Here is a 72,089-nt window from a genome sequence, read left to right as displayed (position 1 = left end):
CTATCTCAATAATAGGAGACAGAAAAAATAGGAATTTGTGCATGTCAGTGGTATACTGTTGGCCCTCTAAATGTATGCATATATAATGATAGATATAGATAGATAGATGATTTAAGAATTATATAAAGGATTGCACTAAATTTAAATGCCTCCACATTACAAAGCTGTGCATTTCTCCTTTCATCAATCCACAGACTCTGGTCAAAGCAATAGAGTACATTGTGAACGTATTAGTCTTTCTCTTTAGCCAAATATCTTTTTTTCAGGAGATAATACTTAATAAAAAGCAAAAATTATTTGCCTTTCACAATGTGTGTAAATTCTATGAAATAAATTATAATATAGCTCAGGAAAAATCTTCCTCCTTCGGTTCAGCAAATGATGAATTAGTGTCTGCATTTTACCAAAGACTGAGGATGTTAGGTATATAATTATGTACAAAACAGGATCCTATTCTAAAAGTTCCTTTTAGAGGAAAAAAACATAAACATTTTCATAAATATAATTAAAACATTAAGAGGGGAATAATATAATTTAGGTGAACATAATTATGAGTAAAATTTATAAATGATAAGATAGAAAGTGAGTTCAACATAGGCATCTTTTCAGCTCATTGTTTAGGAAATACTTTACCAAGAGTGTGAACTTGCCACTGGTTTGAATGACGAAAGACAAAAGGCTGGAGAGATGGCTCAGCCATTAAAGGCTAGGCTCACAACCATAAATGTAAGAGTTTGGTTCCCAGCACCCACGGCTGTCTCTCCAGCCACCAAAAAAAAAAAAAAAAAGACAAAAGATACTTTGAAGATCAGAAGAACAAAATCATGGCAAAATAACCATTCAGATGAAAAGTGTTTAGAATACTATAGAAACATTAATAACAACAGAAATGTCAACAGATCTAGAGCTCGTATGAGAAGGGAAAGATGAAATCAGGTGAGGTCATGGAGTTAGGCCAGATCACAGCTTTTCAAATCAGGAAGAAAGAGAGACATTGAGACTCTATGAGTAGGCAATATTTTAATTACAATAATGTATTCCATGCTTCATAAATGGCTGCGATAGAGAAACGCTCAGTTACAAAATTCGTGTGTTGACCAAAATGTAGAAATGAGTAACGCCCTCATTTTTACATAAACAAATATTAAATAAAAAGTTTGGTAATACACTCAATTCTAATTCTTGTAGAAACAAATTCATACATACACAAAATTATGGATCAAAGGAACTGAGGAAATCAACCATGTTCATGTAATTAATAGCAAAGGCAGCATTTTTCAATATGTCTAATTGTAATTTAATGTTCTCTTTACTATAGTGTCACATTTTTAAACTAGAGTACTGATGTTGTGCTCTTCAATATAAGAGCCACTAGCAATAGTTGGCTATTGAGCTGTGAAATGTTAGTCTAAACAGAATCAATGATAGTGCAAACTAAATTATGCTTTTTAGAGTCAGTATACTGATAGACGGTAATAATCATTTCATAATGTTTACACCTGCAAAGGATATATGTCACACAGAATAAAAATTGTTTTATTAACAACAATTCTCATATTTTTACTTCATTTTAATTGGCCATTATAAATGTTAAGTCACATACAAGATTTGTGTTCTATGTTTTAGAGCTGTTTTCATGGCACTATTTTGTCGGAGATGAGACAGCCCGAATACAGAAACAAACAGTAATAAAGTGTAGTATAAGGTAGCCATTTTAAGAGAATTATGAGCAGAATGCTTCAGCATCTTCTGAAAGCAAAAGTCAATTCTGAAATACAAGAATGGGTAAAATGGTTTAGAATTTCAAGTATATATAAGGTATAATTAGTTTCTAAGAAGAAACAATATCAAAACTTAGAACAAGATAATGAAAATTGTAAGGAGTCAAAGTAGTATATTAGAGCATGGTATGTGTGAGGGAAGAAAGGGTATCAAAGTTGTAGAGGTGAATGGATAAAATTGAAATTATTAAGAAGAACATTTTAAAAAATTGACAGGCATAAGAACAGAGATGGTGGACTACATTGATGGTTTTTCATATATTGAACCATCTCTGCATCCCTGGGATGAAGCCCTGGGTTTGCGGATTTCCTGCCATCTACTCCTCTTGAGTGTGTTTACCTCTTTTTGTTGTAGCGCTTTCCGATGTGTGGTTAAATTGCTAATATGAAGTCTCTTGAATTTCTTTATTAAGATGCTTAGTGCTATGAACTTTCTTCTTAGCACTGCTTTCATGTGTCCCATAAGTTTGGGTATATTGTGCCTCCATCTTCACTGAATTCTAGAAAGTCTTTACTTTATTTCTTTATATTCTAGAAAGTCTTTACTTTATTTCTTTATTTCACTCCTGTTATTGAGAATGGAGTTTTTCAGTTTCCATGAGTTTGTAGGCTCTCTGTTGTTTCTGTTGTCCAATCTCAGCTTTGATCCATGGTGGTCTGATAAGGTACAAGGGGTTATTTCCATTTTATTCTATCTGTTGAGGTTTGCTTTATGGCCATATATAAGGTCAATTTTGTAGAAGTTCTGTGTATGATATCTGTTAGCTTCATCATGTTGTGTTTAGTTTCTGTCTTGATGCTCTGTCCATTGGTGAGAACAGGGTGATGAACTATCCCACTATGAATGTGTGGTTTGTGATGTATGATTTAAACTTTAGTAATGTTTCTTTTATGAATGTGAGTGCCTTTGCACTTGGGCCATAGATGTTAAGAATTGAGGTCTTATCTAGATGTATTTTTCCTTTGATAAGAATGAAGTGTCATTACCTATTTCTTTTGATTTATTTTGCTTGAAAGTCTATTTTACTAGATATTACAATGGCTACACCAACTTTGCTTCTTGGGTCTATTTGCTTTGAAAACTTTTTTTTTTCATCCTTTTATCCTGAGATAATTTCTACCTTTACTTTTGTGGTATGTTTCTTTTATGCAGCAGAATTATGGAGCCTGTTTTTGTATCCACCCATTCTGTCAGCCTGTGTCTTTTTATTAAGGAGTTGAGGTCATTGATTTATGTTGAGAGATATTAATGACTAATCATTGTCAATTCCTGTTATTTTGATTGAGGCCATTGATTTATGTTGAGAGATATTAATGACTAATCATTGTCAATTCCTGTTATTTTGATTGAGGCCATTGATTTATGTTGAGAGATATTAATGACTAATCATTGTCAATTCCTGTTATTTTGATATTGGTGGTGGTGGTGGTGGTAGTAGTAGTGTGTGTGTGTGTGTGTGTGTGTGTGTGTGTGTGTGTTTAAATACAAGCTGATGATTCTATTTTGTGATGCTATTAAATGTGTATGTATTTTGGGGTGACCACTTAGCATTTGATAATCTATCAGGGAGCTTATTCTGGAAGAATCTGGTCGTCATTCTCTTCCCAGTCATTCACTACCTGTAGTTCTTTGCCTGTAGGTGAGCTCTTTTGAGATTCTCCCCAGAAACTAATTTGTTAATCTTGGAAGAGAACTTGATTGACTTGAAGGCAGAGAAAATGCAGAAGGAACATTAGGAAACTTGTACATTAGTAAACCAAGCACTAATGAAGTTCAGAAGAAAGGATAGAAATTGTAAGAGTGCCAAAGATTGTCATAATGAGATGTTACAATGAATGATGCTTCCCAGTGTCCAGAATTATGTTGAATATTGGTTAGGCTTTTAATTTGTCTGGCCGATTATAATATCAGTCAAGGGAAAATAAATAGAAATTTCATCAGGAGTTGTCCAAGGCCTGTGGGGAGGTTTATCTTCTGAATCTATAAGACTGTTATACTGTGAATGTAACTTTTATTTAAGACAACATAAAGAGTTCTAATTGTTCCTGCTCATAACAAAGATTTGTGTTAGCGGTCCAGTTATTTGCAGTTATGGGGCATATCTAGGCTAATTCAGTGAAATTACTGCCTGCTCCATCAATAATTTTATGATACACGAGCTTTTATTCATGAAAAACTAAATAATGTGCAGACAATGGAAAGAAACGTAAATCAGGGTTGAAGATAGGAAGGCAGGTGAGGGGTTATGTTCTTAATCTGCATTGTGAAGTGACCGCAATAGGCTCATGCATTTGAACTCTTGGTGCTAAGCTGCGGGTGCCTTTAGAAATGTAGAACATTTCAAAGGTGAAGTCCTGCCTGCTGACCTTTGTATCTTGCTCAAGGTTTTATTTACCCTATTTGTGCCTCTGTCACTGCTGCCCCCACCACTGCTTCTGCTGCTGCTGCAGTTGCTGTAGTTGCTGTCATTCTATGATAAAATTAAAACCTAAATTTATTGTAGATTGAAGACCAATGGCTCTCCAGAAACCCTGCAGAGATGCAGTGCTCAACTGGCACTGCTTGGCCCTTCCATGCATACTAAGAACCTGCCAATTCTCCAGTGTGAATGCCAACATAAAAATCATAAAAGGCAAGCTACTGAAGATCCATTTATTTAATATATATTTTGGTTCATTCACTTTGTTGCTCTAGAAAATTCTGACTAAATCACAACAAGAGGAGGTAGACTGGTAATACAATAGGGAGAGGGAAGATGGGTAAGAAAAGTGAAAGAGATATAGGGGTCAGAGGAGATGAGAAGAGGGGCAGGCTTATGCATTTGGTGAAGACTGACTGGAAGACTAGTATCTAATTAGAGTTAAGGGGACAGTATGAAAACAGAAAGTCAAGAAGGACTCTATTACTTATTGTTAATCAGAAGAATGTCATTGACCTAATATCACTAAGGAATCCAGTGGAAGACTGGGAAAGAACTACTGTAGCATATCCTGAGATATAAGTACAATGCTAAACTCATGGAGATATAAAAATCAGATTTAAAAGCAGTTGTGAAGAGGTACAAAATACCTGCATGAGAAATAGCACTTGCTGTAAAGCCTGAGGCTAGGAACCGAATGCTCAGCATTCATATAATTGCTGCCATAGCGGTGTGTCTTTAAGACCACCATTTGGAGGCTGAGACTGACTGATGAATGCTAGGAAATCCTGGTTTACAAGATTAGCCAAAATGGCAAGTTTCAAGTTCGTTTCACTGATAGACTCAATGGTGAGTAAGTTAGAGAGTGATAGAGCAGAACAGTGACTTCCTTTTTTGGCCTGCACACAATGGGTTGTGCCCACAGATACACACTTGTGTACGTATAACAGCACGCCCATACACACTCCCAAACACCTAGGTGTGAAGAAAGAAGTGCGTACACTTGCGAATTTTTAACACAGCAATGGTAATTTGAGAAATGGCATACAAAATATGTCGTATTGATTTATTAGCATACCTGAACATGATAGATGCCATTCTTTGGCATTTACCCTGCACTGGTCAATGAGCATTGATGGCCTTATCAAGCTTTCAGTCCTGAATTTTGACTGTTTACAAGGTACCAAAAGGAAGTTCTAAAAAGTTAACAATGGCCTAATACGATTTTGATCTTCATGTGCTACTATTAAGACCTGCCAGCCATTATGTATCTACAAGCGCAACAGTGCGTTGATGGTTCCAACGTCAAGTAGCCATTTCAGACTGGATCAGAAGTTTGTTCAATGGGAGGCAATGTGTGTTTGACACTGTAAATCTTCTCAGAACCCTATGACTTTCTAGGTTTCGGGATCTACTACCAATAGTTAGCTAAATGGAAATGTAGTTAATATGTCTTCTAAATACCTGTGTTTACACTCATGAACTAGAGAAACTCTTAGTTTTAGTTAGAGGAGCCTCATTTAGCAGTGGGTAACAATTAAGGCATAGGCTTATAAGTCCTCAAAGTTCTGAGGACAAGAGAATACAAAGTGTTCAGTCCTATGTAGGATATCTACATATCTCAAACCAAAGTCTTTTGGATCATGGTAGAGAAGGAATAGTAAGAATGTGACAGCTATCAGATTGGGAGAACCAACATAAAATGCTGCCCTCTTTATGCCTTTGCAAGCATGCATACATATATAGCAGCTGAGATGATCTTCAAAGACTTGCACACCAGAAGGTAATGACACAAGAAATGAAAGCTTGGATACTCTAAAAGAACGGAGTCAACAAGTATAAGAAGAAGGAATGGGGAGGGAAATAAAGCACAAAATATATTGTATATAGTACTGGTTGAAAATTTAAATTTTCAAATAGCACTATGGATGTAGGTTGGTGGTAAAATGTTTGCTTAGTATTTATGTGACTTTAAAATTTCAATTATGAAGAGCACACACAAACACACACATACTGGGGCATTTGATAATATCTTATCATCAAAATAATTCTCTTCAGGGAGAAGTATATATATGCTTATATAATATTTATGACTACTCTGTCATACGACAGGAATCATAGAGAGCAAATTCTTATCAATACAGATTACTTGATGATTTTAGTTCATTTCATAACTTTATGATTGGAGACATTAATCTCACTTCATGTAGTAATTCATAAGATGTTTTATAGAAAATGGTAAAATAATTACAGATTTGTAATTTTAATATAAGTGCTTATTACCTTGATTTGGTGTTTATATAGTGCATTATTACTGAATTGTCATATAGCAAGGCATAAATTTATATTATTAAGATAAAAGCATATAAAAGAAATAAAAATCATATCTAATGTGAAGAAAAAATTCAAACTCAAAATTACACATATTGTTCACAAAAGTATTTTTCCAATCAGCATTAGGTAAAAGGTTTTATATTTTTATTTAATGCCCACAATATAAATAATATTATAGAGAAATGACTCTAAATTACAATAAAACCAATATTTCCCCTAACATATCAAGTACTATGCTTTAAACATTTTAACTCATAGTTAAGTAAAAAAAAAAGTCATATAAATTGAAGATCTATGTAAATATAAGGGAAAAAGTAGTGATCTCTAAAACTATATGTGTTTTGTAGCTTCCTCTTTGGATATATGTGCAAAGTATTTACAAGATTCTTCCTCTAAGTTGATGTAGACTTTCCTTTGTTGTATACTATTGTCTTATGAATGCAAATGCACTAACTAACATTGATCAATGAGGGACAAATTATCTGTTCTTCCTATTGCATTTATATGCCTAGAGGCCTCATAATTAATAATCTCTGTATCTTAATAAGATACATGTCTTATTAAACTGTTTGGAAACTACTTTATTGTTACATCTCTGTATATAATTTATTGTTTATATTTATTTCTAACTGTTGAATCCTTTAACTTTCTCATTTTTTTTTCACTTTTCAATATTTTAAAGCTTTATGTAGCAATACTATGTAGAAGTTAGTCAAGTTAATGGTTGATCTTACTACAGCTCAGAATTTCTCTAAATTAACATTTTATTCTGTACAATTGTCTCCAACTAATAATTGTTTACTTGCCATTGAGTCATACCCAAAAATGATATGAACTTAAGTTTTGCATAGTCTCATGTGAAGGTTAGAGAAAAACAAGAAAGATAAAGTTTCACAAGTTGGCTAACAAGATCTCTGAAAATATTGACACATTTTGATCCAAGGATCAGTAATGTTTCCAATGCAAATAGTACATTCTGTGCTCCTGGGCATGATAACATAATCTGTCAACAAACCTAAACTAAAAAAAAAAAAAAAAAAAAAAAAAAAAAAAAACAAAAGAGAAAGAAGAAGAAGAAGAAGGAGGAGGAGAAGGAGGAAGAAGAAGAAGAAAGAGAAAAAGAAAGAAAACCTTAATGAAAGTATATTATAGGATGGGAGCCACTTACCTCAGTTGGTGGTCTGAACCAACAAAAAAGTACTCAATGTTCTTAAACTCGAAAAAAAAGTAGCTCTTTATCCCCTTACATTTCTTATAGCCATGTTTTTATTGCTTAAAAAAGTAGTTAGTACATAAGTGCAGGAGAAGGGATTAAGTAGAAAATGAGAGATAAGGTGAATAGAAGAGAGTAAAATCTTGATTCTTTTTTTTCTTTTTGTTTTTTTTTTATTAATTTATTCTTGTTACATCTCAATGTTTATCCCATCCCTTGTACCCTCCCATTCCCCCACCCTCCCATTTTCCCATTATTCCCCTCCCCTATGACTGTTCCTGAGGGGGATTACCTCCCCCTGTATATGCTCATAGGCTATCAAGTCTCTTCTTGGCAACCTGCTGTCCTTTCTCTGAGTGCCACCAGGTCTCCCCCTCCAGGGGACATGGTCAAATATGAGGCACCAGAGTTCATGTGAAAGTCATACCCCACTCTCCACTCAACTGTGGAGAATGTTCTGACCATTGGCTAGATCTGGGCAGGGGTTTAAAGTTTACCGCCTGTATTGTCGTTGGCTGGTGCCTTAGTTTGAACAGGACCCCTGGGCCCAAATCTGCCTATCATAATGTTCTACTTGTAGATTTCTAGGACCCTCTGGATCCTTCTACTTTGCTATCCTCCCATGCTTCTCTCATCTAGAGTCCCAAGAGGATGTCCTCCCCTCTGTCCCAGTTTCCTGGTAAGTGAAGGCTTTCGTGGGACATGCCCCTTGGGCTAGTATGCAGATAGAAGTGAGTATATACCATTTGATTCTTTCTGCTTCTGGGTTAACTCACTCATTATGATCATTTCTAGCTCAATCCATTTGTCTACAAATTTCAGGAATTTCTTGTTTTTAATAGCTGAGTAGTATTCCATAGTGTATATGTACCACAGTTTCTTTATTCATTCTTCTACTGAGGGACACTTAGGCTGTTTCCATGTTCTGGCTATTATGAATAAGGCTGCTATGAACATGGTTCAATTTACATCATGATTGTAGCCCTCTCCCTCATCATTTCCTGGTCCTCATCTCCTTTCCCTTCCCCTAGTCCTCAGAAAGAGGGAGCCCTCAACCCCTCACATCTGTATATCCAGTCTCATCTGGACTGGCTGTATCCTTTTCCTCTGTGACCTGCCAATGCTGTCCCACCAGGGGGAAGTGATCCATGTGTGGGCACAAGAGTCCATTTTAGAAATAGTTCCTACTCCCCATATTATGGAACTCAGAAGGATTTGTTGCCTCCATTAGTCTCTTGGTGGTGCTTCTGTCCCCTTCAGGTCCCTGTATCTCCCAACTCTTCCGTAAGCCTCCCTGTGCTCCACCTGGAAGTTTGGCTGTGAGTTTCAACATCTGCTTCCATCCCTTGTTGAGTGGAATCATTCAGAGGACATCTGTGGTAGGTTCCCTTTTTATTGCTTCACTTCAACTGCTTCCTGTGTCTATTCTATTTGCCCTTCTGAATGAAAAATAAGCATCTTTCCTAGGGTCCTCCTTGTTATTTAGCTTCTTTAGGTCTGTGTATTGTAGTGTGGTTATTCTGTATTATATGGCTAATATACAGTTATGAGTGAGTATATACCATGTGTGTTTTTCTGGGTCCGGGTTATCTCACTCAGGATGATCTTTTCTAGTTCTACCCATTTGCCTGCAAACTTCAAGATTTCCTTGTTTTTGTTAGCTGAGTACTACTTCATTGTGTAAATGTACCACAGTTTCTTTATCCATTCTTTGGCTGAGGGATATCTATGTTGTTTCCAGATTCTGACTATTACAAATAAAGCTGCTATGAACATAGTTGAGCAAATGGAGCCTCTTTTGGTGTTATATACCCAGAAGTAGTATAGCTGGGTCTTGAGGAAGAACAATCTCTAATTTTCTGAGAAAGTGCCAGATTGATTTCCAAGTTTGCACTCCCACCAGCAATGGAGGAGTGTTCCCCTTTTCTCAATTTCCTAACTAGCATATGCTGTCACTTGAGTTTTTGACCAGAATTCTAGAATCATTTTGATTTGCATTTCTTTGATTACTGGGGATGTTGAGTATTTAAGTATTCATTAGCCATTCAATATTCCTTTTGTTGAGAATTCTGTTTAGTTCATTGACTGTTTTTTTTTTGTTGTTGTTTTTGTTGGATTATTTGGTTTGCTGGTGTTTATGGACACTTGGTTTTTTACAAAGATGCCAAATCCATAAAAGGAAAAAAGATAGCATCTTCAACAAATGGTACTGGTCTAACCAGATGTTTACATGTAGAAAAATGCAGATAAAATCCAAGTCCATTAAAGATCTCAACATAAAACCAGACACACTAAATCTGATAGAAGAGAAAGTAGGGAAGAGCCTTGTGCTCATTGGCACAGGAGACAACTTCTTGAGCCAATAGTTCAGGCTCTAAGAGCATCAATTAATAAATGGGATCTCATGAAACTGAACAACTTCTGTAACGCAAAAGACACTGTCAACAGAACAAAGCAACAGCCTACAGACTGGAAAAAGTTTTTCACCAACCCCACATCTAATATCTAAAATATATAAAGAGCTCAAGAAATTAAACACCACCATCCAAATAATCCAGTTAAAAATTGGAATTTTCTTAATTAGCTTAATTGAAATATGAAGAGCCACCCTAAGTATGAACAATATATTTCAGTGACACTAGGCCAAATTTAAGGAAGTACAAAGAAAATATTTTGGCTTTGCCTGCTGGTTTTTATGTCTTGCTGATGAGTTGATTTCACTCATTGTTGCAACTGCTGCTGCTTCTTGGGCTGTTACTGTGATTCCTTGCTGATATTGAAACCTAGATACTCAGGGTATGATCTTGCCTTTAGTTCAAGCACTTGGGGACCAGAGGCAGATCTCTCTATTTGTTCAAGTCCCTCCTGGGCTACATCCTGAGACACTGAATCAAACAAACAAACCTAGTTTCCTCAACCTTCCAACAAGGACTGAAGACTAATGGCTTCCCCAAATCCCTTCCAGAATGACACTATTGGCACTGTAAGCCTCTGGACTGAGCAGCAAACACTTTCTAGAATTTTCAGTGTGAAGACAGGAACTGACATACTACCAACGCTACAGCCTGTAAACCAGTAAAATGAATATTTTAGTATCTTTTCAGTCTATTGATTGTATTCCTAAATAGAATCATGACAAAAATAAAAGGAGTGGAGTAGTATTCCATGTGTAAATGTACCACTCCTTTTATTTTGTCATGGTTCCTAGAAACCTACAAGCAGAACATCATGACAGGTGGATCTGGGCCCAGGAGGGTCTGCCCCAAGTACTGCACCAACAAAGGACAATGCAAGCAGTAAACATCAAACCCCTACTCTGATCTACCCAATGGACAGGACATTCTCCACAGTTATGTGGAGAGTGAAGACTGACTCTGACATGAATCCTGGTGCCCCATATTTGATCACTTTCCCCCTTGGTGGTGAGACCTGGTGGCACTCAGAGAAAGGATAAGCAGGCTACCAAGATGAGACTTGATACCCTATGACCATATAGTGGGGGAGGAGTTTCCCCTCAGTCATAGACCTAGGAGAGGGGAATAGGATGAAAGTGGAAAGGAGGGAGGAATGGGAGGATACAAGTGATGGGATAACAATTGAGATGTAATTGGAACAGGTTAATAAAAGAAAGAAAACAAAAAATAAATAAATAAAATAAAAGGAGTGGAAAATAAGAAGAAAGGAAGAGAAGGAAGCATTTGATTGGTTGCGGTTTTCTGTAATGGTTCAGAGTTCTTGTTAATCTTGAAGAGTACCTGGATTAGGTTCCCAATAATCACATGGTGGATCATCAACATACATGATTTCAGTTCCAAGGGATCCAATACCCTCTTCTAATATATTCAGATACAATTCACATGCATAAAACATGTAAATATATGCAAGGAAAACTAACTAACTAACTAATTATATATATATATATATCTTTCCTATCTTGGTGTGTCTAAATTTCTGAATGTAATTCCATCTCCATCACATCTTGTCATTATCAACTTAAAACACCTATCTAGACCTAAAAACATCTTAACCCCTGAACTAAGCTTCATTGTAAAACTAAGCTACCTGGTCTTCAACTTTACCAGAGACCTTAGAAGGAATAAGCTTAATTTCCTGAATATGCCAGGAGTGCAGGTTAGTAGTTTTCCAAAAGAGAAAGTGACAGAGACAGTTTTCTACCTGAATAGCCACCCAAAACTCTCTATTATGTTGGAGAATCTTCTTCTGCCTTGTGGTCCAATATATCTGAAAGACATATTTGTGACACAGGAACTGTTGAGGACTTGCGTATCCTGTCTTGACATAATTTGGCCATCAACTCTACCTGCATCCAAGGTTGCCCTTTTTTAGGCAGAATTCTGTCTGTGGTAGAAATGAGGCCATTTTGATCAGTGGCTTGTTTGCCATATTTGAAGCCATTTTCATAAGTAGGTTCTTTAATGCTCATAATCCTCTTAGAGGTAGGCAGGGTGTTGCTAGGAATTAACCTGTCTCATTTTCAGTGAATCTTTAATATAATAAAAACATTTTTAAAGGTCATATTCTGTATGTCTCTGAGGTTTTTGAAGACCTTATCTAACTGTCCTACCTTATTTTCCCATAGAATCCTACCTATCTGCCACACCTAAAATGTATATTCTTATGATAAAATTAGACTAGCAATTGACAAGACCATGATTCCATCAAGTAACAATTAACTTGTATAACTTATTTATCCTAAACAGCTTGCAACAACTCTTTCAAAGCACTGGAAGTAAACCTTGCACTATTATTGAGTTATATAAGCACAATGTCTCATATTAGTGTGTGTGTGTGTGTAACAATCTTACATTTGAATTCTATACCACCGCGTATTTAGAATTAAACTTATTTTGCATCTACATACAAAATTATCTACCAGTGAATTATAAACTTTTTGAGTGAAAATTGAGGCATTATGTTGAACAGTAGATTCACTAATCTACTTTTTGTTCTATCTTCCCTATGCATTTATATATCCCTCTCCTTTCTTTTCAACCCCTTTCTCCAAACCTAAGAATGTAAGATAAAGGAAAAAGAGGCATCACTGAGTCTAACCTTCTTTTCTCTACACATAAGACTTATATCAAATTGTAACCAACTTCCATTGATTATAAACCCTCTATAGCCAAAGAAATCAAACAAAAACCTACCCCATGCCCCCTTAAAAGAAATGGGGCATCATTCTCTTAAGGTTTCTTACAGCTGTTTGGGATGAATAATACCTTCGTAGGGGCCCAAATAAATGGTTAAACAAACTAAGAATGGCATTTGTGGTCCAGTTTCTAAATGTTGAGAAATTCAAGGCTTACTTAGAGTTCTGAGTGGGTCAGTCTGAAATGCTGGACCAACTTGGAATTGGGAGCTTTCTTTGAAAGTGTCCTGGGAGGTGTCTTGTTCTGATGAGGAACAGCAATTGAAGCACTTGATCTGGGAACACGAAGGATAGAGGATACATGATACAGGATATCAGTATCCAGCATGCTGAGAGGAATGCATCCTGTCAGGTCTGATTGTGTCTGCTTTTTTTGTTCTGAAAGCATATATTTTCTCACAAGCATTATACAGAATTATGTGTTTAAGGTGTGTGTGATGCACAGAACAATCAAGGCTGGTTTTCTGTTCTTTGTATTAGCAGAAAAAGAAAAAAAAGATATCTGTAAATCTTCATTCATGCTATATGAAGAATGGCATCTAATAAGTAATTCATAGAGGTTCTGTAGCCAACAAGAAAGATTGTCTATGCCTAAGCATTCATGTCTCAGCCAGTCTCAGAACTATTCCCATACAGTGGGATTAGTAATATAAGTTACCTTTTTGTTCTGCAATTTAAATTCTTCACATCCTCATTGTATCCCCCTTCCTCATTCTCTCCATATCCCCCTCCCTCCCTCAACCCCTGTCCCTCCCTCCCATAGTCCTCAAAAATGGGAGCCCTCCTCCCCTAAAACCTTAGCCTACCAAGTCTCATCTGTACTCCTTGTAACCTCTTCCTCAGTAGCAAGGTTGTCCTGCCAGGAGGAAGTGATCTAAATTCTGTGGCTAGAGTGCATGTCTGAAGTAGTCCATACTCTCCACATTTCGGGAGCCACAAGGAGACTGTGCTGCTACATCTGAGCAAACAGTCTGGGTCCTCATCATACATGATCCTTGGCTGAGGTTTCAGTCTCTGTGTTGTAGTGTGGCTGTCCTATATCATGTGCCTAATATCCACTTATGAGTGGATATATGTCTTTTGGGGCCTGGGTTGCCTTACTCAGGATTTGATCTTTTCTAGTTTCATCCATTTGCCTGCAAACTTCAAGATTTCCTTGCTTTTAATAGCTTTTAATGTGCAAATGTACCACAGTTTCATCATGCATTCTTTGGTTGAGGGACATCTAGGTTGTTTCCAGATTCTGGCTATTATGACTAAAGCTGCTGTGAACATAGCTGAGCAAAAGTTTTTGTTGTATGGTGGAACATCTTTCAGGTATATTCCCAGGAGTGATATGTCTGGGTCCTGAGGTAGAGTTATTCCCAATTTCCTGAGAAGCATCAGATTGATTCCAAAGTGATTGTACAAGTTTGAACTCCCACCAGCAATGGAAGAGAATTCCTCTTTCTCCACATCCACCCCAGCATGTGTTGTCACCTGAGTTTTTGATCTTATCCATTGGGATAGGTGTAAGATGGAATCTCAGAGTCATTTTGAGTTGCATTTCCATGATAACTAGGGCTGTTGAGCATTTCTTAAGTGTTTCTTAGCCATTCAAGATTCCTCTGTTGAGAACTGCTGTTTAGTTCTGTACCCCATATTTAATTGGATTATTTGGTTCGGTGGTGTTTAATTTATATTCTTTCATTTTTATACAATGTCATGGTACACCATTTTATCAAAACTTGACCTTTATTTGTAGGTCTGGTAGTGTCTGCTTAGCCCAATTAGTAGTTCTATATTCAAAAATTAGAATTATTAGTGATTTATTTCTCATTAGTTTTCATTTGGACACTTCATTATTTTCTAAATGAATCTACAAAGCAGGAGATATGTTTATAGATGCTGTTAGACTGCCAGTGAAACTATAGATATCTGAGCCTAACTGAAGCATACACTTTGATTCATTAGGTCGGTGTTTATGTGGGTGCAGTCATTAACCACATGTGTGGAGGAGGAGGTGGTGAAGGAAAAAGCAGCACCTGTGGAAGTTACTACAACGCTAATAAAAGCACTTCCATCAGTTCCATACTCTGCTGTGATTATGAGGATACTCTGCTTGGGATTTTAATGATGCAAAATGTGATGCAAATATTGGTTCCTACCAGGATGCGTATCAGGTAATGAGAAAATAAGTGATGAAAATACAGAATCATCCTTGCCTTTTGGTATACAGAGGAGTTTTAATCAAGATACACTGGACATTTCATTCAGATTCCAAAAGATGTGGTTACTAAGAAAGTACGCTGAAAAATTGAAATGAAAAAAATGTTCTGTATTTCTGTTACACTTATTTTATAAGAACATACCCAAATAAAAGATAAAATGCAGATAGTTTTTGAAAGCTTAGATTTCTTCATTATGTAAATATTATGGGATGAAAAAATTATTTTAGCAGCCTAATTCAAAGTTTTAAAACTTTCGCAAGAGCTGGGTTATATTTTCAGCATTGTGACAGTATACTTACTTAAGAACAACAGAGAGAGAGAGAGAGAGAGAGAACCATCCAGCATACCAATCAATTTTTATCTCTGGTATCCTTTACAGTAGTAAATATTTTAAGTTGTGTGTCCATATTAAAACATTCATACTTCCCCATGACCTGAGTAAAGGCACTATGAAACATCCACTTGTAAATGAGTGAGTGACTGAATGATGAAATTGATTTTCAGACCAGAGATGACTTTTTACAAATTAACAATTTTTGCCACAACAGGTCAGAAATTGTCATCTGTCTGGCCTTCTGCATCTTGTACTTGAAAAGGATTATGTTCATATCAAGATAGCTGACTATATGAACCATCTCATTGACATCGGTGTAGCAGGGTTCCGACTTGATGCTGCTAAGCACATGTGGCCTGGAGACATTAAGGCAATTTTGGATAAACTGCGTAACCTAAATACAAAATGGTTCAGTCAAGGAAGCAGACCTTTCATTTATCAAGAGGTAAATCAAAATATATGTTTTTATGTTTGAGATTATAATTTTTATTGCATATAATTTTTCTCACATAATATATCCTGATTTTGTTTTCCCTTTTTTCTACTCTGCCCATTTCCTCCCAATTTCCCTTCTCTGTGAGTCCATTCCATTTTTGTGTCTCTTTAGAAAAGAAAAGACTTCTGCAAGATGGTGCAAAACATAACAAAATAAAATATAGTATGATAATCCAAAATCTACAATGGTAAAATTGTTCAAGAATTACAAAGATAAAAAAAATAGTACATTAATCAGAGATGTAATCATTTGTATGCACAGAAATACCATAAAACATGAAATCAGAAGCCATACTGTAGATAACACACACACACACACACACACGTTGTTGAGATTAAATTTTAATTACTATATTTCCACCTTCCCTTTCCTTCTTCCAATCTTTTCATGTACTTCTCCAGATTTTCCTTCAAGTTGTTGTCCTGTTTGTCCTGTATTGTTATTATATGTACACACATATGCACACATTGTATGTACATCAGACATACATGCATGCATACATACATAATACATGTTCCTAAATATAACCGAGTTAGTCCTTCTATTTCTACACATACATATTTTTCAGGACTTGCTGGTTAGTACTGTACAAACAATTGGTGTGTGCTTTCTTAAGGAAATTCTTTTGTAGGGGTGAGTCCTTTCTGTCTTTTCTTAAAATACTATTATTTTGAAGAAACAGAAAACATTACTTATAGCCTGTAGCACTCTGTTATCTATAAGAGTATTTCTCTTACTTGTAGATAACAAACTTAGGGTTTTTTCTTACTAGTAGGTAGCAGACAGTCCAAATGTCAGCAATCTATGTCTTAATTCCAGGATTTCATTATACAAGACAGTGAAATCGTAATGGTTGTTGTCTGAAGACAGACTTTCTGTGACTGTGATTTCTGCCATGTTCTTAGAGTTTGATGTGTCTAAGGAAAACTTATGAACTGTTTCAATGATGCAATAATGCCATTAGAAATGTACTGAGATAATGCCTTGGTACTCTGTTTTCCTTGAAAAGTTCATAGGCACTTCTAGTGTTGATCTGAGAATAAGTGTTATATGCAGTGTCAATTCGTGAATTTCCCCTTCTGTCAGCCATTCTAGAGTATAAGAAATAATGTTGTAATTTGGTTTCTTTAATATTGTGCCATATAGTTCTACATACATGGATACATACATGTTCCTAATAGCACTGATTAATGATATATGGTACATAAAATCTAGGCATAAGAAAAACCATTAGAAACTTTTGAAATAACAAAAGTTATCATAAAGATTATTAATGATATTATATATCAAGAATATACTTTAACGCCATATTAAAAATGACAGCTGCCCCAGTGTTTTTCCCAGGTCATTGATCTGAGTGGTGAGGCAGTTTAAAATTAGTGAGCACTATGGAATGGTCGTGTGACAGATTTAACTATGGAGCAAAACTCGGCACAGTTATCCGCCAGTGGAATGGAGAGAAGATGTCTTATTTAAGGTAAATATGCACCATTATTTCATTTGATCTATCTTGAACATTTTGTCATTTGGCATCAATAAGTTACACCTTCATCTATTCTAACTTACAACTGTGTTGTTCTAATAAAAAACTATGAATAGTTAATTATTACTTAGACTGTTTCTCAAACATCAATTGCTCCTCCTTTTCATTTGAGATGTCATCACCACATAGCCCTGGAAATACAAAGTAAAAGTTACTGAATTTTGTTTGTTTGTGATGAGTCTATTAGATCCCAGGAATATTTATACATGGCCTATAATATAACTGAAGTTATATTATTATTATGAGAATTGCTGGATTCATAAATTATCTTTGGAATGTGTCAACACTATGGAACTTCCATATGATATATCATAAACTACTTGGAAAATATGAATATTTGTATTATAACAACATTTAGCATATATTCTTTACTTTTTATGTCTATTTGAATTATAACACAGTGAATGATCCAAAAAAATTTAAGACCAAAAAATTGTGCTCTATGACCCAAATATGAATAAAGTTTTCATGTATATTATGATAGATCATTATATTACATATATGGATTATTATGTACATAACAGTTAAACTTCTTACAGATTTGTCATTTATTTAGATATCTGAGGCAGACATGTTAATGTTAATCTAAGCAATGTGAAAAACTGCTCTTTTTAAATGTAGGAACTGGGAAGAAGGCTGGGATATGGTGCCTTCTGACAGAGCCTTTGTGTTTGTGGACAACCATGATAATCAGCTAGGACATGGTGCTGGAAGAGCATCCATCTTGACATTCTTGGATGCGAGGTAGGACATCTGGTGCTGTACTGTAGTGTCCTTAATGACAATGATAGATTATATAATTCTGCTCTTATACTATTTTGGAACTTTTAGAATGTATAAAATGGCTGTTGGATTCATGTTGGGTTATGGATTCACAAGAGTAATGTCAAGTTACGGCTGGCAAAGAAATTTCCAGGGTGGAAAAGCAAGTCTTGTAATTGTTCAAAGTGTGGTTTATTCTACAGAAGAAAGTGGTTCTGTGTTAGTTTAACATGAAATTATAGCATATGATACATATTATTAGGTGTTTATTCACTACATTTTTGTAAAGTAAGGACATTGAAGAAGTAACTGATGATAAAAAGTAAGAGCAAATTACTGCAAACTGGTATGTGTGACAAAGCCCTGCCTCATAGAATAGTCTAAACAATATATAGTATTAGGATTGCAGTAGTTTCCCCCCTACCTATGAATATCACTTATAGTTTTTACCCAATTTACTTATATGTATTCTTTAATTTTCTATCACCTGAGATACATTAATAGCATTTGTGTGCTTGCACTGGATCTATAATTTTCTGCTGGCAAATTTCAGTCTGGCTTATAAAACTTTCTTTATTAAATTTTCACCTCCTGCACATCTCTGAGTTTTTCTTTAATTATTTCCTCATCTGTCAAACTGTGACTCAAAGCTACAGGTGAGCTATATAAATCCAAAGTCAGCTTCTAATTCCATTTAGAACATCTTAGGAAACATCATATTTTTAATGGGCAAAACCAAATATGTAAGGAATGGCATACACTTCTATTTGTTGAAAGAACTCGTGACTAGTTGCTTAGGAGAACTAGAATCATGTCTGATAGTCTTTGTTCTGATACCAACTATGTATATCTCCATTGAAGCAACAGATTCTTATATTTAATTCTAGACAAGTTTTTGTGATATCATGTAATTTATAGTCTTTTACAGAAATAATGCTAGTAACAAGTTTAAAGTCTTAATAGTTAGTTCTAGATGAGGACAGCCTTGACAGAACTTTGGCCATCAGAGGAGAGCTTTGCCATTGAACTCCATTCTGATCTCTACATGTTGTCTGTTAACAGTCAATACAGACTGATTACTTAACAAGCATTTTAAAAGATGCCTTTGATATAGACAGTTGTACCATCTACACTACCCAGACTTGCTGTTTGGATTTTGTCATTGAGTATCTCAGGCTTAGTGTTCTATCGATAGGCATTTTTGTTTTGAGGCATTTATTGTTCTATCAATAATAGGTCTTTCTGCACTTGTTCAAATTTAAAGTAAATGCTGACTTTTTTTCAGGTCTCTATCAACAACTTTATAGACTAGTCTTCCTGCTGGCACTTACTGTGATATCATATAGGAGATAAAATAGATGTCGATTGCACTGGAATTAAAGTTCAAGTTGGCAGTGATGGCAAAGCTCATTTTTCTATTAAACTCTACTGAGGACCCATTTATTGCAAACCATGCTGACTCAAAATTGTAAGAGTCAAAATAAAAACATATAGAGAGAGCCCCAATCAAGTGTGGTTTTTTTCTGTATGTACTTTATGATTTTCTTTTATTTCTTTATAGTCAGATGTGTATGTGTGATGTGTATGTGTGTGAGAGAGAGGGTGCTCTGGCATGTAGGTAGGAAGTTTGAGGCAGCCCTGTGTTGTGGCCTTTTCTCTCTCTGTTTTTCCATGCACTCTTTGGATCATACTTAGTTCATCAGGGTTGCCTGGAAAGAACTTTTACCTGCACAAATATGCCTTAACTATTAATGGTTTTCCTTTCAACAAAGCTATAAACAATCAACTTGGAAAGTGCAAAACCACATACATCTTACATGCAATTATTAGATAGCTACATAAAATTTTTAATATGTGTTAACAGAAAACTTTAAATTATTTACATAAAAGTTCACAAATTTTTGAATGGTCTGTGGAAGATGTATTTTTACGCCTAACATCCTTTTTTTTATATACTCCTATATTTTAGAGTTCATGTTTTGATTAAAAATATTGATTCATAATGTTATATAACCTACATATGCATATGTATATACATACATAATGTAAATCTATCACACATTATAATTCCATTATGTTCTCTTATCTTCTCCCTTACCTCTTTCTGATTCTCTTCCAATACTCCCATCCTTGCATACACATAACCTGTTCATGTACTTTTATTATACATGACACTTAAGTAGATTGCTTGTGTGAATATTGTGGCGAGGTTACTTATTAGATGAAGAGCAAGTCACCAGGGTTTAAACCATTTAAAATATGATTTCTTATTCCCCAGTGTTATGAATATTTGTTTAAAATTTTTATTTATTCTTTTTGAGTTTTGCGTCATTCATCCCAGCCCTGTCAGTCTCCCTATACCATCATATCCACCCCTTGCAACCTCCCCTACAAAATAAAAAAATTCTCACAAACCAAACAAGCAAAACCCAGCATAAAAATATTTTATTATAGAAGCTGCAGTATGTCACAGGTGTCCCACAGCATATCACTCTCTTCCCTCATCTTCACTTGCAAATGTTCACTATAGGGAGTAGTGGTCTGGTTAGAGATCTTTGGCTTCTGTGACATCATCAGTATTGGATCCTCACCAGTCTACTGCCCATCATACTGTAGTTGCTCTATGTAATGGAATTCCTGCAGCTTTGAATCATCAGGACTGGCCTTTTCACATTTCCTAACCATTTGCAGATGAAATACATTTTGAAGTGGGCCAACTCACAGACCTTGAGCTGGGCTTGGGTGGTATCTGACCTGGTCAGCTTTCCGGCTTTATCTCATCTGCACCACCAGCGTGAGCTCTCCAGCACTGCTCCAGCTAGGCCACCCAATGTCACCCTTAGCAGGATCTAGGGTCAAGTCTCCTGCTCTGATGCCCTTGGGCTGGCTCTTCCGAACCACTCTTCCAGATCCAGATATAGGTACAGGCCCACTCTCCTCAGTGCTCTAGTCTGAGACAGGCTGTGCAGGGTCTCCCATTGCCACACCCTCAAAGCCAGCTCCAATGTGTTACTAAGGCAAGGTGCAGGGCCTGCTCTCCAGAGTGCTGCAACTAGTAAGAGGCAGGACTAGCATTCCCACTCTCATAAATCACTGGGACTGACTCACGAGCCCCATTGAGGTGTTAAGATTCACACATTCCAGTGTCATGGAAGAAGGAAGCTTTTGGTGTTGGCCTCCTTCTCCATGCTCTTGGTGGCAAGTCTATTCCTTCACTAGAATTAGAGTCTGTATCTTTGGTATTCCAACATATAGTGAAGGTCATCTAAGACATATATTCTTGTGGAATGAACAACTACTCAATTCAGACTTTCCCTTGGTAGACAGCCATTATTAGATGTATCTGGACCACAGCCTTTAAGCCCCACTAATCCCTGTGGTATACAGATAGACTCATTCCTGAAGCTCTGCAGAACCCTGACCAATGTGCCCAATAGGAATGAATAGTTAGTAAATCTTCAGGAATACATAGAGCTGCAGAGGATGTAAACATGTTTTTTTTTTTTTTTTCCTTTTTTCTTTTTTTTTTATTTTTTTTATTTATTTTTTTATTAATTTATTCTTGTTACATCTCAATGTTTATCCCATCCCTTGTATCCTCCCATTCCTCCCCCCCCCCATTTTCCCATTATTCCCCTCCCCTATGACTGTTCCTGAGGGGGATTACGTCTCCCTATATATTCTCATAGGGTATCAAGTCTCTTCTTGGCTACTTGCTGTCCTTCCTCTGAGTGCCACCAGGTCTCCCCCTCCAGGGGACATGGTCAAATGTGAGGCACCAGAGTACGTGAGAAAGTCGTATCACACTCTCCACTCAACTGTGGAGAATATTCTGACCATTGGCTAGATCTGGGAAGGGGTTTAAAGTTTACCTCCTGTATTGTCCTTGGCTGGTGCCTTAGTTTGAGCGGGACCCCTGGGCCCAAATCTGCCTATCATATTGTTCTACTTGTAGATTTCTAGGACCCTCTGGATCCATACCTGATCTCAAACTGTACTATAAAGCAATAGTACTTAAAACAGCATGGTACTGGCACAGCAACAGGCTGGTTGATCAGTGGAATCGAATCGAAGACCCAGATATGAATCCACACACATAAGGTCACTTGATTTTTGACAAAGAAGCCAAATCCATTCAATGGAAAAAGGATAGCATCTTCAACAAATGGTGCTGGTCTAACTGGAGGTCTATGTGTAAAAAAATGAAACTGGACCCATATTTGTCACCTTGCACAAAACTCAAATCCAAGTGGATTAAAGACCTCAACATAAAACCAGAGACACTAAGCCACTTAGAGGAAAAAGTGGGAAAGAGCCTGGAACATATTGGCACAGGAGACAACTTCCTGAACAGAACACCAACGGCCCAGGCCTTAATGTCAACCATTAATAAATGGGACCTCATGAGGCTGAGAAGCTTCTGTAAGGCAGGAGACACTGTCAAGAGTAAACATGTTTTTGTTTTTATTTCAATTGTGAAATGTGAAACAAACTTGTGTGAGGGAGTGTGGATGAGTTTTTCTGCTGGAAACAGATTTGTGAGAGAACAATTGGTGTTTTTTCACTAGAGAGTTATCATCCCTGGAAGGGGCATGGTCTTTGCCAACTGATAAACATCCTAGTAGAGACTCTGAGAGGAGATATATAGATGAGCCCCAAAATAAGAGGCTGGGTTTTGTTGTTTTGTTTTTGTTTTCATATTTATTTTTGCATTTTGGCTTTGGCATTGCTTGTTATTTTTTGACTATTCATATCACCACTTCGAGATGCTCCTAGAGAGAACCACTACAGAGAACTCTTTGAGGTTCAGATTCCTGTTACTGCCGTTGAAGTCACCTTTGCTGAATTGCTGGTTTGCTGTTTAATGAGTCTACTGGAACCCTAAAGACAGAGTGGAATCACTCCAAGGAGCTGAATCCAAAATGGTCTACTTGTATTTCCATTATCCTCCTCTCTCCCTCTTATCTAGAGTAGGTGGGGGGAAGGACGGTATAAGCATTAGAGAATCCCAAGTAAGGTAGGGTTGAAAAAGTTCAAAGCCTACATAGGTTCTCAGAACCTCCTGCCTGATCCACAGTGGAATGTTGCTATCCCTAGAGTTCTGCATGGCTCTTGCAGACAAACACTAATGTTGTGACTTCATGAGTGCAACTTCTACATGCTGTCCACATGAATGGATGTTAAAGTACTCCTTCCCATTTTCAGAATCTTTCATTATTTACATCACCACTTTCTTTACTGCCTTAAGGCTTTGGATGGGTTATAGCGATCTTCCTTTTAGACATGAGTACTTAGTAGTCACTTAATTTAGCCTTTTCATCAGTTTTGACCCTCGGAATTAGCTGTCATCAACAGGAAGGATGAACCACTGACTAATAGGGGTAAAATAAATTAATTAGGCCTTTTAGTTCCCACTTATCAAGCTCCTTTTGAACTCCCATATATTTTGGATAGATGCTATTCCACTGGAGGATGGTAGACTTATCAGGGCAACATTAGTAAAGAAAACAAACATTTTATTCCTAAACATAGATTACTTGACAATTCTCCCTGAATATGTAGAAACATTAAGAAGGTCATTGGATACTATGTAAAATAGGCAAAGCAATAGTAGTACATTCTACTCAATATATCTTCCTGTGAATTGATTCTAAAATTCAATCACAAAAGCATTAGGAATGTGTTAACAGTCATACAATATAAAATTTTAAATTAAATTAAATTAGCAGAATTTTCCAATCCTCTTTTTTTCATTGCTTATTCTTGAAAAAAGGCACTTTAATTCTTAAATTTATGTATATGAATATATACACATATAATTATATTATCTACCTATCTATGTAATCTATCATTATATATGCTGAAATGGATAAACACAATTTGCTCTGTTTATATAATGTTACTTGTATGCTTATGATTTCAGGGCTAGCCACTTGGCACTGAATTGCCAATTATTATGATGACAGTTGGGAAGTTATTTCTCATGCTGTCAATATTCCTTAATTGTCTAAAGTTGTTTAATTAGGAGTGGATCCTGTGTGATTTCTCTCTTCCATGTTAGAATGCCTATTGTTTTGTATTTTTTTCAAGTATGGTTAAAGAGTTCATATTTTTGAGCTATTATAGGAAAATCACCCTGTAATTTCTAGAACACCTCTCACAGCAGATTGTGAAGATCTCTGGCTCTAACATGTTTGCACTCACTCTTACAACATGTTCTTTGGCTTGAAGGCAGACTTTGTGTTGCAGATATATCAATTGGTGGAGGGCACCACAGAATCAATCATTATCCTCTGCATTTTGACTAGTGTATTTTTCTGTAATGGTCTCTTCTGTTGCAGAGAAAATTATTCTTTATGAGAGGTGAAATCTACATTGATCTGTGGGCATGAGGATGACTATTTACAATGTGGTCAGGAATTTTGCTGTTTTATTAAACTGGTGGTAGTAGATTGTTTTGTATGGTCATTGAGCTCATAACACTTGAACAAGTGATTTACCTCCTTTTGATGAGCTCTTAATTCCAATTAGAGAGCTCTTCTGCACCAGGCTCATCTTCCCTTCCATTTATGTTACTGCTTTTCACAGTGTCTAAAGCAATGTTATCTTCCTTGATGACTTTTCTCCCCGCCCAATCTACAGACTGTCACACACAGTCCAGCACTATGGATACTGATCAGCAGCAAAGAAATTTTAAACTCAGTTCCAGTTTGATTTTTTTTTTAATTGTATATAAACCCTGACATCTTCTGCAACATATTGCTAGGTAGTTATCATGGACAAAGAAGAAATTGAACTAGCATATAGTATATAAGTCATTGAGGTAACCAAGAGATTTTAAAAAATTTTGTCATACCAGGCAGCAGCCTTTCTTTAATATTATTATGCTTTTGAGGCAATATTAAGTTTCTCATACAGCTCAGTAGCAGATTTAAACATTTTTTTTTGTTTTGGTCCCAAGTGTGGGATGTGAAACAGACTTACTTGAGGGTGCATGGTGTTTGTCTGCTGGAAACAAACCTATGAAAGGAAATATGGTGTTTGTTCACTAGCAGAGGAACTGCCTCTTGAGAGGCCATGGTCTTTGAGAGCTGAGAAACATCCTACTATGAATTCTGAGGCTGGACTTACTGGTTCTTGCATAGTTGATGATAGCCATTCCAATAATGGTGAAGTATAACCAAAGCTAGTTGTAATTTGCATTCCCTTATTTCTAAGGACATTGACACAATTTTTCATATTCATTACGTCTTATATTTTAAATTGAAAATAAATTATTCTCTCACACAATAAATTTCAACTACAATTTCTTCTCCCTATACTCCTCTCAACTCCACCCTTATCTTCTTACTTTCCCAAAACTACTTCCCCTCATTTTTCCTTCATAAAAGGGCAGGACTCCAAGAAAGAAGAACAAAAAACAATAAGGAAGGAAAACGCTGTCACTGACCAGCATTACAACAGGTTTCTGACATTGAGGACAAATACATGTTGTTGGCAAGATTGAAGATAATGGCCATTAGTTGACATTGAAGCAGGTGGCCCCAAATAGCTGGTTTTATTTATACAGTCACAAACCTGCTGTCCTGAACAGCATTATTATTGTTTTTTTATGTGAAGAAATCATAACATCAGCATTACAAAAGTCCCATTATTGCAAAAGCCACATCTGTTCCCTCAGAAGGTTCTCTTCCTGTTTCTTCCTTCTCTGGGTCAATCACTCCTTATCTTTATTTTGCACTATAAAGCACAATTTCAGAAATCCAAACAGACATGTCTAGTCAGGCATGTCCTGTGGGCATGAGAACATACTCAACTGGCAGAAAATGTGTTTACACAGTTGTGAAAGATGAGTATAAGTCCATCCTGCTCTGTCTTTGAAATTTGCAATCTAAAGTTAGACTTCTAAGCCAGTCCTCAAATAGCACCACGTTTTCACAATTCTTTTTAAATTGCAGACAAAGATGTACTCATTATACCAAGCACCCATCAATTATGTATACCATATATCCAAGAACCATTTTCAATTCTCTGTTGACCATACACAGCTTCCTCAGAACAGTTAGGCAAGCAAAACTTATTGCTCTCTACAACTGTTACAGGCTTACTCAGTGTGACTGTGGCTATTTTTCTAAAGTCATAATTACATGAACCCAATTGTCCAGTTTTAATGGTCACATCTGGAAGGTCAGTAAAGTTAGAGGAAGGGTGCTGTACCTCTAGAAAGAGTTTTGCAGAAAGCATAGAACAATCTACAGAGATTTCAGCCTTTGTGCTCCTGGCCTTGCCCTTCACCAGCAAAACGAAACTAAATGTCACTATGAGTATACATAGTATAGCAAAAGTAAGGCTTCTAGAGCAGACAATCTAGGTAATAAGCAGAGAGGCCACCAAAATTCACCCAAAGGTCCTTGACATGTAGGAAGGAATTTCCTTGGACCGTGCCACCTGGAGTCCATCAGAGAAGCACTCATAAGCCAATCCCTGCAGATGCTTCATGGCCACCTCCCCAAAACTCCTCATATTCCTGATGGACACAGCAATGCAGTAGGAAGAAGAGAGTCTCAAAAGCAGGCAAAAGAGTCAAAGACATACTTACTCTCCCAGTTAGGAGTCCCACAAAAATACTAAAATACCAGCCAAAATATATAGACCAGGCCACCTGGTGCTTGCTGCTTTAGTCGCTATGATCCATGTGAGCATTGTTTCATTGATTTAGTGGACCATGTTCTCCTAGTGTCTTTCATCCCCTCTGACTCCTATTTCTCTGACTCCCACCTCCTTGAGTTCTGAAAAGAGGGCCCCAATGAAGATATTTAGTTTACTCTTTCTCTGAATAATGCCTAACAGTGGGTCTTTGCACCTGGTCACATAAGCTGCCAGAGGAAGCTTATCTGATGGCGAGACAAGGTGCTAATATACAAGTACAGCAGAATATGATTTGATTCCATTATTATTATTATTATTATTATTATTATTATTATTATTATTATTATTATCATAGACTATCCAGTCTTCAATTCCTGGCCATACAGAAAATGCAGAACATGGGCTCCCTATTGAGCCATGGGCTTCAAGTTAAAGCAGAAATTGGTTGGACACTCCCATAAAATCTGCAGCACGATTTATCAGCACATCTTGCAGCAGGACAGACTGCAGGTCAAAAGTTGTGTGGCAGGGTTGCTGTGCTGTCTGTATATCAGGGTATAGATTCATTTTCTGCCACAGGGCTGGTTTAAGCAATATTTTCTTCCAACTTAGTGCTTCTGTATTTTAAAATCATCTTCCCTTAAGACTTACTTTTTTCATTCTTATCTTTTAGTTGCTGTTGTTCTGGAATTACTGTGGGCCATTTTCCACCATAGCATCATGCCTGGGAGCCTCTATGGCACTCTTAGACTCACAAGGTCTCTGTGGTGGTGCTGGGCTTGGAACTCAGAAACTTCCATCTCTGTTTTCTGCTACTACAGGGCCGGACCCATGCCTAGCTATAGATGGCCAACACAGAAATAACTCAATGGCATTGTTGAAAGTTTTTTCTTGTGTTTTGTCCTCACTTGCACGCATGTGTGTGTGCATGTGCGTGTGCGTATGTGTGTGTGTGTGTGTGTGTGTGTGTGTGTGTGTGTGTGTGTGTGTGTTTTCTTTGGCTCCCTTTTTCCTGTTGTTTTATTCTATTTTTATTTTATTTCATTCAATTGTTTCTTAGACGCATGTTTTTTTTTTCCTAAGGATAGACACAAAAGGAGTTGATCCAGACAGGAGAATAAGGGAAGAGAACTGAGAGGAGTAGGGTTAGTGGAGCCATAATTTTAATATTTTATATGAAAAACATAACCTTAAATGCAATATTATAAAAGTAATATAGGCCCTTAAGGAGGAAATTGATAAAACCCCCTGATGAAATACAGTAAAATACAACCAAACAGGCAGAGGCCTTTAAAGAAGAAAAAATAAAGACACACTGGGAAGCACAATAAAGCAGGTGAAGGAAGTTAATAAAATGGTTAAACACCTGAAAATGAAAGTAGAAGCAATAAAGAAAACACAAACTCAGGAAATTCTCTTGATGGAAAACCTAGGAAACTGAACAGGAAGAACAGAGGCAACCATCCCTGATGCAATACAAGAGAAGGAAGGGAGAATCTCCAGCATAGAAGAAATTAACATAGCAAACAAAGAAATTCCTAAATGTAAAGAATCCTGGGATACTATAAAAGTCATAACTTAAGAATAATAGAAATAGGACAATGTAAAGAGTTCCAGCTTTAAGGACCAAGAAATATTTTTAACAAAATTATACAAGAAAATAGACCCTACCTAAAGAAAGAGATGCCTATCAACATACATGAACACCAATTAGTTTAGACAAGAAAATCCTTTTGCCAAACAGTATTAAAAACACCAAAGCTACAAAATAAAGAAAGACTTTTTAAAACCTCAAGGAAAAAGACCAAGTAACTTACAAAGACTTACATATTAGAATTATACCTGACTTATCAGCAAAGACTCTCAAAGCTGGAGTGACTTGGACATATGTCTTCCAGCCTCTAAGAGACCACAAAAGCCACCTTAGACTATTATTATACTCAACAAGACTCTCAATCACCATAGATGTAAAAACAAGATATTCCAAGAGAAAACCACATCTAAACAATATCTACGAGCAAATCATACTCCTACAGAAAATACTAGATGGAAATCTCCAACCCAGATGAGTTAACTACATCCAAGAGAACAAACAAAATAAATAATTCAACACTAGCAAAAACAAAAGAACGGAAACACACATGAGCACACACACACACATACACACACTAACACAAACAACATAAAAATAACAAAAATGACAATAATTGGTCATTAGTATCTCTCAACAATGAACTTTCTTCCCTAGTAAAATGACACAGAATAGCAGGATAGATGTGAACACAGTAGCCACCATTCTACCGCATATATGAAACACACCTCAACAACAAAGATAGACCTTGCCTCAGAGTAAAGGGCTGGATAAAGAAATTCCAAGAAAACAGACCCAAGAAGAAAGCTAGAGCACCCATTCTAATATTTAATATGACAGAATTTCAACTATAATTAATCAAAAGAAAGGGAAGGACACTTTCTATTCATTCATCAAAGGAAAAATCCACTTCTCAATTCTGATTTTTTAAGACCCAAATGCAAGGTCACTTGCATTTGTAAAAGAAACATTACTAAAGCTTAAGTCATACATCAAATCTAACACATTAATAGTAGGCCACTTCAACACCCCTACCTCACCAAATGGGCAGGTCATTGAGACAGAAACTAAATGGAAAAATAATTATACTAATTGACACTATGAGTCACATGAACCTAACAGATATGTACAGAACATTTCATGAAATCACAAAAGAATATATAAATTTTTAATTATTGTTCACATCTGTGAAATAATTATAGTTACTTTTTGAAAATATGCTTTAATTAAAACTGAATTACACCACCCTAGTCCCCTTTACTCCTTTATAATTTTTCCATCCACCCTCTCTGGTTTCTCTCTCATGGTTCCTCCACTCTCAAGTGAATAGATTATTTTTCTTTGATAATTATTATTACATTATATATATTTATGTCCAATACAGGAAAAGTTAATACTTGAAATTTCTAGAAGACAAGAGCAATGGCCTCAGGTGCATAGATTCGCAATGACATTTTGAGATTCCTTTAGGAAGAAAAGATAACAACTTTATTTTGCAGCATGGTCTACTTAGAGGGCAGAGTAGGATTACTGTGAGTGTCAGGGGAATGTCAAATCTTATCTTGAGCCTCATAAGTGCACCTAATATCATTTTTCTTCTGGCTATCAGATTGCCCTGCAGCTTTACACAGGGATGTGAACACCAAGAGGATGATTATTTGAATCACAGGTTGCCTTTGAATTTAGGGTTGACTTTCATGAAATCATTTCAGGCTGTCTTGATAGCAACAGTGGATATAAAGGTATATGAATATAACTTCATGGATCTGTTTTAATTGGTTATGTGTGTATGTTTCCAAGACTGACCTTTCCAGAATGCACCAACAATAACTGGGGCCTTATCCTTAGTAAAGGCTAATTCTTCTTCCAGAAATCATTCATTACCTATTCCAGTTGCCTCCCCTAGTACTCTGTTCCTCTATCTTTTCCCCAACCTGATCTCTCTTGTTCCTGTCCCAACCCTGAACCGCAGTCCAATCATGTTAGTTAGTCCATTTCCCCTTTCCAGAGAGATTCACGCATCCTCCCTTGAGCCCTTCTTATCACTGATATCTCAATGATTCATTTTGAACCCTATGCATACCTTTCAGTATTGGTAGTTGCAAAACATCATGGTATATTTACTCATGATATAATTCTTTGTTTGTTTATTTGTTTGGTTGATTTGGTTTGGTTTTGATTTTTTGAAAATGGGTTTCTCTGTGTAGCCTTAGTTTTCTTGGATTTACTTTATAGACAAGGATGGCCTCAAACAGTGATCCACCTACCTCTGTGTACTAAAGTGCTGAGATCAGTGGTATGTGCAACCAGGCCAGGCTCATGACATGATTTTATTTTTAATTAATTACCCTATGATAAGTTGGAAACCTGCCCTTTGTCCTCCTGCCCCCGCTACTCCCTGGTTTGATCTCCACCCTTATTTCTCTCTATGCACCCTCTCCTTCATTATTCTCTCTTTTCAAACACTTATACTATCTGTTCTATTTCCTGCTCTGAGTGAGATTTCCTCATCCTCCTTTGGGTCCTCTTTGTTACTTATCTTCTTAGATTCTCTGAATTTTAGTATGTTGATGCTATAGTATATGGCTAAAATTTGCTTATAAGTGAGTACATACTACATGTGTCTTTCTGAGTCTGGGTTACTTCTCTCATGATTGTTTTTTCTAGTTTCATTTATTTGCCTGCAAACTCCATTATTATTATTATTATTATTATTATTATTATTATTATTATTATATTTATATTTATTCTCTTTAAATCCTCATCATAGCCCTCTCCCCCCCCCCAGTCCTAACCTCTCTCTCTCTTGCCCCAACCTCCACCTATTACTTAGAAAATGTAACACCCCCATTCCTATTCAATATAGCTCATCAAGTAGCAACAGGATAGAACAAGTGCTCTTCCCTTGTGACCTGGCACGGCAGTCCCTCCAGGGGGAAGTGATTAAAATTCAAGCAACAGAGTCCATGCCTGAGAGAGTCCCTGCTCCAGCCCCCCTTACTAGAGCACCCACATGAAGCCTAAGCTGCCCATCTACAACGTCTGTGTAGGGAGTCTAGTTCCTGTCCATGATTGGTTCTTGGTTGGAACTTCAGTCTCCACAACCCCCTATGGGACCTGTTTAGTTGGGTCTATTGGTCTTCTTGTGGAGATCCAGTCATGTCCATTTCCAGAAACTTTTACACAAAATTTACCCTGCTTAAAAGATGTACAAGGATAAAGATAGAGCAGATAGAGCAAAGATTGAGGGAATGCCTGGCCCAAACCAAGGCCCATCCCATGGAAGAGAGCCAACCCCTGACAGTATAGATGATACTCTGCTATGCTTGCAGGCAGACACCTAGCAGAGTAGACCTCTGAGACACCCCACCAGGCAATGTTTCAAAACAGATGCTGAGACGCACAGCCAAACATTGGGAGTCCCGTGGAAAAGAGGAGGGGAGGGGTGGGAAGATTTCCTTGTTTTTAATAGCCAAGTAGTATTCCATTGTGTAAATAAACCATAATTTCTTTCTTCTTAATGGGAAGGTTTTTATTTTACATAGGAGTGAGTACATAGAGGAATCTAGAAGAATCCAGAATAGAGAAAAAGAAGTAAAACTGAACATAGCCAACAAACTTTTCCAGTCCAAGAGGGAAGCAGGAAAAGAGAAGAAAGAAGAAGAAGAAGAGAAGAAGAAGAAGGAGACAGAGAGAAGAGACGAGGGAGAGCAAGAGAGGAGACAGAGGAGGACACAGAGAGACAGCGAGACAACCGAGAGAGCGCGAGCGAGCGAGAGAGAGAGAAGACGAGGACAAGAGAGGAGAGAGAAAAGAGCAAATGAGACTGAGATAGATTGAAATCAAGAGGACTATAAAGAGAACAAGTAGCAGAAGGGAGAAAAGCCTGTGAGCTAGAGGGAGTTTAGCGTGAGAAACGCTAGGACTTTAGTGTGGATTTTGATATATGTAATAAGTACTTGTGATATGGAGAGATACTGGAGGACAGCATGCACTTTGACATTGTAATAGACAACTGAGGTGGCCATTTGTCCGTTCTGCCTTTTGGAATCTAAATATAAGATAAAATGCTGTACTATCAAACAACCTTGGTATTATTTTCCCCTGCTTTAATTCTGTATTGACATCCTTTTGTCCTCTACAGTCCAAGCTATTCTATTTCCCACTTTATATCTCCTCTACTATGATATTTTCATCCCACAAAAAGTGGTCCCTTCATATTCTCTGAGTTCTATAGTGGCTCCCAATTTATATGTTCATTCATATGTGAGAAAATTGGGCTAGAAACTCCAGATGAGTGTGAATGTATTGTATTTAGCTTTCTGTCCTGAGATAGATGAATCCATAACATCATTTATAAGTTCATACATTTTACCTTCACAGTTTGTTATTTCAATTTTCTTTATGAATATCTCTATATCTATATTATCTATCTATCTATCTATCTATCTATCTGTCTATCATCTATCTATCTACCTATCATCTATCTATCTACCTATCTATCTTTTCTATCTATCTATCATCTAATGAATTCAATATACATTCAGCAGTGGCGAGCCTTTAAATTTCTTGTCTATGATGAATCAGGTACAATGAACATTGATCAGTTAGTATCTATCGCGGTGCTTTTCTTGATCTTTGGTCACATACAAGGAAAAAGGTACAACAGAATTATATATGCTGGATTTATTTTAGTTCTTTGAGAAATCCTTACGTTGCTTTCCAGAGTGACAGCACTAATTAACATTAACAACATCAATGACTGAGGTCTCATTTCCCCATGTACTCACCACATGATCATCTCCTTAGATACTGAAAAAGCATTAGACAAAATCCAACACCCATTCATATTAAAAGTCTTGGAGAAAGCAGGGATACAAGGTACATACCTAAAGATAAAGCAAGCCTATAACCAACATGAACCTAAGTGGAGAGAAACTTAAATCAGTTCCATTGAAATCCTGGACAAGACAAGGCTCTCCACTCTCTCGGTATCTCTTCAATACAGTACTTGAAGTCCTAGCTAGAGCAATAAGACAATTAAGGGAGATCAATGGAATGCAAACAAGAAAAGAAGAAGTCAAAGTATCATTATTCACTGATGATATGATAGTGTACGCACGTGACCCCAAAAATTCTATCAAGGAACTTCTACAGCTAACAACCACCTTCAGCAAAGTGGCTCAATACAAAATCAACTAAAAAAAAACCAATAGCCCTCCTGTATAAAAGTGACAAACAGGCTGAGAAAGAAATTAGGGAAACTACAGACTTCAAAATAGCCACATAATATAAAGTATCTAGGTGTAACTCTAACCAAGAAAGTGAAAGATTTGTATGAAAAAAAAAAAAAAAAACTTCAAATCTCTGAAGAAAGAATTTGAAGATTTCAGAAGATGGAAAGATCTCCCATGCTTGTGGATCAGAAGAATCAATATAGTAAAAATGGCTATCTTACCAAAAGCAATCTACAGATTCAATGAAATTCCCATCAAAATACCCACGCAATTCTTTACTGACCTCAAAAGATCAATTCTAAACTTCGTATGGAAAAACAGAAAAACAAGAATGGCTAAAACAATCCTGTATAATAAAATATCTTCTGGAGGGGTCTCCATTCCAGATCTCAAGTTGTACTATAGAGCAACGGTAATAAAAACATCATGGTACTGGCATTGAAATAGGCTGATTGGCTATCTCTGGGACATAGGAATATTAATTTGAGAACCCCATTGTTATAAAAGATCCCTTGCACATAAATTTATGTATATGTCTGCCACATTGGGTGTGGGTGAATCAAAGACTCAGAAATAAATCCATATACCTATGGACACTTGATTTTTGACAAACAAGCCAAATCAATAAAATGGAAAAAAGATAGCATCTTCAACAAATGATGCTGGTCTAACTGGATGGTTACATGTAGAAAAATGAAAATAGATTCATATCTATCACTGTGCACAAAACTGAAGTCCAAATGGATTAAAGACCTCAACATAAAACCAGACATACTAAATCTTGTTAGAAGAAAAAGTGAGGAAGAGCTCATGCAAGCTACCAAAGGCAGTGCAGCTTTGGATCTGGCCACAGATAAATCTCTTATCCTATCTTCAAAAGTTGAATGTTCTGTAATAACCACTGATGTTTTCGGTGTTTTGCCTTCAATGACAATAGGGATGATTTGGGGAAGAAGTGGCATATCTTCTCAAGGATTCATTGTGTACCAGGTATTGTAGATGAAGATTACAAAGAAGAAATTTAAATCATGGTATACATAAAAAAGGAGATGCAAATTAATTCGGAATTAGAATTGTTCAGTTGTTACTCAGCTTAGCCATTCCAGAAGAAAGAACAGAGGAATTTGGGAGTACTGGAAAATATGTGTTCTGGTAAACAATGGTTAATGATGAGACACCTAAATTAATATTACAAATGAATAGCATTGAATTAGGAGGTATGGTAGAAACAGGAGCTGATGTCTGTAGAAATTGTAACTCTTAAATAAAACAAAGTGTTCAATGGATTAAATGTGTGGGACCAGAAGGGCAGATAGGGAAGTTGACAACCAATGTGGCAGACATATACATAAATTTATGGGCAAGGGATCTTTTACAACAATGGGGTTCTCAAATTAATATTCCTGCTGTCCCAGAGATAGCCAATGGTGAAATTAGGGGTGAGATGGTAGATGCTCCTGGGGAAGGAATTGATACGTGTAATAAAAACAATCATAAACTTTGCCCATTGGCCAAAAAACAGGACTTCACAAGGGTTAAGTTTCCATAATTATAAGAGGTGCATTGCTGAAATATCAATAGTCCTACCCTTAAAGTGGATATCAAACGGACCTCTGTGCCAAGACCAGTGGTCTATAACAAAGGAAAAGTTGTAAGCACTTAAACAACCAGTGCAAGAGCAGCTGGAGGCTGAATATATAGAAGAATCCACCAGCCCATGGAATTCCCCTGTGTTCATTATAAAAAAGAAATCAATAAAATGTCGGATGATAACAAATTTAAAAACAGTAAATAGAGTAATTCAACTAATGGGCCCTTTACAACCTGGAATTCCTTTACCTTTTCTCTTACCTAAGGCATGACCTATAAAAGTGATTGATTTAAAAGATTGCTTTTTCACAATTTCCTTGCATGAACTAGATAGGGAAAGATTTGCTCTCTCAGTATCTACTTATCAAAATAGTTGTCAAATAAAGAAACATCATTAGAAAGCGCTCCCATAGGGAATGTTAGACAGTCCAATTTTATGTCAATATTTCGTTTAACAACCACTTGAAATAATTCATACGCAATTCCCTCAATCTATTATTTATCTTTACAGGGATGATTTTGTTGGCAGATGCTGACAAACATACTTTAAAGAACATGTTTAAGGAAACACAAAGACTTCTGCTATTCTGGGGGTTATAGATTGCTCCAGAAAATATTCAGAGAGGAGATTGATTGTATTAACTATTTGGGTTATAAGTTAAGTCAATAAAAAAATTCTACTACAAAAGTTACAGATCCACAGAGACCAGTAGCAAGATCTTAATGATTTTCAAAAATTAATGGGAGATATTACCTGGCTGAAGCCTACAATTGGATAAACTACAGATGTGTTAAGTAATTTGTTTTAAACATTACAAGGAGAAACATATTTAAACAGTCCAAGATATTTATCAGTGGAAGAAAAAAAAAGTTAACTCTGGTGGAACAAAAACTACAAGATGAATATGTGGATTGAATTGATACTAAACTTGATTATATTTTGCTTATTTTGCCTTCAGCTTGTTCTCCTACTGGATTCATTTTGCAAATGGAAGATACACTATGGAAAGGATTCTTAGCACATGAGCAAAATAAAAAAATTGAAGACATCCATTTGATATTTCTCTGTCGAGAATTCTCTGTTTTGCTCTGTACCCCATTTTATAACTGGATTATTTACTTTGCTGGTGTTTAGTTTCTTGATCTCATTATATATTTTGGATGTTAGCCCTGTTGGATATGAGGCTGGTAAAAATATTTTCCTAGTCTGTACTCTTCTTTTGTTCTCCTGACAGTGTCCTTTGCTTTACAGAAGCTTTTCATTTTCAGTAGGTCCTATTTATTAACGTTGATCTTAGAATCTTGAGATGTTGGTGTTCTATTAAAAAATTGCCTCCTGTGCCAATGAGTCAAGACTCTTCCCCACTTTTTCTTCTAACAGATCTAGTGTTTCTCATATTATATTGAGATCTTTAATTTACTCAAACTTGAGTTTTATGATAAATATGGATCCATTTGCATTTTCTCCATGTAAGCATTCAGTTATATTAGCACTATTTGTTGAAGATACTACCTTTTTTCCATTACATGGTTTTTGCTTCTTTGTCAAAAATCAAGTGTCCATGGGGATTGAGTTTATTTTGGGGTTTTTGATTCAATTCCCTTAATCAACCAGCCTATTTCTAGGCCAGTACCATGTCATTTTTAATTACTGTTGCTCTTTAGTACTGTTTGAGACCAAGGATGAAGATGCTTTCTGAAGATACGTTCAACATCCTTAGTCATCAAGGAAATGCAAATCAAAATGATTATGAGATTCCATCTTACACCCATCGGAATGGCTAAAATGAAAAACTCAAGGGACAGTACATGCTGGTGGTGTGTGGAGAAATGAGAACACTCCTCCATTGCTTTTAGTAGGGCAAACTTGTACAACCACTTTGGCACTTGTACAACCACTTCAAGACCCAGCTATACCCTGGGCATATACTCAAAAGATGTTCCATTATACAACAAGGACAGCCCATCTTATGTTTATAGCAGCTTTATTCATAAAAGCCAAAATCTGGAAACAACCTAGTTGTCCCTCAACCAAAGAATGGATACAGAAATTATGGAATATTCTGAGCTACCAAAAACAAGGAAATCATGAAATTTGCAGGCAAATGGAGGGAACTAGAAATGATCATCCTGAGTGAGGTAACTCAGATTCAGAAAGACACAATTGGTATCTACTCATTTATAAGGGAATTTTAACACACAAAATGTCCATTGAGAGACTTCAATGATGCCAAAATGTGATGCACTATTGGTTCTACCAGGATGCGTATAGGTAATGAGGAAAATAAGTGATGAAATACAGAAATATCCTTGCCTTTTGGTAGATACAGAGGAGTTTTATCAAGACACTGGGACCATTTCATTTCAGATTCCCAAAAGATGTTTGGTTACAAGACAGTACGCTGAAAAATTGAATGAAACAAATGTTCTGTATTTCTGTTCACTTATTTTTATCGAACATACCCACATAAAAGATAAATCAGATCGTTTTGCAATCTTAGATTTCTTCCTTTATGTAAATATTATGGGATGAAAAAACTTCTTATAGCCGCATAATTCCAAAGTTTAAAACTTTTCGCAAGAGCGTGGTTATATTTTCAGGCATTGTGACCAGTATTACTTACTTAAGAAAACAACAGAGGGAGTGAGAGAGGGAGAGAGAGAAAGTAGCGGAGAAGAGAGCGAGGAGAGAGAGAGAGTGAGAGGAGAGGAGGAGAGAGAGAGAGAGAGAGAACCATCCAGCATATCAATTTTTATCTCTGGTTATCCCTTTACAGTATTAATTATTTTAATTGTGTGTCCATATTAAAAACTTTATACTTCCCCATGACCTGAGTAAAGGCACTATGACAATCAACTTGTACATGAGTGAGTGACTGAATGATGAAATTGATTTTCAGACCGAGATGATTTTTACAAATATTAACCATTTTTGCCACAACAGGTCCGAAATTGTCATCTGTCTGGCCTTCTGTCTTGTACTTGAAAAAGGATTATGTTCATATCACGATAGCGACTATATGAACCATCTCATTGACAATCGGTTTGTAGCCGGGTTCCGACTTGATGCTGCTAAGCACATGTGGCCTGTCGACATTAAGGCAATTTTGGAATAAACGCGTAACCTAAATACAAAATGGTCAGTAAGGAACAGACCTTCATTTCTCAAGAGGTAAATCAAACTATATTTTTTATTTTTGAGATTATATTTTTATCGATATAATTTTTCTCACATAATAATCCTGATTTTGTTTTCCCTTTTCTACTCTGCCATTTCCTCCAATTTCCCTTCTCTGTGAGTCCATTCCATTTTGTATGTTCTTTAGAAAAAGAAAGACTTCTGCAAGATGGTGACAACATAACCCATAAAAATTATAGTATGATAATCCAAAATATATACAATGGTAAAAATTGTTTCAAGAATTACAAAGATAAAAAAATAGCTACATTAATCAGAGATGTACTTCATTTGTATGCACAGTAAATACCATAAAACATGAACTCAGAAGCCATACTGTAGCTAACACACACAACCACCACACAGTTGTTGAGATTAAATTTTACTTTATTATATTTCCTACTTCCCTTTTCCTTTCTTCCAACTTTTCATGTACTTTCCGCTTTTCCTTCAAGTTGTTGTCCTGTTTTGTCCTGTATTCGTTATTATATGACACACATTATGCACCCCTTGTCTGTACATCAGACAACATGCATGCATATACCTACATAATACATGTTCCTAATATAACCGAGTTAGTCCTTCTATTTTAACACATACATAATTTTTCAGCGACTGCTGGTTAGTTAATGTACAAACAATTGATGTGCTTTCTACGGAAATTCTTTTTTAGGGGCTGAGTCCTTTCTGTCTTTTCTTAAAATACTATTATTTTGAACGAAACAGAACAAACATACTTCTAGCTTGTAGGCACTCTGTTTATCTCTACGAGTATTCTCTTTACTTGTAGATAACAAACTTAGGGTTTTTTCTTACTAGTAGGTAGCAGACAGTCCAAAGTCAAGCAATCTATGTCTTAATTTTCCAGGTTTCATATACAAGACAGTGACATCGTAAATGGTTGTTGTCTGACAGACAGACTTTCTGTGACTGTGGATTTCTGCCATGTTCTTAGAGTTGTATGTGTCTAGGAAAAGTATGAACTGTTTCAAGATGGCAATAATGCCATTGAAAGTCCTGAGGATACTGCCTTTGGTATCGTTTTCCTGGAAAAGTCATAGGCACTTCTAGTGTTTTGATCTGAGAATAAGTGTAATCCGTGTCAATTCGTTGAATTCCCCTTCTGTCACGCCTTCTAGAGTATAAGAAATAATGTTGTAATTTTGGTTTCTTTACTATTGTTGGCCATTATGTTCTCCTACATGGATACTACATGGTCCTAATAGCACTGATTTAATGAGATATGGTACATTAACATCTCGGCATCATAAAGAAAACCATAGAAACTTTTGAAATACCAAAAGTTATCCTCAAGCTATTAAATGAATTATATATACGAATATACTTTAACGCCATATTAAAAATGACATGTTGCCCCAGGTTTTTCCCATGTCCTTGATCTGAGTGGTGAGGCAGTTAAAGTATGTGAGCCACGAAAATGGTCGGTGACAGAATTTAATATGGAGCACAAACCGACAGTTATCCGCCAGGGAATGGGATGAGGAAGATGTCTATTAAGGTAAATATGCACCTTATTTCATTTGATCTATCTTGAACATTTTGTCATTTGGATCATAAGTTACACCTTCATCTATTCTAACTTACAAACTGTGTTGTTTCTAATAAAAACTATTGAATCGCTTACTTATTACTTAGACTGTTTCTCACACATCAATTGCTCTCCTTTCATTTGAGATTGTCATCACCACCTAGCCCTGGCAATTACAAAGTAAACGTACTGAATTTTGTTTGTTGTGATGAGTCTATTAGATCCCCGGAACTATTTATACATGGCCTATAATAAACTGAAGTTATATATTCTTCTGAGAATTGCTGGATTCATAAAATTTATCTTTGGAAATGTGTCACCCATATGGAACTTCCCTATGATAATCATAAACTATTGGAAAATATGAAATTTGTATTATAAACCACATTTAGCATATCAATTTTCTTTACTTTTTATGTCTTTTGATTATAACAAGGAATGATCCAAAAAAATTTAAGGACCAAAAAATTGTGTTTGACCCAATATGAATAAAGTTTTCAGTATATTATGATAGATCATTATATTACATATATGGATTATTATGTACATAACCGTTTAAACTTCTTACCAGATTTGTCATTTATTTAGATATCTGAGGCAGGACATTGTTAAGTTAATCTAAGCAATGTGAAAACTGCTCTTTAATGTCGGAACTGGGAAGAAGGCTGGGATATGGCCTTTGTACAGAGCTTTGTGTTTGTGGACAACCATTGTATAATCAGCTCGGGACATGATTTGCTGGAAGAGCATCCATTCTGACCTTCTGGATGCGAGGTAGGACATCTGGTTCTGTTATGTAGTGTCCTTAAGACAATGCATAGATTATATAATTTGCTCTTTATACTATTTGGAACTTTTAGGTAATGTAAAAATGGCTGTGGATTCTGTTGGGTATGGGATTCACAAGAGTACATGTCAAGTTAGGCTGGCACAATAATTTCCAGGGTGGGAAAAGCACGTCTGTAATTGTCAAAGTGTTGGTTTATCTACAGAAGAAACAGTGGTTCTGTGTTAGTTTAACATTGAAATTTAGCATATGATACATATTATCGGTGTTATTCCACTACATTTTTGTAAATTTAAGGCCCTGAAGGAAGGTAACTGCTGATAAAAAGTAAGAGCAATTACTTGCCAAACTGGTATGTTGTGACAAAGCCTGCCTCATAGAATAGTCTAAACCAATATATCGTCATTAAATATTAGGATTGCAGTAGTTTTCCCCCCTACCTATGAATATCAACTTATAGTTTTTACCCAATTTACTTATATGTATTTCTTTAATTTTCTATCACCTGAGATTACATTAATAGCATTTGTGTGCTGCACTGGTCTATAATTTTCTGCCTGGCACATTTCAGTCTGCTTATAAAACTTTCTTATTAAATTTTCACCTCCTGCACATCTCTGAGTTTTCTTTAATTATTTCCTCATCTGTCAAAACTGGACACAAAGCCTTAAGGCTTAGCCTATATAAATCCAAGTCAGCTTTAATTCCATTAGAAACAATTCTTAGGGAAACATCATTGTTTAATGGGCAAAACCAAATATGTAGGCATGCATACACCTTCTATTTGTTGAAAGAACTCGTGACTAGTTGCTTAGAGAACTAGACTCATTGTCTTGATGTCTTTTGTTCTGATCCAACATGTATATCTCCATTGAACCAACCGATTCTTAATTGAATTCTAGGACAAGTTTTTGTGATATCATGTAATTTCTAGTCTTTACAGACTTAATGCTAGTAAACAAGTTTCAAGTCTTAATATTAGTTCTATGCGAGGGACAGCCCTTGACAGGAAACTTTGTATCCATCCGAGGACGAGCTTGCCATTGAACTTCCATTCTGATCTCTACATGTGTCTGTTAACAGTCATACAGACGATTACTTCAACAAGCATTTAAAGATGCCTTTGATTATCGACCGTTGTACCATCTACACTACCCAGACTTGCTGTTTGGATTTTGTCATGATATCTAGGCTTAGTGTTTATCGATAGGCATTTTTGTTTTGGGCATTATTGTTCTATCAATAATAGGTCTTTCTGCACCTTGTTCAAATTTAAAGTAAATGCTGACTTTTTCAGGTCTCTATCAACACACTTTCAGACTAGTCTCGCTGTCACTTACTGTGATATCCTATAGGATATTAAAATAGCTGTCATGCACTGGAATTAAAGTTCAAGTTGGCAGTGATGGCAAACGCTCATTTTTCTATTCAACTCTACTGCGGACCCATTTATTGACCAAACCATGTGACTCAAAAATTGTAAGAGTCAACATCAAAAAACATTATAGAGAGAGCCCCATCAATAGTGTGGTTTTTTTCTGTATGTATTTATGATTTTTCTTTATTTTTTATAGTCGATGTGATGTGGATGTGTATGTGTGGAGGAGAGAGGGTGATTTCATCCCTTGTAGGTAGGAAGTTTGATGCAGCCCTGTTTGTGGCCTTTTCTTCTCTGTTTTCCATGCACTCTTTGGATCATACTTAGTTCCTCAGGGTTGCCTGGAAAGAACTTTACCTGCACAACTATGCTTCAATAATGGTTTTCCTTTCACAAAGCTATAAAAAATCAAACTTGGAAAGTGCCAACACACATACATCTGACATGGCACTTATTAGATAGCATAGCATACATAAAATTTTATATGTGTTAAAACAGAAACTTTAAATTATTTACATAAAAGTTCACAAATTTTTGAAGGTTGTGGAAGATGTATTTTTACGCCTAACATCCTTTTTTTTATATACTTCCTATAGTTTAGAGTTCATGTTTTGATTTAAAAATATTGATTTCATAATGTTATATAACTACCCTATGCATATGTATATACATAACAATAAGTAAATTTCATTCACACCTTAAATTCCCAATTTATGTTCTCTTATCTTTATCCCTTACCTCTTTGAATCTCTTCCACTACTCCCATTCCTGCATACAACATAACCCTGTTTCATGTACTTTATTATACATGGACCATTAAGTAGATTGCTTGTGTGCATATTGTGGCGAGGTTTACTATTAATGAAGAGCACGGTCACCGGGTTTAAACCATTTAAAATATTGACTTTTTCTTTATTCCCCGTTGTTCTGAATATTTGTTTAAAATTTTATTTATTCTTTTGGTTTTGGTCATCATCCCAGCCCTGTCAGTCTCCCTATACCATCATATCCCACCCCTTGAAAAAAACCTCCCCTACAAAATAAAAAAATTCTCACCAACCAAACAATAAAGTCAAACCCAGCATTAAAACTATTTTCTTATATACGCTGCAGTATGTCACCGGTGCCCACAGCATACTCACTCTCTTCCCTCAATCTTCACTTGCAACTGTTCCCTTTAAACTCTAGGGAGTCGTAGTGGTCTGTTAGCGATCTTTGGCTTTCTGTGACATAATCAGTATTGGATCCTCACAGTCTACTGGCCCATCATACTTGTCGTTGCTCTATGTAATGGAATTCCTGCAGCTTTGAATCATCAGGGACTGCCTTTTCACATTCCCAACCATTTGCGATGAACTACATTTTGAAGTGGGCCAACTCCAGACCTTGAGGGCTGGGCTTGGGTGGTATCTGGAACCTGGTCCGCTTTCCGGCTTATCTCATCTGCCATCCACCAGCGTGCGCTCTCCAGCACTGCTCCAGCTAGTCCACCCAATGTCACCCTTCCGGCAGCGCTCTACGGTCAAGTCCCCTGCTTGATGCCCTGGCTGGCTCTTCCGAAACCACTCTTCAGATCCCAGATACAGGTACAGGCCCACTCTCCTCAGTGCTCTAGTCTGAGAACAGGCTGTGCAGGGTCTCCTCCCATTGCCAAACCCTCAATAGCCAGCTCCAGGTGTTACTAAGGCAAGGTGCAGGCCTGTCTCAGAGTTGCTGCAAATAGAAGAGGCAGGACTAGCATTCCCGCTCTCATAAATCACTGGGACTGACTCATGAGCCCTCTCAACTAGGACAAGCCCATGTGAGGTTCAGGGCCTGCTCTCTGGAGTGCTGCAGCTTGCGAGGGACAGGATAATTCACCAGCTATCATGACACTGAGTGTGGCAGCTCTTCTGACTGTTGCAGGTGGTGACAGTCAGGCTTGAGGGAGTAAGTGGAATCATCTCCTATACCTACATCCCCTCATGGTAGAGGAGTGACAGGCAGCTTGTGCATGTCAACTCCACTGTGCTTCTTGGGTGAGGTAAAGTGTCTGCCCTCCCAATTGCTGCCACTGGTGAGAGATGAGGCCATCTCTCTAGAGCACTGCAATCAATGAGTAGCAGTGCCAGGTCTGCATAGACCTTGGACACCCAGATCGGCCCTGGAAGGTTGGCACAACTAGAGACAAATCCATGTTCTTTAGTGGTAATATGAGCCATGGACACAAACACCACCAACCTCTGCAACTGCATAGCTATGGACCCACACATGGCCCCATAGTCATTCTCAGGCTGAAACCTGACCATGATACCATGGCTTGGGCTGGCCACTCACAACGTGCAACATCTCTCAACCCCGGAGTCTCCAGTTCCATTTCTCTTCATAATGCTGAAGGTGTTTACATCTGACCACCACAGACCTGCACACTGTGGTGGCTTTCTGCCACAGACTGGCCATGTACTGGTGGGCCATGGGTGATATGATTCATCTCTGCTGCATGGCATAGACAGCAAGCTGGTTTCTAAGGCCTTTACATGCCATATGCCAGATCAGTGGGTAGCATGATGATCCACAGTTCCTGTCTTTACCTTTCCAGCATTGCTGTGCATGGTGGTAAGCAAGAATCTGTGTGTCTCGGGCCTTCCCTTGCCAGGCAGGTATCTTTCTCTGTCTGCACCATGTGGCATGGGGTAACACAGATCTCTGTCTGTCTTTGGCCTCTCCTGCTGCACTGCCTTCATTTAATTTGAGTTCTGTGTGTCCTATGCATAAAACAGCTTTGCCCACCAAACCAGGAATCAAACTAGGATGAATAAAGAACTGTCATCTGCTCTGTCCCTGACTGATATATAAGAGCAACACCAACAACAAGGTGTCTCTTTGCCCATTACCACTGGGTGGGATGACTATTCTTGGTTGTCAACTTGACTACATCTGGAATTAAATAAAACCCAAAGTCTGGACATACCAGTTTGGGGTTTTGTTTTGCTTTTCATTTTTTAAATTAAAAATATTTTGAAGTGGGAAGGCCCATCTTTAACCTGGATAATTTGAGGTGTTAAGATTCACACATTCCAGTGTCATGGAAGAAGGAAGCTTTTGGTGTTGGCCTCCTTCTCCATGCTCTTGGTGGCAAGTCTATTCCTTCACTAGAATTAGAGTCTGTATCTTTGGTATTCCAACATGTAGTGAAGGTCATCTAAGACATATATTCTTGTGGAATGAACAACTACTCAATTCAGACCTTCCCTTGGTAGACAGCCATTATTAGATGTATCTGGACCACAGCCTTTAAGCCCCACTAATCCCTGTGGTATACAGATAGACTCATTCCTGAAGCTCTGCAGAACCCTGACCAATGTGCCCAATAGGAATGAATAGTTAGTAAATCTTCAGGAATACATGGAGCTGCAAAGGATGTAAATATGTTTTTGTTTTTATTCCAATTGTGAAATGTGAAACAAACTTGTGTGAGGAAGTGTGGATGAGTTTTTCTGCTGGAAACAGAATTGTGAGAGAACAGTTGGTGTTTTTTCACTAGAGAGTTATCATCCCTGGAAGGGGCATGGTCTTTGCCAACTGATAAACATCCTAGTAGAGACTCTGAGAGGAGATATATAGATGAGCCCCAAAATAAGAGGCTGGGTTTTGTTGTTTTGTTTTTGTTTTCATATTTATTTTTGCATTTTGGCTTGGCATTGCTTGTTATTTTTTGACTATTCATATCACCACTTCGAGATGCTCCTAGAGAACCACTACAGAGAACTCTTTGAGGTTCAGATTCCTGTTACTGCAGTTGAAGTCACCTTTGCTGAATTGCTGGTTTGCTGTTTAATGAGTCTACTGGAATCCTAAAGAGAGAGTGGAATCACTCCAAGGAGCTGAATCCAAAATGGTCTACTTGTATTTCCATTATCCTCCTCTCTCCCTCTTATCTAGAGTAGGTGTGGGGAAGGATGGTATAAGCATTAGAGAATCCCAAGTAAGGTAGGGTTGAAAAAGTTCAAAACCTACATAGGATCTCAGAACCTCCTGCCTGATCCACAGTGGAATGTTGCTATCCCTAGAGTTCTGCATGGCTCTTGCAGACAAACACTAATGTTGTGACTTCATGAGTGCAACTTCTACATGCTGTCCACATGAATGGATGTTAAAGTACTCCTTCCCATTTTCAGAATCTTTCATTATTTACATCACCACTTCCTTTACTGCCTTAAGGCTTTGGATGGGTTATAGCGATCTTCCTTTTAGACATGAGTACTTAGTAGTCACTTAATTTAGCCTTTTCATCAGTTTTGACCCTCAGAATTAGCTGTCATCAACAGGAAGGATGAACCACTGACTAATAGGGGTAAAATAAATTAATTAGGCCTTTTAGTTCCCACTTATCAAGCTCCTTTTGAACTCCCATATATTTTGGATAGATGCTATTCCACTGGAGGATGGTAGACTTATCAGGGGCAACATTAGTAAAGAAAACAAACATTTTATTCCTAAACATAGATTACTTGACAATTCTCCCTGAATATGTAGAAACATTAAGAAGGTCATTGGATACTATGTAAAATAGGCAAAGCAATAGTAGTACATTCTACTCAATTTATCTTCCTGTGAATTGATTCTAAAATTCAATCACAAAAGCATTAGGAATGTGTTAACAGTCATACAATATAAAATTTTAAATTAAATTAAATTAGCAGAATTTTCCAATCCTCTTTTTTTCATGCTTATTCTTGAAAAAAGGCACTTTAATTCTTAAATTTATGTATATGAATATATACACATATAATTATATTATCTACCTATCTATGTAATCTATCATTATATATGCTGAAATGGATAAACACAATTTGCAATGTTTATATAATGTTACTTGTATGCTTATGATTTCAGGGATAGTCACTTGACACTGAATTGCCAATTATTATGATGACAGTTGGGAAGTTATTTCTCATGCTGTCAATATTCCTTAATTGTCTAAAGTTGTTTAATTAGGAGTGGATCCTGTGTGATTTCTCTCTTCCATGTTAGAATGCCTATTGTTTTGTATTTTTTCTTTTTCTTTTTTTTTTAAATTAATTTATTCTTGTTACATCTCAATGTTTATCCCATCCCTTGTATCCTCCCATTCCTCCCCGCCCCCCCCCCCCATTTTCCCATTATTCCCCTCCCCTATGACTGTTCCTGAGGGGGATTACTACTCCCCCTATCTATTCTATAGGGTATCAAGTCTCTTTTGGCAACTGCTTGTCCTCCCTCTGCGTGCCACCAGGTCTCCTTCCTCCAGGGGACCTGGTTTCAAATGTGCGGCACACAGAGTATGTTAGGAAAGTCATATCACACTCTCACTCAACTGGGACGAATCTTCTGACCCTGGCTAGAATTGGGAAGGGGTTTTTAAGTTTTACTCATGTATTGTCTTGGCTGGTGCCTTAGTTTGAGTGGGGACCCCTGGGCCCAAATCTTTGCCTATCATATTGTTTCTACTTGTGGCTTTATAGGACCCTATGTTATCCTTTTATTTTGTATTCTCCATGGTCTCTCTTTAAGAGTCCCAATAGGATGCTTCCCCTCTGTCCCAGTTTCCTGGAAGTGAGGCTTTCGTGGGACAGTTCCCTTGGGCTAGTATTGCAGATTCTAAGGAGTATATACCATTTTGCTTCTTTCTGCTTCTGGGTTAACTCACTCATCTTATAATTTTTTTTCATTTCTAGCTCAATCCATTTATCCACAACTTTCGGGAATTCCTGTTTTTCATAGCTGAGTAGCATTCCATAGTGTAATGTACCCACAGTTTCTTTATCCACTCTTCTACTGAGGCGACAACTTAGGCGTTTTCCATGTTTCTGGCTATTATGACTAGGCTGCTATGAACATGTTGAGCAATTTTCTTGTGTGTGCTGGAGCATCTTATGGTTAAAAGAGTTCCTATTTTTGAGCTATTATAGGAAAATCACCCTGTAATTCTAGAAACACATCTCACCGCAGATTGTGCAGCTCTCTTGGCTTATACATGTTTGCCACTCACTCTTACAACATGTTCTTGGCTTGAGGCAGACTTTGTTGTGTTGCAGATATTCAATTGGTGGAGGGCACCACATTAATCAAATTATCCCTGCCATTTTGGACTAGTTGTATTTTTCTGTAATGGTCTCTTCTGTTGCAGAGACAACTTATCTTTATGAGAGGTGAAATGAAATCTACATTGATCTGTGGGCATGAGGATGACTATTTACAGTGGTCAGGAATTTTGCTTGTTTTATTAAACTTGTCGGTCGTAGATTTGTTTTCATGGTCATTGAGCTCATAACACTTGAACAAGTGGATTTTTTTTAAATGCTCCTATACCAGACCTGATTTACCTCCTTTGATGAGCTCTTTAATTCAATTAGAGAGCTCTTATGCACCAGGGCTCATCTTCCCTTCCATTATGTTACTGCTTTCAACCAGTGTCTAAAGCAATGTATCTTCCTTGATGAACTTTTCTCCCACGCCCATCTACAGACTGTCCACACACAGTCCAGCACTATGGATACTGTCAGGCAGCAACGAAATTTTACTCAGTTCCAGTTGATTTGTTTTTAATTGTATATAAAACCCTGACACTCTTCTGCAACATATTGCTAGGTAGTTATCATGGAAAAGAAGAAAAATTGAACTAGCTATAGTATATAAGTCATTGAGGTAACCAAGGAGATTTTAAAATTTTTGTCATACCCCAGGCGCAGCCTTTCTTTACTAATATTATGTTTTGAGGCAATATTAAGTTTCTCATACAGCTCCGTAGCAGATTTAAACATTTTTTTTGTTTGGTCCCAAGTTTGGGGGGATGTTGAAACGACTTACCTTGATGGTGCATGGTGTTTGTCTGCTGGAAACAACACCTATGAAAGGAACATGGTGTTTGTTCACTAGCAGAGAGGAGGAATGCTCCTTTGAGACGGCCTGTCTTTGAGAGCTGGGACGAAACATCCTACTATGAATTCTGCGGCTGGACCTTTGGTTCTTGCATAGTTGATGATAAGCCATTCCCAATAATGGTGAAGTTGTGAAGTATAACCAACGCTAGTCTGTATTGCATTCCTTATTTCTAGAAATTGGACCCAATTTTTCATATTCCTTGTCTTATATTTTAAATTGAAAATAACTTTTCTCTCACACAATAAATTTCACTACAATTTCTTCTCCTATCATCCTCTCAAACTCCACCTTATCTTCTTAACTTTCCCAAAACTATTCCCTCTATTTCCTTCATAAAAGGGTCAGGACCCCAAGAAAGAAGAACAAAAAACAATAAGGGAAGGGAAAAACGCTGGTCACTGACCAGATTACAACAGGTTTCTGACATTGATGACAAATCCATGTTGTTGGCAAGATTGGAAGATAATGGCCATTAGTTGACGGTGAATCATGTGGCCCAAATAGCTGGTTTTATTTCCTACAGTCACACACCTGATGCCTGAACCGCCTTATTACTGTTTTTTTATGTGTAAGAAATCCTACATCAGCATTACAAACGTCCCATTAAAAGCCACATCTGTTCCCTCAGAAGGTTCTCTGCTCCTGTTTCTTCCTTCTCTGGGGTCACTCCTCCTTATCTTTCTTGCACTATTAAAGCACAATTTCAGAAATCCAAACGACATGGTCTAGTCAGGCAGTCCTGTGGGCATGAGATACATACTTCCACGGCAGACCAGAAAATGTGTTACACAGTTGTGAACAAAATGAGTATAAGTCCATCCTGGCCTGTCCTTTGAATTTGCCAATCCAAAGTTAGACTTCTAACGCCCAGTCCTCAAATAGCACCACGTTTCAAATTCTTTTTAAATTGAGACAAAGATGTTTACTCATCATACCAAGCACCCATCCATTCTGTTATACCATATTCCAAGAACCATTTTCAATTCTCTGTTGACCATTACACGCTTCCTCAGAAACGTTAGGCAAGCTCAAACTTATGTCTCTCCAACTGCTACGGCTTTATCAGTGTTACTGTGCTCTTTTTCAAAGTCATAATTACATGAACCCCATCTGTCCAGCCGAAAGTTTTTAATGGTCATCTGGACGGTCGAAAGTTAGAGGAAGGCGTGCTGTACCTCTAGAAAGAGTTTTGCAGAAAGCATAGAACAATCTACAGGAGATTTCAGCCTTTGTGTCCTGGCTTGCCCTCACCAGCAAAACGAAACTAAATGTCACTATGAGTATACATAGTATAGCAAAAGTAAGGTTCTTAGAGCCAGACAATAGGTAATAAGGCAGGCAGAGGCCACCAAACTTCACCAAAGGTCCTTCGACCTGTCGGAAGAATTTACTTGGGACCGTGCCAACCTGGAGTCCATCAGAGAAGCACTTTTCATAAGCCAATCCCTGCAGATGCTCATGGGCCACCTCCCCAATCCTCATTTCCTTGATGGCACAGCAATGCTTAGTATGAAGAAGCGAGTCTCAAAGGCAGGGCAACGGAGTCAACGACATACTTACTCTCCCAGTTAGGAAGAAGACATTACTTACTCTCCCATTCAGAAGACATATTACTCTCCCCGTTAGGCGTCCCACAAAAATACTAAAAATACCAGCCAACATATATAGACCAGGCCACCTGGTGCGGCTGGCCTTTAGTCGTTATGATCATGTTGAGCATTGTTTCATTGATTCGTGGACCATGTTCTTTCCAGTGTCTTTCATCCCCTCGGACCTCCTATTTCTCTGAATCCCACCCCTTGAAGTTCTGAAAAAGAGTGGGCCCCCATTGAAGCTATTTGTTTACTCTTTCTCTGAATAATGCCTAAACCGTGGGTCTTTGCACCTGGTCATCACATTTAAGCTTGCAGAGGAAGCTTATCTGATGGCCGACGAACATGGTGCTAATATACAAGTACAGCAGAATATGATTTGATTCATTATTATTATTATTATTATTATTATTATTATTATTATTATTTTATTATTATTATCTCATTCTAGACTATCCAGCTCTCAATTTCCTGGGCCATTACAGAAACTGCAGAACAGAAACAGGGCTCCCTATTGAGCCATGGGCCTCTCAAGTTAAAGCAGAATTGGTTGGACCCACTCCATAAATCTGCAGACGATTTATTCAGCAATCTTGCAGGCAGGGACAGACTGCAGGTCCAAAAGTTGTTGTGGCAGGTTTGCTGTGCTGTCTGTATCTCAGGTCTAGATTCATTTTCGCCACAGGGCTGGTTTAAGTCAATATTTTTCTTCCAAACTTAGTGTTCTTGTATTTTAACATCATTTCCTTAAGACTTACTTTTTCATTCTTATCTTCTAGTTGCTGTTGTTCTGGAATTACTGTGGGCGCATTTTCCACATGCCTCTGCCTGGGAGCCTCTATGGCCTCTTCGGACTCACAAGGTTCTCTGTTGGTTGTGCTGGGCTTGGAACTCAGAAACTTCCATCCTGTTTCTGCTACTCAGGGCGGAACCCATGCCTAGCTCTAGATGGCCAACACAGAAATAACTTCAATGGCATTGTTGAACGTTTTTTCTTGTGTTTGCTCCGTGCACGCATGTGTGTGTGATGTGGTGTGCGTGTGCGTGTGTTTGTGTGTGTGTGTGTGTGTGGTGTGTGTGTGTGTGTGTTTTCTTTGGCTCCTTTTTTCCTGTTGTTTATTCTATTTTTATTTTTATTTCATTTTCAAATTGTTTCTTAGATGCATGTTTTTTTCCTAAGGATAGACACAAAAAGGAGTTGATCCAGGACAGGACGAATAAGGGAAGAGCACTGAGAGGTAGGGTTAGTGGAAGCCATTTAATTTCAATATTTTATGAAAACACATAACCTTAAATGCAATCTTATCAGCGTACTATAGGCCCTTCAGGAGGAAATTGCTAAAACCCCCTGATGAAATACAGTAATCATACAACCAAACCGGCAGAGGCCTTTAAGGAAAGAAAACATAAAGACCCACGCTGGGAAACACAATAAAGCAGTGCAGGAAGTTAATAAAAAATGGTTAACCACCCTGAAAATGAAAGTAGAAGCAATAACGAAACACCAATCAGGAAAATTCTCTTGATGGAAAACCTAGGAAACTGAACAGACGAACGAGGCAACCATCCCTGATGCCAATCCAAGAGAATGAAAGGGAGAATTCCCGCATCATGAGAAATCTAACATAACAACAAAGAAACTCCTAACTCGTAAAGAATCCTGGGCTACATAAACGTCATAAACTTAAGAATAATAGAGATAGGACAATTGTAAAGAGTCCCGCTTAAGGGACCACGAATATTTTTCACAAAAATTTACAAGAAAATAGACCCTACTTAAAGACAGATATGCCTACTCAAACAACATGACACAAATAGTTTAGAAAGAAAATCCTTTTGCCAAACAGTCATTAAAAAACCCACACTACACAAATAAAGACTTTTAAAACCTCAAGGAAAAGACCCAAGTAACTTACAAACGGACTTCCATATTAGAATTATACCTGACTTATCAGCAAAGACTCTCAAAGCTGGATTGACGTGAATTGGACATATGTTCTTTCAGCTCTAAGCGGACCCACAAAAGCCACTTAGGACTATTATTATCCTCAACAAGATCTCCAATCCCATAGATGTAAAAAACAAGATATTCCAAGAGGGAAAAACCACATCTAAAAAATATCTAAGAGCCACTCATACTCATACAGAAAATACTCAGATGAAATCTCCAACCCAGATGAGTAACTACATCCAACGCGAACAAACAAAAATAAATAATCAACACTAGCAAAAGAACGGACACATCACCTGAGCACACACACACAACCTTAACACACACTAACAAAAAACATAAAAAAATAAACAAAAATGACAATAATTGGTCATTAGTATCTCTCAACACTGAACTTTCTTCCCTCGTAAAATGGAAAGAATAGCAGGATAGATGTGAACCACAGTAGCCACCCATTCACCGCAATATATGAAACACACCTTCAACAACAAATAACCTTGCTCAGATTAAAGGCTGTATAAAAGAAATTCCCAAGAAACAGACCCACCAAGACGCAGTTAGAGCACCCATTCTAATATTTAATATGACAGAATTTCAACTATAAATTAATCAAAAGAAGGGAAGGGACACTTTCTATTCATTCATTCAAAGGAAAATCCCCTTCTCAATTCTGATTTTTAAGACCCAACTGCAAGGTCCACTTGCATTGAAACGAAACATTACTAAAGCTTAAGTCATACATCAAATCTAACACATTAATAGTCTCGGCCACTTCAACACCCCTACCTAACCCAAATGGGCAGGTCATTGAGCCAGAACTACATGGAAAATTAATTATACTAATTGACACATGAGTCCATGACCCTAACAGATATGTACAGAACATTCATGGAAATCACAAAAGAATATATAAATTTTAATTATTGTTCACATCTGTGAAATAAATTTATAGTTACTTTTTGAAACTATTCTTTAAGTAAACACTTCTGAATACCACCACCCTAGTCCCCTTTACTCCTGTTATAATTTTTCCATCAACCCTCTCTGGTTTCTCTCTCAGGGGTCCTCCACTCTCAAGTGAAGAGATTTTTGTCGTTGAGAATTATCCTTCCATTATATAATTTATGTCCAACTACAGGAAAGTTAATACATGAAATTTCTAGAAGAAAGAGCAATGGCCTAGGTGCATAGATTCCCAATGACATTTTGAGATTCCTTTAGGAAGAAAGATAACAACTTTATTTTTGCAGCAGGGTTTCACTTAGAGGGCCCGAGAGGATTACTGTGAGTGTCAGGCGGAATTGTCAAATCTTATCTTGAGCCTCATAAGTGCACCTAATATCTTTTTCTTCTCTGGCTATCAGATTGCCCTGCAGCTTTACACAGGGATGTGAACACCAAGAGGATGATTATTTGAATCACCAGGTTACCTTTGAATTTAGGGCTGACTTCATTGAAATCATTCGGCTGTCTTGATGCAACATGGCTTATAAAGGTATATGAAATATACACTTCATGGATCTGTTTTAATGGTTATGTGTGTATGTTCCACAAGACTGCCCTTTCCAGATGCACCAAATACTGGGGCCTTCTCCTAGTAAAGGCTATTCTTCTTCAGAAGAAATCATTCATTACCTATTCAGTTGCCTCCCTAGTACTCGTTCCTCTATCTTTCCCCAACCTGCGTCTCTTGTTCCGTCCCAACCTGAACCGCAGTCCAATCATGTTAGTAGTCCATTTCCCTTCCAGCGAGATTCAACGCATCCTCCCTTGCGCCCTTCTACATGATATCTCAATGATTCATTTTGAACCTCTGCATACCTTTTCAGTATTGGTAGTGCAAAACCTCATGGTGTATTTACTCTGATATAATTCTTGTTTGTTTATTTGTTTGGTTGATTGGTTTGGTTCTTGATTTTTGAAAATGGGTTTCTCTGTGTAGCCCTTAGTTTTCTTGGATTGGATACTTTATAGACTAAGGAGGCCTAAACAGGATCCACCTACTCTGTGTACTAAGTGCCTGAGATCAGGGCGTATGTGCAACCCGGGCCAGGTTCACATGACATGATTTTTTATTTTTAATTACTTCCCCTATGATAAGTTGGAAACCTGCCCTTTGTCCTCCTGCCCCCGCTATCCCTGGTTTGATCTTCCACCCTATTTCCTCTCTATGCTCCCTCTCCTTTCAATTCTCTCTTTTCAAACACTTATACTCTCTGTTCTCTTTCCTGCTCTGAGTGAGATTTCCTCATCTCCTTTGTGTCCTCTTTGTACTTATCTTCTTAGATTCTCTGAATTTAGTATGTTGATGCTTTATTAGTATACGGCCTAAAATTGTTTATAAGGTGAGTACCTACTACATGTGTCTTTCTGACGTCTGGGTTATTCTCTCATATTGTTTTGTCTAAGTTTTATTTTATTGCCTGCCCAAACTCCCTTATTAATAATAATAATAATATTATTATTACTTATTCTTATTATTATTATTATTATTATTATATTCTCTTAAATCCCATCATAGCCCCTCTCCACCCCCCAGTCCCACCTCTTCTCTCTTGCCCCAACCTCCACCTATTACTTAAAAAGTAACACCCCCATCCTATTCAATATAGCCTCATCAAGTAGCAACGTATAGAACAAGTGCTTTCCCTTGTGGACCTGGCACGGCAGTCCCTCCAGGGGGACGTGATTAAATTCACAGCAACCGAGTCCTGGCGAGAGGTCCCTGCTCCAGCCCCCCTTTACTAGAGCACCCACCACATGAAGCCTAAGCTGCCCATCTACAAACATCTGTGTTGGGGAGTCTAGGTCCTGTCCATGATTGGTTCTTGGTTGGAACTTCAGTCTCACAACCCCCCTAGGTGACCTGTTTAGTTGGGTCTATGGTCTTCTTGTGGAGAATCCAGTCATGTCCTTTCCAGAAAACTTTACACAAAAGTTACCCTGCTAAAAGCTGTACAAGGATAAAGATTAGAGCATATAGAGCAAAGATTGAGGGAATGCCTTCGGCCCAAACCAAGGCCCATCCCATGGCCAAAGAGAGCCAACCCCTGCCAGTAAAAATGATACTCTGCTATTTTTGCAGCAGGGACACCTAGCAGCGTAGACCTCTGAGACACCCCTACCAGGCAATGTTTCAAACAAACAGAATGCTGAGACTCACAGCCAAAACATTGGGAGTTCCAGTGGGAAAAGAGAGGGGATGGGTGGACGATTCCTTGTTTTAATAGCTAAGTAGTATTCCATTGTGTAATTAAACCATAATTTCTTTTCTTAATGGGACTGGTTTTTAGTTTACATAGGAGTGAGTACAAAGAGGAATCTAGAAGACTCCAGCAATAGAGAAAACCGATAGTAAAAAACTGAACATAGCCAACAACTTTCCAGTCAAGAGAGGAAGCAGGAACAAAGAGAGAAGAAATAGAAGAAGAAGAAGAAGAAGAAGAAGAAGAAGAAGAAGGAAGAAGAAGAGGAGACAGAGACAGAGACAGAGACAGAGACAGAGGAGACAGAAGAGAGACAGCCAGCGAGTACAGAAGAGACCAAACAGAGCGAGAGAGAGAGGAGAGAGAGGAGCTGGAGCGAGCGAGGAGAGAAGAGAGACAGAGAGAGAGAGAGACAGAGAGGAGAGAGGAAGGGGAAGAACGAGAACAAATGAGACTGAGCATAGATGAAATCAAGATGACTATAACGAGGAACAAGTAGCAGACAGGGAGAAAAGCCTGGAGCTCGAGGGCGCTTAGCATGAGAAACGCCTAGCGACTTTAGTGTGGTGCTTTTGATCTATGTAATAAGTACTTGTGATTGGACGAGATACTGCGAGGACAGATGCACTTTGACATTGTAATAGAACACTGAGGGTTGCCATTTGTCGTTCTGCCTTTTTTGGAATCTAAATATAAGATGAAAAATGCTGTATGATCAAACAACCTTGGTAGATTTCCCCTACGTAAGGCTGCAGTGACCGCCTTTGTCCGCGACAGTCCAAACTATTTGCGATGCCCACTTTATATCGCCTCTACTACTGATATTTTAATCCCACAAACGTGGTCCTTCATATTCTCTGAGTCTATAGTGGCTCCAATTGTATATGTTCATTCTATGTGAGGGAAGAAAATGGGCGTTAGAAACTCCAGTGAGTGTGAATGTATGTATTTTAGCTGTTCTGTCCTGCGATAGATACTCCATAACAATTCATTTATAAGTTCATACATTGTACTTCACTGTTTATTTCATTTTCTTTATTGAATATCTCTATATCATATATCATCTATCTATCTATCTGTCTATCCATCTATCTATCTACCTATCATCTATCTATCTTTCTATCTATCTATCATAATGAATTAATATCCATCAGCTATTGGCGAGGCCTTTAAAATTTGTTGTCTTGATGAATCAGGTACAGTGAAATTGATCAGTTAAGTCTCTATGGTGGTGCTTTCCTTGTCTTGGTCAACTTACAAGTACAGGTAACAAAAGGATTGTATACTGCTGGATTTATTTTGTTCTTTGAGAAATCCCTTCGTTTCTTTCCGAGAGTGACAGCACTATTAACATTAACAAACATCAATGACTGAGGTCTCATTCCCCATGTACTCCACCCCATGATCATCTCTTCGATACTGAAAAAGCTTAGACAAAATCCAACACCCATTCATATTAAAAAGGTCTGGAGAAAGCAGCGGATACAAGGTACATACCTAAAAGATTAATAAAGGCAATCTACAGCAGCCTCTAAACTTACATGAACCTAAGTGGAGGAGAAACTTAATCAGTTCCATTGAATCCTGACAAGAAAGCTCTCCACTCTCTCGTATCTCTTCAATACAGTACTGAAGTCCTAGCTAGGGAGCCATCAGACAAATAAGGGAGCATCAATGGAATGCCAACAAGAGAAAGAAGAGAAACTTACATTATTCACTGATGATATGATAGTATACGCACGTGTACCCTAAAAATTCTATCAAGGGAACTTCTACAGCAACCAACCCAACCTTCAGCAAAGTGGCTCAATCCAAAATCAAACTAAAAAAAACAATAGCCCTCCTGCTATAACAAGTGACAAACAGGTTGAGAGAGAAGAAATTAGGGAAACTACAGACTTCAAAATAGCCAATAATATCAAAGTATCTTGTGTAAACTCTAACCAAGAAGTGAACGATTTGTATGAAAAAAAAAACTTCAAATCTCTGCGGAAAGAATTTGAAGGATTTCAGAAGATGATAAGATCTCCCATGATTGTTGGATCAGACGAATCATTATAGTAAAAATGGCATCTTACCCAAAAGCCAATCTACAGATTCAATGAAATTCCACAAAATCCCCACGCAATCTTTACTGACCTCAACAGATTCAATTCTACACTTCGTATGGAAAAAACAGAAAAACAAGAATGGCTCTCTCTTAAAACAATCCTGTTAATAAAATAATCTCTGGAGGGTCTCCATTTCCGATCTTCAAGTTGTACTATAGAGCAATGGTAATAAAAAACATCATGTTTACTGGCATTGAAATAGGCTGGATTGGCTATCTCTGGGCCGTAGCGACTATTAATTTGGAACCCCATTGTTATAAAAGCATCCCTTGCAACATACATTTCTGTATAGTTCTGGCCACATTGTGTGTGGGTGAATCAAAGACTCAGAAATAAATCCATATATACCTATGGACACATTGAATTTATGACAACAAGCCAAATCAATCACATGGAAAAAAGATAGCATCTTCCACAACATGGTGCTGGTCTAATGGATGGTTAATGTAGCAAATGAAAAATAGCTTCATTATCTATCACTGTGCCACCAAACTGAAGTCCAAATGGATTAACGGGACCTCAACATAAAACCGACATACTTAAATCTTGTTAGAAGAACAAGTGAGGAAGAGCCTAAGCTCATGCACGCTCCAAGGCAGTGACAACTTTGGACTCTTGTCCACAGATAAATCTCTTATTCCTATCTTCAAAAAGTTGCAATGTTCTGTAATAACCACTGAGTTTTTCGGTGTTTTCCCTTCAATGACAAGAGGGATGATTTGGGGAGAAGTGGATATCTTCTCAAGGATCCATTGTGCTACCAGGTATTGTAGATGAAAGATACAAAGAATAAGAAGAAATTTAAATCATGGTATACATAAAAAAGAGAGAGCAAAAATTACATTCGCGAATTAGAATTGTTCATTGGTTACTCAAGATTAGCATTCCAGAAGCAAGAACAGAGGAATTGGGAGTATGAGAAAATATGTTTTGGTAAACCATGGTTAGATGAGACACTAAATTAATATTACAAATGAATAGCATTGAATTAGAGGTATGGTAGAAAAGAGCTGAGTCTGTAGAATTGTAACTCTTAAATAAAACAAATTGTTTCAATCGATTTTAAATGTTGTGGGCCCAGAAGGGCAGATCCCAAATAAATGGTTAAACAAACTAAGAATGGCATTTGTGGTCCAGTTTCTAAATGTTGAGAAATTCAAGGCTTACTTAGAGTTCTGAGTGGGTCAGTCTGAAATGCTGGACCAATTGGAATTGGGAGCTTTCTTTGAAAGTGTCCTGGGAGGTGTCTTGTTCTGATGAGGAACAGCAATTGAAGCACTTGATCTGGGAACACGAAGGATAGAGGATACATGATACAGGATATCAGTATCCAGCATGCTGAGAGGAATGCATCCTGTCAGGTCCCATCCAGTGTCAGTGTCTGCTTTTTTTGTTCTGAAAGCATATATTTTCTCACAAGCATTATACAGAATTATGTGTTTAAGGTGTGTGTGATGCACAGAACAATCAAGGCTGGTTTTCTGCTTTTGTATTAGCAGAAAAAAAAGACATCTGTAAATCTTCATTCATGCTATATGAAGAATGGCATCTAATAAGTAATTCATAGAGGTTCTGTAGCCAACAAGAAAGATTGTCTATGCCTAAGCATTCATGTCTCAGCCAGTCTCAGAACTATTCCCATACAGTGGGATTAGTAATATAAGTTACCTTTTTGTTCTGCAATTTAAATTCTTCACATCCTCATTGTATCCCCCTTCCTCATTCTCCCCATATCCCCCTCCCTCCCTCAACCCCTGTCCCTCCCTCCCATAGTCCTCAAAAATGGGAGCCCTCCTCCCCTAAAACCTTAGCCTACCAAGTCTCATCTGTACTCCTTGTAACCTCTTCCTCTGTAGCAAGGTTGTCCTGCCAGGAGGAAGTGATCTAAATTCTGTGGCTAGAGTGTGTGTCTGAAGTAGTCCATACTCTCCACATTTCGGGAGCCACAAGGAGACTGTGCTGCTACATCTGAGCAAACAGTCTGGGTCCTCATCATACATGATCCTTGGCTGAGGTTTCAGTCTCTGTGTTGTAGTGTGGCTGTCCTATATCATGTGCCTAATATCCACTTATGAGTGGATATATGTCTTTTGGGGCCTGGGTTGCCTTACTCAGGATTTGATCTTTTCTAGTTTCATCCATTTGCCTGCAAACTTCAAGATTTCCTTGCTTTTAATAGCTTTTAATGTGCAAATGTACCACAGTTTCATCATGCATTCTTTGGTTGAGGGACATCTAGGTTGTTTCCAGATTCTGGCTATTATGACTAAAGCTGCTGTGAACATAGCTGAGCAAAAGTTTTTGTTGTATGGTGGAACATCTTTCAGGTATATTCCCAGGAGTGATATGTCTGGGTCCTGAGGTAGAGTTATTCCCAATTTCCTGAGAAAGCATCAGATTGATTTCCAAAGTGATTGTACAAGTTTGAACTCCCACCAGCAATGGAAGAGAATTCCTCTTTCTCCACATCCACCCCAGCATGTGTTGTCACCTGAGTTTTTGATCTTAGCCATTGAGATAGGTGTAAGATGGAATCTCAGAGTCATTTTGAGTTGCATTTCCATGATAACTAGGGCTGTTGAGCATTTCTTTAAGTGTTTCTTAGCCATTCAAGATTCCTCTGTTGAGAATGCTGTTTAGTTCTGTACCCCATATTTAATTGGATTATTTGGTTCGGTGGTGTTTAATTTATATTTTTTCATTTTTATACAATGTCATGGTACACCATTTTATCAAAACTTGACCTTTATTTGTAGGTCTGGTAGTGTCTGCTTAGCCCCAATTAGTAGTTCTATATTCAAAAATTAGAATTATTATTGATTTTATTTCTCATTAGTTTCATTTGACACTTCACTATTTTCTAAAATGAATCTACAAAGCAGGAGATATGTTTATAGTATGCTGTTAGACTGCCAGTGAAACTATAGATATCTGAGCCTAACTGAAGCATACACTTTGATTCATTAGGTCGGTGTTTATGTGGGTGCAGTCATTAACCACATGTGTGGAGGAGGAGGTGGTGAAGGAAAAAGCAGCACCTGTGGAAGTTACTACAACGCTAATAAAAGAGACTTCCCATCAGTTCCATACTCTGCTTGGGATTTTTTTTTTATTTTTTATTAATTTATTCTTGTTACATCTCAATGTTTATCCCATCCCTTGTATCCTCCCATTCCTCCCCCCCCATTTTCCCATTATTCCCCTCCCCTATGACTGTTCTTGAGGGGGATTACGTGCCCCTATATATTCTCATAGGGTATCAAGTCTTTTCTTGGCTACTTGCTGTCCTTCCTCTGAGTGCCACCAGGTCTCCCCCTCCAGGGGACATGGTCAAATGTGAGGACAATACAGGAGGTAAACTTTAAACCCCTTTCCAGATCTAGCCAATGGTCAGAATATTCTCCACAGTTGAGTGGAGAGTGTGATACGACTTTCTCACGTACTCTGCTTGGGATTTTAATGATGCAAAATGTGATGCAAATATTGGTTCCTACCAGGATGCGTATCAGGTAATGAGAAAATAAGTGATGAAAATACAGAATCATCCTTGCCTTTTGGTATACAGAGGATTTTTAATCAAGATACACTGGACATTTCATTCAGATTCCAAAAGATGTGGTTACTAAGAAAGTACGCTGAAAATTTGAAATGAAAAAAAAAATGTTCTGTATTTCTGTTACACTTATTTTATAAGAACATACCCAAATAAAAGATAAAATGCAGATAGTTTTTGAAAGCTTAGATTTCTTCATTATGTAAATATTATGGGATGAAAAAATTATTATTAGCAGCATAATTCAAAGTTTTAAAACTTTCGCAAGAGCTGGGTTATATTTTCAGCATTGTGACAGTATACTTACTTAAGAACAACAGAGAGAGAGAGAGAGAGAGAGAACCATCCAGCATACCAATCAATTTTTATCTCTGATATCCTTCACAGTAGTAAATATTTTAAGTTGTGTGTCCATATTAAAACATTCATACTTCCCCATGACCTGAGTAAAGGCACTATGAAACATCCACTTGTAAATGAGTGAGTGACTGAATGATGAAATTGATTTTCAGACCAGAGATGACTTTTTACAAATTAACAATTTTTGCCACAACAGGTCAGAAATTGTCATCTGTCTGGCCTTCTGCATCTTGTACTTGAAAAGGATTATGTTCATATCAAGATAGCTGACTATATGAACCATCTCATTGACATCGGTGTAGCAGGGTTCCGACTTGATGCTGCTAAGCACATGTGGCCTGGAGACATTAAGGCAATTTTGGATAAACTGCGTAACCTAAATACAAAATGGTTCAGTCAAGGAAGCAGACCTTTCATTTATCAAGAGGTAAATCAAAATATATGTTCTTTTTATGTTTGAGATTATAATTTTTATTGCATATAATTTTTCTCACATAATATATCCTGATTATGTTTTCCCTTTTTTCTACTCTGCCCATTTCCTCCCAATTTCCCTTCTCTGTGAGTCCATTCCATTTTTGTGTCTCTTTAGAAAAGAAAAGACTTCTGCAAGATGGTGCAAAACATAACAAAATAAAATATAGTATGATAATCCAAAATCTACAATGGTAAAATTGTTCAAGAATTACAAAGATAAAAAAAATAGTACATTAATCAGAGATGTAATCATTTGTATGCACAGAAATACCATAAAACATGAAATCAGAAGCCATACTGTAGATAACACACACACACACACACACACGTTGTTGAGATTAAATTTTAATTACTATATTTCCACCTTCCCTTTCCTTCTTCCAATCTTTTCATGTACTTCTCCAGATTTTCCTTCAAGTTGTTGTCCTGTTTTGTCCTGTATTGTTATTATATGTACACACATATGCACACATTGTATGTACATCAGACATACATGCATGCATACATACATAATACATGTTCCTAAATATAACCGAGTTAGTCCTTCTATTTCTACACATACATATTTTTCAGGACTTGCTGGTTAGTACTGTACAAACAATTGGTGTGTGCTTTCTTAAGGAAATTCTTTTGTAGGGGTGAGTCCTTTCTGTCTTTTCTTAAAATACTATTATTTTGAAGAAACAGAAAACATTACTTATAGCCTGTAGCACTCTGTTATCTATAAGAGTATTTCTCTTACTTGTAGATAACAAACTTAGGGTTTTTTCTTACTAGTAGGTAGCAGACAGTCCAAATGTCAGCAATCTATGTCTTAATTTCCAGGATTTCATTATACAAGACAGTGAAATCGTAATGGTTGTTGTCTGAAGACAGACTTTCTGTGACTGTGATTTCTGCCATGTTATTAGAGTTGTATGTGTCTAAGGAAAACTTATGAACTGTTTCAATGATGCAATAATGCCATTAGAAATGTACTGAGATAATGCCTTTGGTACTCTGTTTTCCTTGAAAAGTTCATAGGCACTTCTAGTGTTGATCTGAGAATAAGTGTTATATCAGTGTCAATTCGTGAATTTCCCCTTCTGTCAGCCATTCTAGAGTATAAGAAATAATGTTGTAATTTGGTTTCTTTAATATTGTGCCATATAGTTCTACATACATGGATACATACATGTTCCTAATAGCACTGATTTAATGATATATTGGTACATAAAATCTAGGCATAAAGAAAACCATTAGAAACTTTTGAAATAACAAAAGTTATCATAAAGATTATTAAATGATATTATATATCAAGAATATACTTTAACGCCATATTAAAAATGACAGCTGCCCCAGTGTTTTTCCCAGGTCATTGATCTGAGTGGTGAGGCAGTTAAAAGTAGTGAGCACTATGGAAATGGTCGTGTGACAGAATTTAACTATGGAGCAAAACTCGGCACAGTTATCCGCCAGTGGAATGGAGAGAAGATGTCTTATTTAAGGTAAATATGCACCATTATTTCATTTGATCTATCTTGAACATTTTGTCATTTGGCATCAATAAGTTACACCTTCATCTATTCTAACTTACAACTGTGTTGTTCTAATAAAAAACTATGAATAGTTAATTATTACTTAGACTGTTTCTCAAACATCAATTGCTCCTCCTTTTCATTTGAGATGTCATCACCACATAGCCCTGGAAATACAAAGTAAAAGTTACTGAATTTTGTTTGTTTGTGATGAGTCTATTAGATCCCAGGAATATTTATACATGGCCTATAATATAACTGAAGTTATATTATTATTATGAGAATTGCTGGATTCATAAATTATCTTTGGAATGTGTCAACACTATGGAACTTCCATATGATATATCATAAACTACTTGGAAAATATGAATATTTGTATTATAACAACATTTAGCATATATTCTTTACTTTTTATGTCTATTTGAATTATAACACAGTGAATGATCCAAAAAAATTTAAGACCAAAAAATTGTGCTCTATGACCCAAATATGAATAAAGTTTTCATGTATATTATGATAGATCATTATATTACATATATGGATTATTATGTACATAACAGTTAAACTTCTTACAGATTTGTCATTTATTTAGATATCTGAGGCAGACATGTTAATGTTAATCTAAGCAATGTGAAAAACTGCTCTTTTTAAATGTAGGAACTGGGAAGAAGGCTGGGATATGGTGCCTTCTGACAGAGCCTTTGTGTTTGTGGACAACCATGATAATCAGCTAGGACATGGTGCTGGAAGAGCATCCATCTTGACATTCTTGGATGCGAGGTAGGACATCTGGTGCTGTACTGTAGTGTCCTTAATGACAATGATAGATTATATAATTCTGCTCTTATACTATTTTGGAACTTTTAGAATGTATAAAATGGCTGTTGGATTCATGTTGGGTTATGGATTCACAAGAGTAATGTCAAGTTACGGCTGGCAAAGAAATTTCCAGGGTGGAAAAGCAAGTCTTGTAATTGTTCAAAGTGTGGTTTATTCTACAGAAGAAAGTGGTTCTGTGTTAGTTTAACATGAAATTATAGCATATGATACATATTATTAGGTGTTTATTCACTACATTTTTGTAAAGTAAGGACATTGAAGAAGTAACTGATGATAAAAAGTAAGAGCAAATTACTGCAAACTGGTATGTGTGACAAAGCCCTGCCTCATAGAATAGTCTAAACAATATATAGTATTAGGATTGCAGTAGTTTCCCCCCTACCTATGAATATCACTTATAGTTTTTACCCAATTTACTTATATGTATTCTTTAATTTTCTATCACCTGAGATACATTAATAGCATTTGTGTGCTTGCACTGGATCTATAATTTTCTGCTGGCAAATTTCAGTCTGGCTTATAAAACTTTCTTTATTAAATTTTCACCTCCTGCACATCTCTGAGTTTTTCTTTAATTATTTCCTCATCTGTCAAACTGTGACTCAAAGCTACAGGTGAGCTATATAAATCCAAAGTCAGCTTCTAATTCCATTTAGAACATCTTAGGAAACATCATATTTTTAATGGGCAAAACCAAATGTAAGGAATGGCATACACTTCTATTTGTTGAAAGAACTCGTGACTAGTTGCTTAGGAGAACTAGAATCATGTCTGATAGTCTTTGTTCTGATACCAACTATGTATATCTCCATTGAAGCAACAGATTCTTATATTTAATTCTAGACAAGTTTTTGTGATATCATGTAATTTATAGTCTTTTACAGAAATAATGCTAGTAACAAGTTTAAAGTCTTAATAGTTAGTTCTAGATGAGGACAGCCTTGACAGAACTTTGGCCATCAGAGGAGAGCTTTGCCATTGAACTCCATTCTGATCTCTACATGTTGTCTGTTAACAGTCAATACAGACTGATTACTTAACAAGCATTTTAAAAGATGCCTTTGATATAGACAGTTGTACCATCTACACTACCCAGACTTGCTGTTTGGATTTTGTCATTGAGTATCTCAGGCTTAGTGTTCTATCGATAGGCATTTTTGTTTTGAGGCATTTATTGTTCTATCAATAATAGGTCTTTCTGCACTTGTTCAAATTTAAAGTAAATGCTGACTTTTTTTCAGGTCTCTATCAACAACTTTATAGACTAGTCTTCCTGCTGGCACTTACTGTGATATCATATAGGAGATAAAATAGATGTCGATTGCACTGGAATTAAAGTTCAAGTTGGCAGTGATGGCAAAGCTCATTTTTCTATTAAACTCTACTGAGGACCCATTTATTGCAAACCATGCTGACTCAAAATTGTAAGAGTCAAAATAAAAACATATAGAGAGAGCCCCAATCAAGTGTGGTTTTTTTCTGTATGTACTTTATGATTTTCTTTTATTTCTTTATAGTCAGATGTGTATGTGTGATGTGTATGTGTGTGAGAGAGAGGGTGCTCTGGCATGTAGGTAGGAAGTTTGAGGCAGCCCTGTGTTGTGGCCTTTTCTCTCTCTGTTTTTCCATGCACTCTTTGGATCATACTTAGTTCATCAGGGTTGCCTGGAAAGAACTTTTACCTGCACAAATATGCCTTAACTATTAATGGTTTTTTTCAACAAAGCTATAAACAATCAACTTGGAAAGTGCAAAACCACATACATCTTACATGCAATTATTAGATAGCTACATAAAATTTTAATATGTGTTAACAGAAAACTTTAAATTATTTACATAAAAGTTCACAAATTTTTGAATGGTCTGTGGAAGATGTATTTTTACGCCTAACATCCTTTTTTTTATATACTCCTATATTTTAGAGTTCATGTTTTGATTAAAAATATTGATTCATAATGTTATATAACCTACATATGCATATGTATATACATACATAATGTAAATCTATCACACATTATAATTCCATTATGTTCTCTTATCTTCTCCCTTACCTCTTTCTGATCTCTTCCAATACTCCCATCCTTGCATACACATAACCTGTTCATGTACTTTTATTATACATGACACTTAAGTAGATTGCTTGTGTGAATATTGTGGCGAGGTTACTTATTAGATGAAGAGCAAGTCACCAGGGTTTAAACCATTTAAAATATGATTTCTTATTCCCCAGTGTTATGAATATTTGTTTAAAATTTTTATTTATTCTTTTTGAGTTTTGCGTCATTCATCCCAGCCCTGTCAGTCTCCCTATACCATCATATCCACCCCTTGCAACCTCCCCTACAAAATAAAAAAATTCTCACAAACCAAACAAGCAAAACCCAGCATAAAAATATTTTATTATAGAAGCTGCAGTATGTCACAGGTGTCCCACAGCAATCACTCACTCTCTTCCCTCATCTTCACTTGCAAATGTTCACTATAGGGAGTAGTGGTCTGGTTAGAGATCTTTGGCTTCTGTGACATCATCAGTATTGGATCCTCACCAGTCTACTGCCCATCATACTGTAGTTGCTCTAGGTAATGGAATTCCTGCAGCTTTGAATCATCAGGACTGGCCTTTTCACATTTCCTAACCATTTGCAGATGAAATACATTTTGAAGTGGGCCAACTCACAGACCTTGAGCTGGGCTTGGGTGGTATCTGACCTGGTCAGCTTTCCGGCTTTATCTCATCTGCACCACCAGCGTGAGCTCTCCAGCACTGCTCCAGCTAGGCCACCCAATGTCACCCTTAGCAGGATCTAGGGTCAAGTCTCCTGCTCTGATGCCCTTGGGCTGGCTCTTCCGAACCACTCTTCCAGATCCAGATATAGGTACAGGCCCACTCTCCTCAGTGCTCTAGTCTGAGACAGGCTGTGCAGGGTCTCCCATTGCCACACCCTCAAAGCCAGCTCCAATGTGTTACTAAGGCAAGGTGCAGGGCCTGCTCTCCAGAGTGCTGCAACTAGTAAGAGGCAGGACTAGCATTCCCACTCTCATAAATCACTGGGACTGACTGACTCACGAGCCCCATTGAGGTGTTAAGATTCACACATTCCAGTGTCATGGAAGAAGGAAGCTTTTGGTGTTGGCCTCCTTCTCCATGCTCTTGGTGGCAAGTCTATTCCTTCACTAGAATTAGAGTCTGTATCTTTGGTATTCCAACATATAGTGAAGGTCATCTAAGACATATATTCTTGTGGAATGAACAACTACTCAATTCAGACTTTCCCTTGGTAGACAGCCATTATTAGATGTATCTGGACCACAGCCTTTAAGCCCCACTAATCCCTGTGGTATACAGATAGACTCATTCCTGAAGCTCTGCAGAACCCTGACCAATGTGCCCAATAGGAATGAATAGTTAGTAAATCTTCAGGAATACATAGAGCTGCAGAGGATGTAAACATGTTTTTTTTTTTTTTTTCCTTTTTTCTTTTTTTTTATTTTTTTTATTTATTTTTTTATTAATTTATTCTTGTTACATCTCAATGTTTATCCCATCCCTTGTATCCTCCCATTCCTCCCCCCCCCCATTTTCCCATTATTCCCCTCCCCTATGACTGTTCCTGAGGGGGATTACGTCTCCCTATATATTCTCATAGGGTATCAAGTCTCTTCTTGGCTACTTGCTGTCCTTCCTCTGAGTGCCACCAGGTCTCCCCCTCCAGGGGACATGGTCAAATGTGAGGCACCAGAGTACGTGAGAAAGTCGTATCACACTCTCCACTCAACTGTGGAGAATATTCTGACCATTGGCTAGATCTGGGAAGGGGTTTAAAGTTTACCTCCTGTATTGTCCTTGGCTGGTGCCTTAGTTTGAGCGGGACCCCTGGGCCCAAATCTGCCTATCATATTGTTCTACTTGTAGATTTCTAGGACCCTCTGGATCCATACCTGATCTCAAACTGTACTATAAAGCAATAGTACTTAAAACAGCATGGTACTGGCACAGCAACAGGCTGGTTGATCAGTGGAATCGAATCGAAGACCCAGATATGAATCCACACACATAAGGTCACTTGATTTTTGACAAAGAAGCCAAATCCATTCAATGGAAAAAGGATAGCATCTTCAACAAATGGTGCTGGTCTAACTGGAGGTCTATGTGTAAAAAAATGAAACTGGACCCATATTTGTCACCTTGCACAAAACTCAAATCCAAGTGGATTAAAGACCTCAACATAAAACCAGAGACACTAAGCCACTTAGAGGAAAAAGTGGGAAAGAGCCTGGAACATATTGGCACAGGAGACAACTTCCTGAACAGAACACCAACGGCCCAGGCCTTAATGTCAACCATTAATAAATGGGACCTCATGAGGCTGAGAAGCTTCTGTAAGGCAGGAGACACTGTCAAGAGTAAACATGTTTTTGTTTTTATTCAATTGTGAAATGTGAAACAAACGTGTGAGGGAGTGTGGATGAGTTTTTTGCTGGAAACAGATTTGTGAGAGAACAATTGGTGTTTTTTCACTAGAGAGTTATCATCCCTGGAAGGGGCATGGTCTTTGCCAACTGATAACATCCTAGTAGAGACTCTGAGAGGAGATATATAGATGAGCCCCAAAATAAGAGGCTGGGTTTTGTTGTTTTGTTTTTGTTTTCATATTTATTTTTGCATTTTGGCTTTGGCATTGCTTGTTATTTTTGACTATTCATATCACCACTTCGAGATGCTCCTAGAGAGAACCACTACAGAGAACTCTTTGAGGTTCAGATTCCTGTTACTGCCGTTGAAGTCACCTTTGCTGAATTGCTGGTTTGCTGTTTAATGAGTCTACTGGAACCCTAAAGACAGAGTGGAATCACTCCAAGGAGCTGAATCCAAAATGGTCTACTTGTATTTCCATTATCCTCCTCTCTCCCTCTTATCTAGAGTAGGTGGGGGGAAGGACGGTATAAGCATTAGAGAATCCCAAGTAAGGTAGGGTTGAAAAAGTTCAAAGCCTACATAGGTTCTCAGAACCTCCTGCCTGATCCACAGTGGAATGTTGCTATCCCTAGAGTTCTGCATGGCTCTTGCAGACAAACACTAATGTTGTGACTTCATGAGTGCAACTTCTACATGCTGTCCACATGAATGGATGTTAAAGTACTCCTTCCCATTTTCAGAATCTTTCATTATTTACATCACCACTTTCTTTACTGCCTTAAGGCTTTGGATGGGTTATAGCGATCTTCCTTTTAGACATGAGTACTTAGTAGTCACTTAATTTAGCCTTTTCATCAGTTTTGACCCTCGGAATTAGCTGTCATCAACAGGAAGGATAAACCACTGACTAATAGGGGTAAAATAAATTAATTAGGCCTTTTAGTTCCCACTTATCAAGCTCCTTTTGTACTCCCATATATTTTGGATAGATGCTATTCCATTCCACTGGAGGATGGTAGACTTATCAGGGCAACATTAGTAAAGAAAACAAACATTTTATTCCTAAACATAGATACTTGACAATTCTCCCTGAATATGTAGAAACATTAAGAAGGTCATTGGATACCATGTAAAATAGGCAAAGCAATAGTAGTACATTCTACTCAATATATCTTCCTGTGAATTGATTCCTAAATTCAATCACAAAGCATTAGGAATGTGTTAACAGTCATACAATATAAATTTTTAAATTAAATTAAATTAGCAGAATTTTCCAATCCTCTTTTTTCATTGCTTATTCTTGAAAAAAGGCACTTTAATTCTTAAATTTATGTATATGAAATATACACATATAATTATATTATCTACCTATCTATGTAATCTATCATTATATATGCTGAAATGGATAAACACAATTTGCTCTGTTTATATAATGTTACTTGTATGCTTATGATTTCAGGGCTAGCCACTTGGCACTGAATTGCCAATTATTATGATGACAGTTGGGAAGTTATTTCTCATGCTGTCAACATTCCTTAATTGTCTAAAGTTGTTTAATTAGGAGTGGATCCTGTGTGATTTCTCTCTTCCATGTTAGAATGCCTATTGTTTTGTATTTTTTTCAAGTATGGTTAAAGAGTTCATATTTTTGAGCTATTATAGGAAAATCACCCTGTAATTTCTAGAACACCTCTCACAGCAGATTGTGAAGATCTCTGGCTCTAACATGTTTGCACTCACTCTTACAACATGTTCTTTGGCTTGAAGGCAGACTTTGTGTTGCAGATATATCAATTGGTGGAGGGCACCACAGAATCAATCATATCCTCTGCATTTTGACTAGTGTATTTTTCTCTAATGGTCTCTTCTGTTGCAGAGAAAATTATTCTTTATGAGAGGTGAAATCTACATTGATCTGTGGGCATGAGGATGACTATTTACAATGTGGTCAGGAATTTTGCTGTTTTATTAAACTGGTGGTAGTAGATTGTTTTCTATGGTCATTGAGCTCATAACACTTGAACAAGTGGATATGCTTCCTATACCAGACATGATTTACCTCCTTTTGATGAGCTCTTAATTCCAATTAGAGAGCTCTTCTGCACCAGGCTCATCTTCCCTTCCATTTATGTTACTGCTTTTCACAGTGTCTAAAGCAATGTTATCTTCCTTGATGACTTTTCTCCCCGCCCAATCTACAGACTGTCACACACAGTCCAGCACTATGGATACTGATCAGCAGCAAAGAAATTTTAAACTCAGTTCCAGTTTGATTTTTTTTTTAATTGTATATAAACCCTGACATCTTCTGCAACATATTGCTAGGTAGTTATCATGGACAAAGAAGAAAATTGAACTAGCATATAGTATATAAGTCATTGAGGTAACCAAGAGATTTTAAAAATTTTTGTCATACCAGGCAGCAGCCTTTCTTTAATATTATTATGCTTTTGAGGCAATATTAAGTTTCTCATACAGCTCAGTAGCAGATTTAAACATTTTTTTTTGTTTTGGTCCCAAGTGTGGGATGTGAAACAGACTTACTTGAGGGTGCATGGTGTTTGTCTGCTGGAAACAAACCTATGAAAGGAAACATGGTGTTTGTTCACTAGCAGAGGAACTGCCTCTTGAGAGGCCATGGTCTTTGAGAGCTGAGAAACATCCTACTATGAATTCTGAGGCTGGACTTACTGGTTCTTGCATAGTTGATGATAGCCATTCCAATAATGGTGAAGTATAACCAAAGCTAGTTGTAATTTGCATTCCCTTATTTCTAAGGACATTGACACAATTTTTCATATTCATTACGTCTTATATTTTAAATTGAAAATAAATTATTCTCTCACACAATAAATTTCAACTACAATTTCTTCTCCCTATACTCCTCTCAACTCCACCCTTATCTTCTTACTTTCCCAAAACTACTTCCCCTCATTTTTC

At 37.2% G+C, this 72,089-nt stretch overlaps 1 protein-coding gene, 1 non-coding gene and 1 pseudogene across 2 annotated transcripts; 2 read left to right on the top strand and 1 right to left on the bottom strand.

Moving 5' to 3' along the window:
* The first annotated feature begins 5,011 nt into the window (after positions 1-5,011).
* On the top strand, positions 5,012-18,492 carry LOC127206160 (pancreatic alpha-amylase-like; annotated as a pseudogene).
* A 19,744-nt stretch (positions 18,493-38,236) lies between these two features.
* On the top strand, positions 38,237-64,919 carry LOC127206159 (pancreatic alpha-amylase-like). The gene is made up of 8 exons (XM_051165435.1): positions 38,237-38,431; positions 43,680-43,808; positions 60,953-61,071; positions 61,425-61,494; positions 62,095-62,325; positions 63,729-63,862; positions 64,550-64,672; positions 64,760-64,919. The coding sequence occupies exons 1-8, from the start codon at positions 38,237-38,239 to the stop codon at positions 64,917-64,919; spliced, it is 1,161 nt and encodes a 386-aa protein (XP_051021392.1).
* LOC127206719 (small nucleolar RNA SNORA48) lies at positions 44,958-45,097 on the bottom strand. Its single transcript, XR_007832825.1, has one exon. It is a non-coding gene; the product is annotated as a small nucleolar RNA SNORA48 (small nucleolar RNA).
* Positions 64,920-72,089: the final 7,170 nt, after the last annotated feature.

Source organism: Acomys russatus, chromosome 23 (assembly GCF_903995435.1).
Source record: "Acomys russatus chromosome 23, mAcoRus1.1, whole genome shotgun sequence".
Taxonomy (NCBI): domain Eukaryota; kingdom Metazoa; phylum Chordata; class Mammalia; order Rodentia; family Muridae; genus Acomys; species Acomys russatus.
Note: the sequence above shows the minus strand (reverse complement) of the source record. Positions and strands in the feature narration are given on the sequence as shown.

Coding starts and splice junctions, on each gene's coding strand:
- LOC127206159 (XM_051165435.1), top strand. CDS start 38,237: ATGATTTTTACAAATATTAACCATTTTTGCCACAACAGGTCCGAAATT. Junction 38,432..43,679: donor TGTGGCCTGTCGACATTAAG/GCAATTTTGGAA, acceptor GCCATCCACCAG/CGTGCGCTCTCCAGCACTGC. Junction 63,863..64,549: donor GAGAAGATGTCTTATTTAAG/GTAAATATGCAC, acceptor TTTTAAATGTAG/GAACTGGGAAGAAGGCTGGG.